The 57765-nt window shown below is 45.1% G+C and overlaps 1 long non-coding RNA gene across 1 annotated transcript, besides 3 other annotated features; it reads right to left on the minus strand.

Moving 5' to 3' along the window:
- Positions 17199-17699: an enhancer, noted in NCBI's record as "H3K4me1 hESC enhancer chr20:5668750-5669250 (GRCh37/hg19 assembly coordinates)". NCBI's record gives its function as "activates a minimal SCP1, AML or CMV promoter by ChIP-STARR-seq in primed H9 embryonic stem cells {active_cell/tissue: H9 hESC(primed)}" and the evidence as "EXISTENCE:reporter gene assay evidence [ECO:0000049][PMID:30033119]".
- Positions 31438-31732: a silencer, noted in NCBI's record as "tiled region #5332; HepG2 Repressive non-DNase unmatched - State 22:ReprW". NCBI's record gives its function as "represses a minimal TATA promoter and a strong SV40 promoter by Sharpr-MPRA in HepG2 cells {active_cell/tissue: HepG2}" and the evidence as "EXISTENCE:reporter gene assay evidence [ECO:0000049][PMID:27701403]".
- On the minus strand, positions 32727-37646 carry LOC105372514 (uncharacterized). The gene is made up of 3 exons (XR_937224.1): positions 37524-37646; positions 37275-37334; positions 32727-33195 (listed from the first exon to the last, which is right to left on the minus strand). It is a non-coding gene; the product is annotated as an uncharacterized LOC105372514 (long non-coding RNA).
- Positions 43678-43972: a silencer, noted in NCBI's record as "tiled region #14731; HepG2 Repressive DNase unmatched - State 5:Enh". NCBI's record gives its function as "represses a minimal TATA promoter and a strong SV40 promoter by Sharpr-MPRA in HepG2 cells {active_cell/tissue: HepG2}" and the evidence as "EXISTENCE:reporter gene assay evidence [ECO:0000049][PMID:27701403]".

A 57765-nucleotide genomic window follows, 5' to 3' on the forward strand; every position in this document is an offset into this window, starting at 1 on the left:
TCCTTCAGTGTCTGCAGCAAGACAGCAAATGAGACCCATGAGAATCTGGGGCTCAGGCAAAAGTTCCAGAAGAAGTTTAAATGCTGAGGTGGGGCCTGTGAAGGAGGGAGGGAGCGCTGGAGACCAGGGGCCTTGGCGATCTGTTTACAACACAAGGGTGACCAGAGCTGTCTGTCTGTAGAGGGCCCTGATGGGAGCAGAGGCATCCAGACAAACAGGGCTCATGCTCTTCTGGGAATCCCTGCCTCACCATGAAACAGAAGAGAGAGATTCCACCAACTGCTTGGATATGTCCCCTTTACATTTCTCCAGCCCAGATGGTGGTGGTGGTGGTGGTGTTGTTTTGAGAAAAAGTCTTGCTCTGTCACCCAGGCTGGAGTGCAGTGGTGCGATCTCAGCTCACTGCAACCTCCACCTCCTGGGTCCAAGAGATTCTCCCCCCTCAGCCTCCTGAGTAGCTGGAATTACAAGCGTATACCACCATGCCTGGCTAATTTTCGTATTTTAGAGACGGGGTTTCGCCATGTGGGCCAGGCTGGTCTCAAACTCCTGACCTCAGGTGATCTGCCTGCCTTGGCCTCTCAAAGTGCTGGGATTACAGGCGTGAGCCACCATGCCCTGCTCCAGATTGGTAAGAACCCAGTGCTTTCCTTGGTGTATAACAATTACCCCACACTCTTGAGTGTCTTAAAATAGTCAGCAGACGTTAAAAGTTGCATCAGAATCTTTTTTTTTTCTTTTGAGACGGAGTCTTGCTGTGTCACCCAGGCTGGAGTGCAGTGGCACAATCTCGGCTCACTGCAAGCTCTGCCTCCCGGGTTCACACCATTCTCCTGCCTCAACCTCCCGAGTAGCTAGGACTACAGGCACCTGCCACCACGCCCGTCTAATTTTTTGTATTTTTAGTAGAGATGGGGTTTCACCGTGTTAGCCAGGATGGTCTCGATCCCCTGACCTTGTGATCCACCCACCTCGGCCTCCCAAAGTGCTGGGATTACAAGGCGTGAGCCACCGCGCCCGGCCTGCATCAGAATCCTTTTTTTAAAAAAAGTTACCTTGGACCAGGCAGGGTGGCTCACTCCTGTAATCCCAGCACTTTGGGAGGCCAAGGCAGGTGGATTATCTGAGGTTAGGAGTTCGAGACCCGCCTGACCAACATGGTGAAACTCTGTCTCTACTAAAAATACAAAATTAGCCAGACATGGTGGTGCACACCTGTAATCCCAGCTACTGGGGAGGCTGAGGCAGAAGAATCGCTTGAACCCAGGAAGTGGAGGTTGCGGTGAGCCGAGATTGTGCCATTGCACTCCAGCCTGGGCAACAAGAGCAAAACTCCGTCTCAAATAAATAAATAAATAAAAAATAAATATAAAAAAGTGATCTTATATTAGTCTGTTCTCATGCTGCTATAAAGAACTTCCCTAGACTGGGTAATTTATAAGGGAAAGAGGTGTAACTGACCCACGGTTCCACATGACTGGGGAGGCCTCAGGAAACTTACAATCATGGCAGAAGGGGAAACAAGCCGTCTTACGTGGCAGCAGGTGAGGCCGGGGGTGTGGGGAGAGGGAGAGAGCACGTGTAAGCACAGGAAAAACTACTCTTTAAAACCGTCAGATCGCATGAGAACTCACTATCATGAAAACAGCACGGGGGAACTGCCCCCATAATCCAATCACCTCCTACCAGGTCTCTCCGTTAACGCCTGGGGATTACAAGTCAAGATGAGATTTGGGTGAGAACACAAAGCCTAATCATATCAGATCTGTTTTTATTTTATTTTATTTTATTTTATTTTATTTTATTTTATTTTATTTTATTTTATTTATTATTTTATTTTATTATTTTATTTTATTATTTTATTTTATTTTATTTTATATTTTATTTTATTTTATTTTGAGAGGGAGTCTAACTCTGTCACCCAGGCTGGAGCGCAGTGCCGCGACCTCCGCTCACTGCAAGCTCCGCCTCCCGGGTTCCCGCCATTCTCCTGCCTCAGCCTCCAGAGTAGTGGGGACTACAGGCGCCCACCACTACGCCCGGCTAATTTTTTATATTTTTAGTAGAGACGGGGTTTCACCTGTGTTAGCCAGGATGATCTCGATCTCCTGACCTCGTGATCCGCCCGCTTCGGCCTCCCAAAGTGCTGGGATTACAGGCGTGAGCCACCGCACCCGGCCATATCTGTTTTTAAATATACATAATATTGAATTATATCTGTTCTTATGTTTAAAGTACTAGTAGGAAATACCCAAAATATTAATAATCTTTGTAACTGAGGGATAGGTTTATACTTGATTTTTACTTTTACTTTTCATTTATCTGTAGTGCCTATATTGTCTACAATAAACATGTATTATATATTTACTTTTGTTGTAAGGAACAAAGGTTTTTCTAAAAGTGGGGAGTGAGACTTAACCCCTGAACTCCCCCCAAAAAGACCATTGAATTTGTTTTCATGAGAATTAAACATTTCTTGAGTCAAAGACACCAAAAGTGAACTTAACAGCAGATGAACTGAGAAAAAGTATTTACAATGTGCAGAGCAGAAAAAGAGTTTTATTTTTCTGAAAACATTTTTATTTATTTATTTATTTTGAGACAGGGTCTCACTTTGTCACCCAGGCTGCAATGCAGTGCTATTATCTCAGCTCACTGCAGCCTTGACCTCCTGGGTTCAAGTGATCCTCTAACCTCAGCCCCCCAAGTATCGGGGACTACAGGTGCACGCACCACCGCACCCAACTAATTATTTGTATTTTTTGTAGAGACAGATTTTCGCTATGTTGCCCAGGCTCAAACTTCTGGGCTACAGCAATCTGCCCACCTTGACCTCCCAAAGTGCTAGGATTACAGGCATGAGCCACCATGCTTGGCCAGGAAAAGAATTTTAATCATTATATACATATACGTGTGTGTGTGTGTGTGTATACATATATATAAAACAAGTCAATAAGAAAAATAAAAACAATCAATAGAAAATTGAACAAAAGATAACAGCAATTTACAGAAGTTGAAGAAAAAAGTCCAATAAATATATGAAAAGATTTTAATCTCATTAAAAACGAAGGAAATAGAGGTCACAACCATTAATAAAATATTTTTTGCCAAAAAAATTTTTTTTGCTTATCACTTTAGAAAATACCTTAAAAATCACTAGCAATCAGAGTTTGTGAGGATGGTTATTCTCGCTAATAATACCAACCATCTATGTGTATACCTACTGTTGGTGGAACTGAAAATTGGCAGAGCCCTTTCTGAAAAGAACTTAGTGGTATATGTCAATACTTTAGGTATGCATGCCCTATGACACAGTGGTTCCAATTTCAGGTATCTATTCCAGAGAAATATTTGCCCATGTGCATGAAGAGGTGTGTACAAGAAGAGGCATGAGTCATAAAGCACTGGAAACAACACAAATGTCTAGCATGGAAGAATGGTTATGTAAACTATGATTGGTCTGTTCTATTGAAAAACCACACAGCACCTAAAACAATTAGAAAGACCTATATGTGGTGACATGGCAAGATAGAGCAACATAGCTCAGGGGTAACCACTGAGGGCCTGTCTGGATTCAAATCATGTTTCTGAAACTTCCTGTCTGTCAGACCTTGGAGAAGCCGCCTAAAGCGCTCTAAGTTTCCACTTCCCCATTTGTAAAATCGGAAAGATAGTATTATGTGCCTCCTAGGGCTGTTAATGAGAATTAAATGGGGCAATACATGCACTGTGTTTTTTTTTTTTTTTTTTTTTTGAGACAGGGACTTGCTCTATCATCTAGAGTAGAGTGCAGTGGCATTATCATGGCTCATTGCAGCCTTGACCTCCCAGGTTCAAATGATCCTCCTACCTCAGCCTCCTGGGACTGTAGCTGGGAATACAGGAGTGCACCACTGTGCTTGGCTAATTTTTATTTTTTTGTAGAGATGGGATCTTGCTATGTTGCCCAGGGTAGTCTCGAACTCCTGGGCTCAAGTGATCCACCCGCCTCAGCATCCCAAAGTGCTGGGATTAGAGGTATTAGCCACTTTGCCTGGCCATACACAACATTTTGAACTGTGTGTGTCTCACAGTAATTTATCAATAAAAATACAAACTTTTGCATATTAGAGAAAAGCAAGTTGTAGAACACCAAACATGATATCAAAGCCTTAATACTAAAGGTAATATATGTGGGTATGCCTATATATGCATAGAAAATGGCCCAGTAGAAAACATGTCTCATTAATAGCGGTGTTTATTTCTGATAAAGGAAAGGACTGGGATAAGGCTGGGGTAGGAAAGCTGTCATATCAACTCTACACTTCAGTATTATTTACTTTTTTACAGAAATAAATGTAACTTGTTTGCTGCATGCAGGCACTTGCATGCGCACGCGCGCACACACACACACACACACACACACACATATGCATACACCAGTTACCTTGGGCAAGGCAATATAGGCTTTGACTCTAGTTTGAAGATTTCAAGAGTACCAAATGTTTTACTCAAGGAATTTGAGCAATTGTGCAATTTTCAACAGTGTTTTGTGTCTATTTTGGCTACACAGAGAACTTCCTCAACAACATGGAAACAGACGAGTTTAGATTGTAGTTAACAAGAATAATTTGCAGAAATAGAAAGAAGCAAATAATCTGTTCTGTTAATAACACTCATCTGTCACCCATGCAATGCCTTTCACAGTTGACTGAGAGCCAATTTTATCTTGCTGTCACATAGAGTGTCCTTTTTATCATTGCAGTTGCACACTTCCCACAATCTTTAGGCAAAGAGGCGGAACTGCCTCATCTACGTGTATAGAAGTTATCTTGTTGCCCGGGTTGGAGTGTGCAGTGTGCAGTCTTGCCTCACTGCAGCCTTGACCTCCTGGGTTTAAGCAATCCTCCTGCCTCAGCCTCCTGAGTTTCTAGGACTACATACATGCCACCATGCTGGGCTAATTAAAAAAAATTTTTTTTGTAGAGATAGGGTCTTGCTATGTTGCCCAGGCTGCTCTCAAACTCCTGGCTTCAAGTGATTCTCCCACCTCAGCGTTCTAATATGTAGGGATTATAGGTGTCAGCCACCATGCTCAGCCTCTCTTGTGTCTCTGAAGAAGGTGCTGGTGAAGAAAGGATCTGGGGCGTCCCAGGTGAGGGAGAACTTTCCAACGCATGCAATCCATCTTGGGCCTCAGGTGACACCCTTGTATCATTCTGAATTAGGAAACGCTTCATTTTTTTAAACCTCATTATGCAAGGAGAATATTTTTTAAAATATTTTAAGGCCAGGCGCAGTGGCTTATGCCTGTAATCCTAGCACTTTTGGAGGCCGAGGCAGGTGGATCACCTGAGGTTGGGAGTTTGAGACCAGCCTGGCCAACATGGTGAAACCCCATCTCTACTAACAACACAAAAAGTACACTGGGCATGGTGGTGCCTGCCTGTAATCTCAGCTACTTGGGAGGCTGAGGCAGGAGAATCGCTTGAACCTGGGAGGCAGAGGTTGGAGGAAGCTGAGATTGTGCCACTGCACTCCGGCCTGGGCGACAGAAGGAGACTCTGTTTCAAAAAAGAAAAAAAAATGCAATCAAAACAAAAATAATAATCATTATGATATGATACCCATGGATTAACCACTCAGATTTAATGGATTTGAACATTTTTACACAATAGATTCTGGTGTGATTTTTTAAAAAAAGTTTATTAAAAAAAATAAAACTGGCTGGGCACGGAGGCTCACGCCTATAATCCCAGCACTTTGGGAAGCTGAGGCGGGTGGATAGCCTGAGATCAAGAGTTTGAAACCAGTCTGGCCAACATGGTGAAACCCTGACTCTACTAAAAATACAAAAATTATCCAGGCGTGGTGGCACATGCCTGTAATCCCAGCTACTCGGGAGGCTGAGGCAGAAGAATTGCTGGAACCCAGGAGGTGGAGGTTGCGGTGAGCCGAGATCTCACCACTGCACTCCAGCCTGGGCAACAGAGCTAGACTCGGTGTCAAAGAAATAAATCAATTAGATTAAATTTAAAAAAAAACTATGCAACTACAGCTAACTCCTTCCACCCTGTCCCAATCCTTTCTTGTACTTCCTTTTGCAGAGGTAACCAGCTTCCTGAACTGAGAGAGATCATTAGTGAGCATAGTTTTATTTTCTTCTTTTTTTCTTTTTCTTTTTATTTAAATAATAGGGACGAGGTCTTGCTATGTTGAACAGTCTGGTCTTGAACTCCTGGCCTCAAGCAATCCTCCCATCTCAGCCTCCCAAAGTGCTGGGATTATAGACGTGAGCCACCATACCCAGCCAACTAATGAGCATAGTTTTAAATCTCCCCACATAAATACGTGCATCATTCAGGGCCTTGACAAGCATGTGCAAACGGGGTCATGGAAGACAATTTCATAAAAGTTCTCTTTGCAAATGTAGAGGCTGCAATAAGGGACCCCAGAAAGGGATGGTGAAGCATCTTGGGGGTAGCAACTGGAGGTCCCCTGCTACAGAACTCAGAAAGACTTGCCACTGTAGCAGAGGGTTACCGACAGTACTTGTGGTCTTCAGTGAACAAATGCAGCCTCTGCAAACCCCTGGCAAAGAGGGAGTAGGCAAGGAGAGGAAGAGAGTTAATTCCCCCTGCCTGTCTCTTCTCCTCCCCTCTGACTCCTACTGGTGCTTCCCATTGGATGAACCCAACCAAAGACAGAGAAAAGAGTTCTCTGATAAGGTCTGTAAAGCTTCCCAGGGCCAGAAGTAGGTAGAGAAGGCCAGGAAGAGGATGTGACAGCTGGAGAATATGTGTCCACAAACAACACAAAGCATTATTTGTGTGTTTTACAAATTCTCTTAAACGATATCACGCTTTTACATGGTTTTTGTTTGTTTTTCTCGAGACAGAATCTCACTCTTATTGCCCAGACTGGAGTGCAGTAGCGCGATCTCGGCTCACTGCAACCTCCACCTCCTGGGTTCAAGCGATTCTCCCGCCTCAGCTACCAAGTAGCTGGGATTACAGGCATGCGCCACCACACCCAGCTAATTTTTTTCTGTTTAGTAGAGATGGGGTTTCACCATGTTGGCCAGGATGGTCTCTAACTCCTGACCTCAAGTGATCCACCTGTCTTGGCCTCTCAAAGTGCTAGGATTATAGGCGTGAGCCACCGTGCCTGGCCTAATTCCTGCATTTATTTTAACTACTCTGTAGTATTCCATTGTTTTGCTATCCCGAGAAATGTTGCAATGAACAGGCTTAGGTACACACGGCCTGACCCATAAGCTCAAGAAACTTGCTTGGGTATTTATACAGAAGTAAATTTGGCTGCGTGTGGTGGCTCATGCATGCAATCCCAACACTTTCGAAGGTCAAGGTGGGCAGATCACTTGAGGTCAGGAGTTTGAGACCAGCCTGGCCAACATAGCGAAACCCCGTCTCTCCTGAAAATACAAAAAATTATTTGGGCATGGTGGTACACACCTGTAAGTCCAGCTACTCAGGAGGCTGAGACATGAGAATCACTTGAACCCAGGAGGCAGAGGTTGCAGTGAGCTGAGATCGCACCACTGCACCCCAGCCTAGGCAACAGAGCAAGACTCTGTCTCAAAAAGAACAACAAAAAAACCTGCTTAAAAAAAAATATATTTGTTGAATTGAAATTATGTACATATCAACTTTACTAAGTACTGCAAAATTGTTCTCTATTGTAATTATTCCAATTTTTCACTCCCACAGACTGAGTATAAAAGCCCGTTTCTGATTCTCCACCCTCACCACAGTTAGTGTTATCAGGATTGAAAAAGTTGCCAATCTAATGGCTCTGAAATTGTGTCTCATGGTTATTTTAATTTGCATTTCCCTGCTCTATACTTTTCTATACCTCATAATCTCCAATGGTGACACTGAAATCATGACAAACCTTCTATTATCACAAAGCAGGTATTAATGCTGCTAATGTTCACAGAATCAATGGCCATTACAAAATGTGCCTTCAGTTGATTGCTCACACCTCAGACTCCTTGAGTTTTCCATACATACAGCTCATGAATGCCAGATTACATGCTGAGCGATTTCATGAAGGAATGCTTGCCAATCAGCTCCATGAGAAAGCGATTCAAAATGATGTTGGTTTCCTATGTTTTCTTGTCACTTTTGAAGAATCCTGTTGAAATGCAAGTCACTTATGGAATGAGCTCCAAGATCTTTTTTTTTTCCCACATGAAAAATACAAGATATGAAACAGCAGGTGTTAGCAGGTTTGTGTTTGTTTAAAATTTAAAAACATGTAAAATGCTTATGAGAGTGTGCCTCTGGGGAGGAAACATAATTTCAGACTTACAGTGGGAAATAGATTTAGTTTTCATATAGAACTCTTGAAAATTTTTCGCTTTTGTTTTTTTTTTACCACCTCCAAATAGGCTAACAAACCAAAAAAATATGATCTGATTAAAACACAATTTGTGACTTTTTTAAAATCCCAAATTCTTTTGTTTTAACTTGCCATTAAATGGATGATTAAATACTGTTTTGGTCCACTGCGGCTGTTATAACAGAATATCATAGTCTGGGTGGCTTATAAACAACAGAAATCTATTTCTCACAGTTCTGGTAGCTGTGAATTTCAAGAACAAGGCAATAGCAGATTCAGCCTCTGGTGAGGGCCCACTTCCTGGTTCATAAAGCCTCTTGCTATAATCTTGCATAGCAGAAGGGGACAGGGGAACTCTCTGGGGTCGCTCTCTCTTTTTTTTTTTTTTTTTTTTTTTTGAGACGGAGTTTTTCTCTCGTTGCCCAGGCTAGAGTGCAATGGTGCAATCTTGGCTCACTGCAACCTCCACCTCCCAGGTTCAAGCGATTCTCCTGCCTCAGCCTCCTGAGTAGCTGGGATTACAGGCATGTGCCACCATGCCCGGCTAATTTTTGTATTTTTAGTAGAGACAGGGTTTCTCCATGTTGGTCAGGTTGGTCTCGAACTCCCGACCTCAGGTGATCCACCTGCCTCAGCCTCCCAAAGTGCCAGGATTACAGGCTTGAGCCACCACACCTGGCCTGGGGTCTCTTTTATGAGGACACTAATCCCATTCATGAGGGCTCCACCCTCATGACCTAATCACCTCCCAAAGGCCCCAGTTCCTAGCCCATTGCATTGGGGATTAGGTTTTAATGTATAAATTTTGGGGGGACATGAACATTCAGTCTATAGCAAATACAGAGCTATGTGAAAGGGAAATTTCTAAAATCAGAGATTTCCTTTTACTATAAACAATACACACTCTTCTTTCGGTTTAAAAGTCATCATAAATGGAGGCCAGTTTAACACCCTGGAAAAGAAGGACAAACAGTTGTCAAACTACTGCAAAATTGCTTAGAAAACTTTAGGCCAGTCTCATGTTTTTATTTCAAGGAAGTTGTGAAATTTACTTTTCCATCTATAAAACAGCAGTGTGACTGTGCTCTGTGGAAATCAATTTTTTATTTAGAAAAAATATTCCATTGTGCATTCCTCCCATATGAGCAACACATTTACCTAGGAAGATAGCAGATGATTTTGTAACCCTAGGTATCCACATGCATGATCACTTTGTCCTCTTCCACTCCTGTGATAACTCCCTCCACAGTGCCATTAGTGCTTTGCCCTGGTTCCTGGGAAGGGACACATGGATGAGTGAAAACATTTTCCTGGGAGCAAAGCAACTATCCAGATCAATCAAATTCTTTTCCCCATGGACTCAAATACACATTTCCTACCTAACAAGTTTTTTTTTTTTTTTTTTTTTTTTTTTTGAGACGGAGTCTCACTCTGTCACCCAGGCTGAATGGAGTGAAGTGGCATGATCATGGCTCACTGCAACCTCCACCTCCCAGGTTCAAGTGATTCTCCTGCCTTAGCCTCCCAAGTAGCTGGGATTACAGGCAGCCGCCACCAAACACAGCTAATTTTTGTATTTTTGGTAGAGATGGGGTTTCCACCATGCTGGCCAGGCTTGTCTCAAACTCCTGACCTTAGGTGATCCATCTGCTTCGGCCTCCCAAAGTGCTGGGATTACAGGCATGAGCCACCGTGCCCAGCCTTCTTTTTTTTTTTTTTTTTAAATTTGAGACAGATTGTCCCTCTGTCATCCAGGCTGGAGTGCAGGATCTCGATCTCAGTTCACTCCAACTTCTACCTCCCAGGTTCAAGAGATTCTCATGCCTCAGCATTCCCAGTAGCTGGGATTAAAAGTGTGTGAGACCACGCCCGGCTAATTTTTGTATTTTTAGTAGAGACAGGGTTTCACCATGTTGGCCAGGCTGGTCTCAAACTCTTGACCTCAAGCGATCTGCCCACCTCAGCCTCCCAAAGTACTGAGATTACAGGCGTGAGCCACCACACCCGGCTTCTATCAAGTATTTTAAAAAATATATTTTTTTCATTGATCAATAACTGAAAAAATGTTTCATTTTGAAGGTAAGTTGTATGTTGGCTGGTTGTTTTTTGGGAGCTGATGTTAAAGGCACTATTATAATAATAGATATACTAGATATGATTGTTATTTTATGTACAATTTCAATATATGTATAGACAAAATCATGTAATAATTTATACAGTATTTAAAATTTTGAAAGCAGTTTCATAAACTTTCCCCCCTCCTTCCTGCATAACAAGTTCTTTTGAACCTACCAGAACTATTTATTTATTTATTTTTCTTTTTTTTTTTTGAGACAGGGTCTCACTCTGTCACTCAGGCTGGAGTGCAGTGGTGTGATCACAGCTCACTCCCAGGCTCAAGGGATCCTTCCACCTCAGTCTCTTGAGTAGCTGGGACCACCGGTGCACACCACAACGCCTGGCTAATTTTTTGTATTTTTGGTAGAGACAGGGTTTTGCCATGTTGTCCAGACTGGTCTTGAATTCATGAGCTCAAGGAGATCCACCTGTCTTGGCCTCCCAAAGTGCTAAGATTACAGGCGTGAGCCACCGTGCCTGAATTGTTCAAGGACAATTCAGAAATCCAAATCCATATGGCTAATTCTATTCATTTACTCATTCTTTCTCCCAGATTTTTATTCAACAAGCATATATTGAGTGTACATTGTGAGCTAGAGATGGGTTAGGTGCTGAGATAGAAAGATGCATAGAAATCCCAGTAAGATGCCACAATATAGTAGAAGAGACAGGATGTATGGATAGCTAATTGCAATAAAGCACTACAAGGGCTGTGAGAGTCAGCTATATCCAACCTAGAGCATGTAGGTCAGTTAGCTATTACTGTGTAACTAACAGCCCATAAATTCTTTATAACATACGGTACCATTTTGCTCATGCATCTAGGAGTTGTCTGGGTGTCAGCTGATCTAGGCAGGCTCAGCTGGGATGACTTGACTTGCCTCCATATATCTCTCATCTTCCTCCTGGAACTAAAGGGCTGGCCTACACATGTTCTTTTCATTCTTATAGCAGAGGGGCAGGAAGGAACATACGTGGCTTCTTAAGGCCTAGGTACAAAACTGGCACATTGTCACCTCCCATTTTTCACTGGCTAAAGTAAGTCATGTGGCCAAACCCAAAGCCAAAGAGTCAATAAATATATTCCATCCATTTAGAGGGAAGGATCACACATTTATTCAGAAAATGGCATGAAAAATGGGGAGTGAGTGAAGTATTTCAATTAATAATATGACCTTTCAGAGATGGATACAGAATGAGAAATAATTGGCTGAGGTGCAAGCAAAAGATGCTGAGGAAAGTGGTGAGCATCTGTATTTTTCACTCTCATAAGTGGTTCACTATCCCCTCCCCTCCCCTCCCCCCTCACTCCGTCCCTCCCTCCCTCCCTCCCTCCCTTCCTTCCTTCCCTTTTTTTGAACGGGGTCTCTCTCTGTAGCCCAGGCTGGAGTACAGTGGTGCAATCATAGTTCACTGCAGCCTCCTGGGGCACAAGCAATCCTCCCACCTCAGTCTCCCAAGAAGCTGGGACTACAGGCATGTGCCACCATGCCTGGCTAATTTTTAAAAATTTTTTTGTGGTGTCTGAGCACAGTGGCTCATGCCTGTAGTCCCAACACTTTGGGAGGCCCAGGCAGGTGGATCACTTGAGCCCAGGAGTTCGAGACCAGCTTGGGCAACATGGTGAGATACAAAAAGATTTAAAAATTAGCTGGGCTTGGTGGCACACACCTGTAGTCCTAGCTACTTTGGAAGCTGAAGTGGGTAGATCACTTAAGCCTGGAAGGCAGACGTTGCCATGAGCTGAGATCACACCGTTGCACTACAACCTGAGTGACAGAATGAGACCCTGTCTCAAAAAATAAATATAAATGCATACATAAATAAATAAATTTTTTGTAGACGGAGGAGGTCTCACTCCTGGTTTCCCAGGCTGATCTCAAGCTCCTGGGCTCAAGCAATCCTTCTGTCTTGGCCTCCCAAAGTGCTGGGATTACAGGTGTGAGCCACCACGCCTGGCCATGGTTCACTATTATTTCATTAATTTTACTTTGTTCCCTTCGCATAGGTTGTAAATTCCTTGTGAGCAGAACTATAAATTACATGTGCTCTGTGTTCCTCTCCACACTTTGGCTTATACTGGTTTATTAATGGATTGACTATTAATAATGGACTCAGGGAATAGAAACTACAAAGAACATAGGATACCATTCCTGGTTGGATGCAGTGGCTCACGCCTGTAATCCCAGCACACTGGGAGGCCGAGGTGGGTGGATCACCTGAGGTCGGGAGTTCGAGACCAGCCTGGCCAACATGGTGAAACCCTCGTCTCTACTAAAAATACAAAAATTAGCCAGGTGTGGTGGCGAGTCCCTGTGGTCCCAGCTATTCAGGAGGCTGAGGCACGAGAATCACTTGAACCTGGGAGGTGGAGGTTGCAGTGAGCCAAGATCATCCCACTGCACTCGAGCCTGGGCAACAGAGCAAGACTCCATCTCAGAATAATAATAATAATAAAAGACACGATACCATTCCTTTCAGAAATGTCTGTTACCTTTTGTAATCATAGTGATCAAGACTACTAGTTGACTTCAATTAGCCTACTTGAGATAAAACTTCTGAAATGCCTGGATTTCTACTGTGTTGGAATTTTTTTTTTTTTTGAGACGGAGTCTCGCTCTGTCGCCCAGGCTGGAGTGCAGTGGCGCAATCTCGGCTCACTGCAAGCTCTGCCTCCCGGGTTCACGCCATTCTCCTGCCTCAGCCTCCCGAGTAGCTGGGACTACAGGCGCCCGCCACCACGCCCAGCTAATTTCTTTTAGTATTTTTAGTAGAGATGGGGTTTCACCGTGTTAACCAGGATGGTCTCAATCTCCTGACCTCTTGATCCGCCCACCTCAGCCTCCCGGAATTTTTATCCCTGATATCACTATTTCTCATTTAATGGTGTCTCTTGGATTGAGAAATGATGTGATTTACCTTCTTTATCTCTTTAGAAGAAATAGCTCAACGTCTACGTCTGCCTCATCAAAGTATTGGACTCCACATTAAACTAAAGAAATTATCCAAAGACAGTAGTTATAGGATGAAATTCAATTTTTCTGAAGAGTGATGATAAGTAGTCTCAGGTGTGTAAGCATCCTACCAAACTGCCTGGCTTTGCTGGCAATAAAAATACATTTCTTATTTTTTAATTTTTAAAATAAAGACAAGGTCTCCCTATGTTGCCCAGGCTGGTCTTGAACTCCTAGGCTCAAGTGATCCTCTCACCTCAGCCTTCCAATGTGCTGGGATTGCAGGCGTAAGCCACCATACCGGCCATATATTTTTTACTTCCAGAAGGAAGAGTAGAAATTGTCGGTTTCAGTTTTTAAGTCTCTGTATTGGTCACATCTATGAGGTTGTCTCAGAGCGACCATCTTTTGCATGTATGTATGTATGTATGTATGCACGTATGTATGTATGTATGTATGTATTGGCTAGTGTGGGTTGAGTTATGCTGTGCTTAAAGCCTCAGAATCGTTGCTTGAAACATTATGTTCATCCGGGGTTAGCTAGGGCTCTGTGCCTCGTCACCATCAGCCTCCCTCTAGGTCAAAGGCCAATGGAGCAACCACCATCTTGAGCATTGCGGGCCGTCACTGCAGAAGGGAAAGAGCTCTGGAGGGTCTTACACCAGCAATTAAACCTTCAACTCAGGCTGGGCGCAGTGGCTCACGCCTGTAATCCCAGCACTTTGGGAAGGCTGAGGTGGGCAGATTACTTGAGACCAGGAGTTTGAGACCAGTCTGGGCAACATGGAGAAACCTAATCTCTACTAAAAATACAAACCCAAAAAAAAATTAGCCAGGTAGGGTGCCCATGTTTGTAGTCCCAGCTACTTGGGAGACTGAGGCAGGAGAATTGCTTGAACCTGGGAGGTGGAGGTTGCAGTGAGCCAAGATTGCACCACTGCACTCCAGCTGGGTGACACAGCGAGACTCTGTCTCAAAAATAAATAAATAAATAAACCTTCAACTCAGAAGTGGCTCTTTGCCTTAAATTCATTGGCCAGCATTAGTCACATCATTCACTTAACAATGAGCCTGGAAGGCTCATGAGGGCTCAGGAAGTATAATCCTATCATTTACCTGGAAAGGGGAGAACTGAAAGAAAGAGAAGTACCAGAATATTTGGGTACTACACACATATTTACCTTCTTAGTTTCCTGATCCTTAAGGGAACTGGGAATTCTGAGTGGACAGTGAGGAAGTGCAGGAAAAAGTGGGAAAGGACAGGCTACTTGGAGCCTTCACCTGAGCCAAGCTTGCTGAAAATGGGTGAAATCTGTGGTGCCTCAACTCTGCCTGGTCTGAATGCTCTGCCGAGCCTGGCTCCTCTGACTTACTTGTTCTGTGATCTAAGCCTCAATTTCTTCAACTTTAAAATGAAGATGATAGTAGAACCTACCTCAGAGGAGGTGTGATGATTGCATAAGGTAATACATGTGAGTGACTTGGAACAGCACTGTAAAACTTTCTGCAATGACGGAAATCTTCTACGCTGTCTGATACAGTAGCCACTGGCTACTGAGTGCTTGGAGTGTAGCTAGTGCAACCAAGAAACTGAATTATTAATTCTGTCACCCAGGCTGGAGTGCAGTGACATGACCTTGGCTCACTGCAACCTCCGCCTCCCAGGTTCGAGGGATTCTCCTGCCTCAGCCTCCGGAGTAGCTGGGATTACAGATGCCCACCACCAGGCCCGGCTACTTTTTGTATTTTTAGTAGAGACAGGGTTTTCACCATGTTGTCCAGGCTGGTCTCGAAATTCCTGACCACAGGTGATCCGCCCACCTCGGCCTCCCAAAGTGCTGGGATTACAGGTGTTAGCCACCGTGCCCAGGCTAAATGATTAATTTTATCTAATTTTAATTAATTTAAATTTACATGTACATTGCCACATGTGGCTATAGCTATTGCATGAGACAGTGCAGACTTAAGACTTTGGCCTGGCACCGTGGCTCACACCTGTAATTCCAGCACTTCGGGAGGCAAAGACAGGAGGATCACTTGCGCCTGGGAGTTCAAGACCAGCCTAGGCAACCTAGTGAGATCCTGTCTCCATAAGAAATTGAATTAGTTGAGCACGGTGATGCACATCTGTAGTCCCGGCTACTCTGAAGGCCAAGGTGAGAGGATCACTTGAGCCCAGGAGGTCAAGGCTGCAGTGAGCCGTGATCGCACCACTGCACCCCGGCCTGGGTGGCAGAATGAGAACCTGTCTCTCAACAAAACGAAACAAACATTGCTTAACACATAGGGAGCATTCAACAAGGGTTAGCTAAGTGTCAAATTGCTACAGCCAGAGTGGCAGAAGAAGACTCAACCCAGAAGTCGAAGAAAATGAGAAAACGTCTAGATTTGAAGGAATGACCTCCCACAGAGCATTGCCCCCCTTCACTTTACCTTCAGGTAACGGCTTCGAAGAGAAGATCTGCAACCATCTAAAGGAAACGTTGGGGATGTTTTGTTCCTCTTAGTCACCTTTGCTTGGGTAGGAAGTCACTCCTCACATAGAAAGACTTGGCCATGGGCAGCAGCGCAGGTGGGAGGCATATGGGTGCGCACTCACCTCACCTTCCAGTTCAGCACAGGCTCCCTTTACACCCTAGCTGCCCCGTGTCCTCATGCTGAGCCCACGGCAGATCTTTGTCCTGTCCAGGACTTCATCCTCCTTGCCTCTAGATCTCCAGTGTCAAGTTAGCATCTGCATCAGTTTCCCAGGGCTGCCATAACAAAGTGTCACAATCTGAGTGGCTTCTCTGACAGTTCTGGAGACCAGAAGTCAAGGTGTAGGCAGGACCGTGTGCTCTGAATGTTCTAGGGGGAGAATCTATTCCATGCCTTTTTCTTAGCTTCTGGGCATTCCTGGGTTCTTGCGTGTATTGCTCCAATCTCTATTCCTGTCATCACAACAGGGCACTCTCTTTGAGTGTCTGTGTTTCCTTTTGTGTCTGTGTCTTGTGTTACTTCTCTCTCTCTCTCTTTTTTTTTTTTTTTTTTTTTTGAGACAGGGTCTTACTCTGTCACCCAGGCTGGAGTAGTACAGTGGCGTGAACTTGGCTCACTGCAACCTCTGCCTCCTGGGCTCAAGCGATCCTCCCACCTCAGCCTCCTGAGTAGCTGGGACTACGGGTGCATGCCACCACACCTGGCTAATTTTTGTATTCTTGGTAGAGATGGGGTTTCACCATGTTGCCCAGGCTGGTCTTGAACTCCTGAGCTCAAGTGATCCACCCACCTTGGCCTCCCAAAGTGCTGGAATTACAGGCATGAGCCACTGCACCTGGCCTCTTCCCCTCTTACAAAGACACCAGTCATATTGGATTAGGGCCCATTTAATCCAGTATGACCTCATCTTAACCTGATTGCATCTGCAGGGACCCTATTTCCAAATAAGATCACATTCACAGGTCCCAGGGGTTGGGACCTTAACATATCTGCTTGAGGGACGCAGTTTAGCCCACAACAGTTACCATTCCGTCGTGGGCTTATTTTCTGCTGGGTGGCAGCTACTTTATCTGTCACAGTTTTGAGGAGGACACTTGTCATTCTGTGTGCCTGGTATCCTTCTCCTGAGAATAACTGAGCTGCTGCTAACATGAAGATGGTTTAGGGCAAAAATTTTAAAAAGGCACTCCCTTTGGGTAGACAAATTGCAAAATTCGTGCCCACTCCATGTGATGAATTACAGACAGTTTGCACCTTCCCCTTCCTGCTCATGCAAGGAAGTGTTGCGCCCTTCCTCTTTCCCTTTGTGTCTGCTTGGAATTGGGTCTGATTGGAATTGGGTTTCGTCACTTGCAACCAAAGAATCCTGACTGACATAGATGGTACTTGGCGCCATGAATTAATGTGTTGCCTCTCATAACTAATTTCCTGGAGGTAATCCATTCACTTGAATGAAGATTGGAGCACTGTGACCAGCAGTGCAACTTTATGGCTTTGGCTGTTAGGGATCTCCATGCCCCCTAGGTCCAGTTTAGGCTGCTCCCTGTTAGACCTGTAGCAGGTGCTCTTCTTGCCCACCATGTCCCCTCACTCTGACCTCTCCATCGGGCGGGGCCCTACTCATGGCCCCTTGGAAGTAGGGGCCCTTATTTCCTCACAAGAGGAAGCCAGCTGCTCAAGGGCTTCCTCTTGCTGCCAGAGCCCACTTTACCCCCAACGTGGCAGGCCAGAGTGTCCAGGACTTGGCCCCACACCGGAAGCAGCCCTTGCTGCCTGACTGATGGGGGGTGGTATGTTCAACACTCCAGCCGCCTTTCCCGGCAGAGGCAGCGTGCAGAGGTGTGTTCCACACTGGCTCCCAGAGGTGCCCTGAGGACAAATGCAGCTCAGCTCCCTTTCTCCCCAGTCCCTTAATTAGCTACTCTCTGTCTCAGTCTCCGCCCTCCCCACCGCTCTGCCCCCGCTCCCTTTTCCCGTCCTCCCCACGGGTGTTTCCTGGAGTCACCTCCCACATAAGCTACTTGCACAAGAGTCCTTGTCTCAGAGTCAGCTTCTAGGGGTTTCCACCTTAACATAAGACCTATGCCCAGGGTCATCACATGAAGACCTGAGTCAGCCACTTACTGGCCAGATGGCCACGGGTTACCCACTCTGGGCCACGGGTTACCCACTCTGGGTCACAGGTTACCCACTCTGGCCCTCAGTTTCTGTCTGGAAAGAGGTAGCCAGTCACACTAAAGGGGGACTTCTTTTTGGGTAGGCTATTAGAGAGGCTGATTCGATCATTGATTTTTTTTTTTTAAACAAAGCTTATGTTTTTCCTCCGAGTATAAAAGTAAAACATGACGGTTATGTAATTTTGAAAAACAGAAAAATAAATTTAGGCCTGGCACGGTGGCTTACTCCTGTAATCTCAGCACTTTGGGAGGCCGAGGTGGGCAGATCACTTGAGGCCAGGAGTTCAAGACCAGCCTGGCCAACATAGAGAAACCTTGTCTCTATTAAAAATACAAAAAATTAGCCTAGCGTCGTGGGGCGCACCTGTAATCCCAGCTACTCGAGGGGCTGAGGCATGAGAATCACTTGAACCTGGGAGGCAGAGGTTGCCGTGAGCTGAGATTGCACCACTGCACTCCAACCTGGGAGACAGAGAAAATCTGTCTCAACAAAAAAAAAAGAAAAATCAATTTAAAAAGTTAAAATTACCCAAATTCCACCACTCAAGGATATTTTCTTTGAAAGTAGAGGGCACAGGGTGGCCTTGAACCCTAACGTACCCTGCTTTGGGTCTGGCTATGCTGCAGGACTACGGCCCTAAGATTTCTGCAAATGTCCAGTTGCTGTGTGTAGACGCAGCTTGAAATAAACTGCTTGTACAGCATGAGGAGGAAATGTGACTGTCGGACCCTTATGTAACAGAGTAGGAAACCCTGAGTGTAAACAGGGTTTCCCTTGTCAAGGAACGGAAATTGGTTTCCAACCGGTGCTTTCAAGGGCAGACCAGGAGCTAGGAAAAGAAATAGGAAGTCATAGAATGGAACAGAGGAAATTAGGAAATGAAAATCTATAGCCTCAGCATGAAGTTTATGAGGTAATTGGACTGTTTTTCTCAAACTGTGCTGGATAAATCTGGGAAGAAAGATTGATTTCTGATCCTAAGAAGACCTGCAGTATAGACCAGCAGGTCAGGCTCAAGTGAGGCCTGATTATATATTTAATAATAACAGAAAAACTTTTGCAAAGGCTGTATCCATTCGGCGAGCTAGAGACCAGGTAGAAATACCATATGAAGGCAACCCCAGGAAGTAATAGGAATAATAGGGAAAATGGGCCAGGTACAGTGACTCACCTGTACCTGTAATTCCAGTACTTTGGGAGGTTGAGGTGGCCTCGCTTGAGCCCAGAAGTTCAAGACCAGCCTGGGCAATGTGGTGAAACCCTATCTCTACAAAAAAAAAAAAAAAGTATCCAGGCATGTGGTACGGGCCTATAGTCCCAGCTACTTGGGAGGCTGAGTTGGGAGGATCACTTGAGCCCAGGATGTAGAGACTGCACTGAGCCGTGATCGTGCCACTGCACTCCAACTTCAGCCTGGGTGACAGAGCAAGACCCTGTCTCAAAAAAACCCAAAAACTTAAAATAGGGAGATTATACTGTATTATCTGGGTGGTCCCAATTTAATCGCATGATCCCCTAAAACAGAATTTTCTCCAGCTGGAGTCAGACAGATGTGGCAGAAAGAAAAGTCAGGGAGGTTTTTAAGTGTGAGAAAGACTTGACCTGTGAAGGGGCCACATGGAAAGCATGAGAAATAATGCAGGAAGCTTCTTGGAGCAAAGACTGGCCCTCAGCTCACAACCAGCAAGGAAGGTGGGACGCCAGCCCTACGACCACAAGGAACTAAATTTGACCAACACCTGAAGGGGATCCATCCCCAGAGCTTGCAGTAGGGAACCCAGCCCTGTCACCACCTTGAGTGAGGCTTTCTGGGGCCCTGAGCAGATGACTCAGTTGAGCCAGAGTTTTTGAGAGTGGGGCTCTGACCTACAGAACTGTGAGACAATAAATGAAATTGCTTTAAGCCACTCCATTTGTAGTAATGCTATAGCAGCAATAGGAAACCTACACCCTGACATGTCAACTAACTACTGCAAGCCAATGTGAATACGACCTTCATGGAGTGTGTCCCAGGCCATGGGCAGAAGAGGGAATAGCCAGCTCTGCTAGGGAAAGTGAAGAAGGCTTCTCAGAGAAGGCATGCTTTGGGTCCTCTAGAGGTGGAGCCTGAGATGAGATTCCAGTGCAAGCAATGGTTTTGGGTGATGTTCCCAGGAATCAACAGTAAGGGAGTGACAGAGTGAGACAGAAAAAAGGAAAGAAGTCAGTAAAAGTGTGTGCGGTGGCTCATGCCCGTAATCCCAGCACTTTGGGAGGCTGAGGTGGGCAGATCATGAGGTCAGGAGTTTGAGACCAGCCTGGCCAACACGGCAAAACCTCATCTCTACTAAAAATACAAAAATTAGCCGGGCATGGTGGCGGGCGCCTGTAATCCCAGCTACTCCGGAGGCTGAGTCGGGAGAATGGCCTGAACCCGGAAAGGCAGAGGTTGCAGTGAGCCAAGATTGTGCCATTGCACTCCAGACTGGGCGACAAGAGCAAGACCCCCATCTCAAAAAAAAAAAAAAAAAAAGTGAATCAGGCTGGGCATGGTGGCTCACACCTGTCATCCCAGAACCAGAACTTTGGGAGGCCAAGGGGGACTGATAACTTGAGCTCAGGAATTAGAGACCAGCCTGGGCAACATGACAAAACCCCGTCTGTACAAAAAACACAAAAATTAGCTGGGAGCGGTGGTGCATGCCTGTAGTCCCAGCTACTTGGGAGGCTGAAGTAGGAGGATTGCTTGAGCCTGGGAAGTCAAGACTGTGGTGAGCCGGGATCACGCCACTGCACTCCAGCCTGGGTGACAGGGCCAGACCTTGTTTACAAAAAAAAAAAAAAAAAAACACCAAACTTATTAAGCAAGTTACCATTGTAGGCAGCTGGAGCTTTATCCTTCTCGGGGATGCTGGGAAACTGTAGATTTTGTCTGGGAGGGATGGAGGGACGGGGATTTATGCATCTGCTTCCATCAATATTGGTTGGGAGCCTCTTTTGGGGCCATTAATTCCCTAGTACTCAGCCCTTCGATGTATGTATGCAGAGCAGGCACCAACAGTTTCAGAAAACACTCAGGCAAAAGGTTGCAGGTGCTAGCACTTGGCAGTCTGATTGGTGTGCACTGAACCAGTGAGGCCAAGGGGCCAAGGGAAGGGGGAGCACCGGCAGCATTTGAAGGGAGTGAGGGTTTACCAGGCAGAGACCAGAGCAGGTGTTGCAGGCAGACGGAAATGGTTATGCACACAGAGGCCCAAAAACAAGCAAAAGAGTTCTGTGAAGTGGCTAGAGGATTTGAATCTGGAGTTGGACAAACAGGTTTGAATCCTGACTCTGACTCCTCACTGCTTATTCTCCTTAGGCAAGTCACTCCACTGCTCTGAGCATCAGCTATATGATGGGAATTATGGTAGGACCTGCCTCATTGTGCTGTCACAAGGATTAAATTATTTTATTTTATTTTATTTTATTTTATTTTATTTTATTTTATTTTATTTTATTTTTTGAGATAGAGTCTCGCTCTGTGGCCCAGGCTGGAGCGCAGTGGTGTGATCTCCACTCACTGCAACCTCTGCCTCCTGGGTTCAAGCGATTTTCCTGCCTTAGCCTCCCAAGTAACTGTGATTACAGGCGCGCGCCACCACCCTGCCTGGCTAAGTTTTGTATTTTTAGTAGAGATGGAGTTTCACCATGTTGGCCAGGCTACACTCGAACTCTTGACCTCAGGTGATCCACCCACCTTGGCCTCCCAAAGTGCTGGGATTACATGCATGAGCCACCATGCCCAGCCACAGGATTAAATTAGGTTATGCTTTAAAAGAGTATGGCACCTGGTCAGCCCTCAATAATGATAAGCAATACTTCTGTTGTTGTCCCACCAGTGGGTGAATGTTGGCTAGTTGGCTATGCCCACACAAAGAGTGCATGGAGACAAGGGGTCCAGTGGAGTAGTAGGCCAGAAAGGTGGGTAGCAGCTTCGAGGTACCCTGTGAGGTATTTTCAATTGTAGGCTCACCCAGACTGAACCAAGCACAGCTCACACTTGTAATCTCAGTGCTTTGGGAGGCCGAGGGAAGAACACTTGAGAGGCCAGGGGTTCAAGACCAGCCTGGGCAACAAGGAAAGACCCCATTTCTACAAAATAATAATAATTTAAAAAAAAATAGGCACAGTAGTGAGTGTCTGTAGTCCTAGCTACTCAAGAGGCTGAGGCAGGAGGATTGCTTGAGCCCAGGAGTTCGAGGCTGTAGGGAGCTATGATTGTACCACTGTACTCCAGCCTGGGTGACAGAGCAAGACTCCATTAAAAAAAAAGTGAGAGGCCGGGCACGGTGACTCCTGCCTGTAATCCAGCTTGACCAACATGGAGAAACCCTGTCTCTAGTAAAAATACAAAATTAGCCAGGCATAGTGACACATGCCTGTAATCCCAGCTACTCAGGAGGCTGAGGCAGGAGAATCGCTTGAACCTGGGAGACGGAGGTTGCAGTGAGCCAAGATCGCACCATTGCACTCCAGCCTTTTTTTGCACACAAAAAAGGTGGGCGGGAGGGGGAGGCTTATTTTTAGGGAAAGTGAAATAACAATTCAGGACTTTTGAGCCTGAATCTGTGGATCCCAACGAGTCTGAATAAAATTTAGGAGGTCCACAAACTTGGCTAGGAAAAGAATCATTCCTATTTTCACTAACTTCCAACTGAAATTGACCTTCCCCTTCCATGATGAATGTGGGCAACAAACCACAATGATATTAGCAGGAATTGTGATTTTGTCACAAGTAAAAAAAAAAACAAACAAAAAAGCCCCCAGGTATTTCCAGATTGCAGACATCTTAAAGTATCCTTTATACCCTTTACTACTTCAAAATAATGTTTTTTAGACCTGTTTTTAGATTTAGATTTTTGTTTGTTTGTTTGTTTGTTTGTTTTGAGACAGAGTCTCACTCTATTACCCAGGCTGGAGTACAGTGGTGTAATCTCGGCTCACTGCAAACTCCGCCTCCTGGGCTCAAGTGATTTTACCACCTCAGCCACCCAAGTAGCTGGGACTACAGATCTGTGCCACCACTCCTGGCTGATTTTTGTATTTTTTATTTATTTATTTTTATTTTTTTGTAGAAACGGGGTTTCACCATGTTCACCATCCTGGTCTCGAACTCCTGACCTCAGGTGATCCACCCGTCTCAGCCTCCCAAAGTGCTGGGATTACAGGCATGAGCCACTGCGCCCAGCCCGCACCAGGCTTTTTAAAACCTCCCACAGACAGACATATTCTATGTTTTTACCCCTTCTTGCTGTGATCTTGTTGTGACCAATGTAATTACAAGGGTGGAAGGGCCATAGAGGCCATATCCCAGTTAAAGAGGATGTCTCTTTCCCATTAGGATTGGAAAGGGCCAGGCCCTGCTTAGGTTGTGCATCTGTTCTTGGATGAATCACGACGGATGCTGATGGATGACTGGGTCATGTTCCCAGCTTTGGGGGCGAGGATATGGCCCCGTCAGCCTCATCAAATCATGTGGAGTCTGTTAGTTTCTATTGCTGCTGTAACAATTTACCACAAATTTAGGGGCTTGAAGTCGCACACATTGATTACCTCCCAGTTCTAGAGGTCACAAGTCTAAAATGGGAATCACTGGGCTAAAATCAAGGTCATGGCTTGACTGCCTTCCTTTCTGGAGGCTCTAAGAGAGAATCTGTGTCCTTGCCTTTTCCACTTTCTAGGGACCACCTACATCTCCTGGCTTGTGCCCTATTCCTCCATCCTCAACACCAGCAACCTCCTTCTCATGCTCTTATTTTTCTGGTTCTCATTTTTCTGTCTCCCTCTTCTACTTATAAGGACTTTTGTGTTTATATTGGGTGCACTGGATAATCCAGGATAATCTCCCCATTCCAAGTCAGCTGATTAGAATAGCAATCTTAATTCCTTCTGCAACCTTAATTCCCCTTTTCCATGTAATCTAACACATTTACAAGTTCCAGGGGCTGTGACATGAATATGTTTGAGAGGCTATTTTTCCGCATACTATATAGAATCAACGCAATCACATTGAAGTGGAGAAAAAAGTGGTTCCCCAGAGGAAGGGATGTTGCACAGGCCAATAAGCATCTGTCTTCTACCACAAAGATTTAAGGGGGCCTGTGCAACGCTCTTGCTGCACTTCATTTATACTTTTATTAAGCATTTGTAGCAAGCGTTTGTGACGTCTGGTGTCACATCTCTGCAACTCACCTGATTTCAGTGCACCTTTGATAGTTCTGTGCACTTTGCCAGTATTATTTCTCAAGCATATATGGAAACACCTCTCTGCCTTCTCTAAGACAGTAGAAGCCAAATTCAGGTGCAACCTGAAAGTATCAGGGAATTAACAACCTGGGAGCTACCCTCACCCCACATGGAATGGGAGCAGTGCTTAGATGCTGCAGCCTCCATCTGCTGGCGGAGTTCTCCTCCTCCTCCTCCTCCTCCTCCTCCTCCTCCTTCTTCTTTTTTCTCCTTCGTCTCCCTCTCCTTCTTCTTCATGGAGTCTCCCTCTGTCACCCAGGCTGCAGTGCAGTGGCGTGATCTCTGCTCACTGCAACCTCCATCTCCCAAGTCCTATCAATTCTCCTGCCTCAGCCTCCCAAATAGCTGGGACTACAGGGGTATGCCACCGTACCAGTTAATTTTTGTATTTTTAGTAGAGATGGGATTTCACCATGTTGGCCAGGCTGGTCTTGAACTCCTGACCTCAAGTGATCCGCCTGCCTCAGCCTCCCAGAGTGCTGGGATTACAGGTGTGAGCCACCGCGCCTGGCCTAAGTGGAGCACTTCTTGATGTGCTTTCTTTATGGTTCCTTCGAAGGTCCCAGCAGGATTCACACACCTCATTCAGACAATTCGTGTTGGCTTTTCCCCCTTTTTGGTTTCATTCTCCCTATTCCCTACTCCTGCTTCCTGGCATCACCTCCCAAATAAACTACCTGGATCCACGCCCTTCTCTCAGATTTTGCTCTTGGGGGAAACCCTATTAGATAGCACGTATTCCTGATGTTTGGCAGAGAGTTACTGATGTGGCTGTCTGCGTGGTGGAGCCCTGCCAGTACAAACCAGTGCAGTTTGTTTAGAGGCATCTGCCCTGATGGGCTAGTGTCCATTCCATTGGCTGATGCTCACGCCACACAAGTCATCTGGCACTACTGAGGTCCATCAGCACAATAACATGAATCACTGTTCCTGACGCACACTTCTTGGCTGTTTATGAGGTTCTTGTTCAAGACATATGGATAAGGAGTATGAATACCATAAGATGCAATCCTTAAGGTCACGTGCTAAAAGGTCTGTGTACCTAAAATGGGGAGGAAAGGTTGTCTGAGGTCATCTTAAAAAAAAAAAAGTTCAGGCTGAGAGCAGGGTTGTTTATTTGAGTTCTGGCAATCACTCTGGGAATTTATTTACATGCCAAGGGAAACATGAGGACAGTGGACTCTAGAAACCTTGTGCCCCAAGCTGCAAAAGACAGCAGGCTTGGGCCCAGAGAGACACCAAGACCTTGCCAAAGACTCAACGAATACCTGATGGCCGAGCACAGTGGCTCACGCCTGTAATCCCAGCTCTTTGGGAGGCCGAGGCGAGTAGATCATCTGAGGTTGGAAGTTTGAGACCAGCCTAACCAACATGGTGAAACCCTGTCTTTAATAAAAATACAAAAATTAGCTGGGTGTGTTGGTGCACGCCTGTAATTCCAGCTACTCAGGAGGCTGAGGCCTGAGAATCACCTGAACCCAGGAGGCAGAGGTTGCAGTGAGCTGAGATTGCACCACTGCACTCCAGCCTGGGTGACAGAATGAGACTTGGCCTCAAAAAATAAACAACAAAAAACCCCACAAATGCCTGATGACTTTTGATGGGTGTCAAGTGTTCTTTGTCAGCTGATGGGGACATCATTTAATCTATGTACTAGATGGAGATCAGGTAGAAGGCATGAAGTCTCATGACTTTTATCACATCTCTAGGTCATACAGCACTCCCCTGCCCCACTGCCTGACCCCCTGCAGCATGGGGCCATTCTCTTCACCTGCCTTCTCAGAATCTCAGTTGGTCGCCTTGGAGCACAGAGGCTGTCCATCCTCGGGGGGAGCACCACCAGCAGATGGCATAGATTTTCCACCACCCACCAAAACTGCAGCGTGACTTTGCAACGGGACAGGAAAAAAGAATGAATAATCCCAAGGCCCTGCTTTTTTTTCTCAAAAGTACTTTCAAAGGAGATTTTTGGCCGGGCATGGTGGCTCATGCCTTTTTAATCTCAGCACTTTGGGAGGCCAAGGCAGGTGGATCACCTGAGGTCAGGAGTTCAAGAACAGCCTAGCCAACATGGTGAAACCCTGTCTCTACTAAAAATACAAAAAATTAGCTGGGCATGGTGTCACATGCCTGTACTCCCAGCTACTAGGGAGGCTGAGGCAAGAGAATTGCTTGAACCCAGGAGACGCAGGTTGCAGTGAGCCGAGATCATGCCATTGCACTCCAGCCTGGGCGACAAGAGCAAAACTCCATCTCAAAAAAAAAAAAAAAAAGGTGGGCGGGGGGGTTTGTTTTTTGTTTTTTTCATTTTAAATTTACCTTTTATATTTTTGTACATATTGTTAGGGGTCAGCCACACTTAATGATCTTGGAAGAGCAAAGCAGTCTTCAGAGCGTTCTCTGTCCTACTTCCGATTTTACTTGTGGCATGACCTTGTTCCTTAAAATCTCAAAGGAAAAAACCTTATAAAAAGAAAAGCAGCCTGGGCGTGGTGGCTCACGCCTGTAATCCCAGCACTTTGGGAGGCCAAGGTGGGCGGATCACGAGGTCCGGAGATCGAGACCATCCTGGCTAACACAGAGAAACCCCGTCTCTACTAAAAATACAAAAATTAGCTGGATGTAGTGGCATGTGCCTGTAATCCCAGCTACTTGGGAGGCTGAGGCAGGAGAATTGCTTGAACAAGGGAGGCAGAGGTTGCAGTGAGCTGAGATTGTGCCACTGCACTCCAGCCTGGTGACAGAGCGGGACTCCATCTCAAAAAAAAAAAAAAAAAAAAAAGAAAAGAAAAGCAAAAGGACAACTCTTATTCTGAGCATCTATTAAGTTTTTTTGTGTATGTATTAAGCTGTACTATGAGTAGTTGGTTTGTACGAAATGGTTAAATAGGCCAAATACAAAAGATTTCTCTCTCTCTCTCTCTCTTTTTTTAGAGACACGGTCTCGCTGGACTGGTGCAGTGGTGCAATCAGTGTTCATTGTAACCTTGACCTTCCTGGCTCAAGCAGTTTTCCCTCCTTAGCCTCCCGAGTACCTGGGACCACAGGTGTACACCATTATGCACAACTAATTTTTAAAATTTTTGTAGAGACAGGGGGTCTCACTGTTTTGTTCAGGCTGATCTTGAACACCTAAGCTCAAGTGATTCTCCTGTCTTGGCCTCCCAAAGTGCTGGGATTACAGGTGTGAGCTGCTGTGTCTGGCTGGGTTTCTTTCTTTTTTTTTTTTTTTTCCTCTTTTTTTGTCTATAAAGTTGCTGTTTGTTTATAAATGTTTTCACTTGTTTGATGTATGTGTGAAACAATGTTCAACAATTAACCAGAATTTTATTTTGCTGATTTACTCTTTAACAACAAAAGATGTAATAATAAATAATAATTACAGCACACTTACTATGTACCAGGCATCATTCTAGGCCCTTTATAGATACTGTTTCATCTGTCCTCATAACAATTTCATGATGTAGATAGATGAAAAACAGAGGCAAGAAAGGTCAAGTACCCTGCCGAAAGTCACCCAGTCAAGAGGCATCTCTATAACCAGTTGAGAAATCATGACCTTATATAGAAGCATCTCAAAACTAGCCCAATGCTATCAGAGACCCCTGGGTTCTAAGAGCCAAAATGACAGCCTCTTCTCTTTTCATTGTGATTTTCTAAAATCACAGATGTTTAATCTTTCTGTAGCTCTGTTTTTGAAACAGTTTTTGACTCTGGGTTTAAGGAGAAAGGTGGCTTATGCTTGTAATCCCAGCATTTGGAAGGTTGAGGTGGGTGGATCACTTGAGCCCAGGAGTTTGAGATCAGCCTGGGCAACATGGTGAGACCCCGTCTCTACCAAAAATACAAAAAAATTAACCAGGCATGGTGGCATGCACCTATAGTTCCAGCTACTCGGGAGGCTGAGGTAGGAGGCTCACCTGAGCCTTGGAAGGTTAAGGCTGCAGTGAACCACGATCATGCCATTATACTCCAGCCTGGGCGATAGAGTGAGAACTTGTCTAAAAAAAAAAGGGAGAGAGTGCTGTTTTCTCTACTCTTTTCTTTCTTTCTCTCTTTCTTTTTCTCTTTCTTTCTTTCTTTCATCTTTCTTTTTTTTTGTTTTGTTTTCTTTGAGATGGAGTCTTGCTCTGTCATCCAGGCTGGAGTGCAGTGGCACAATTTCAGCCCACTGCAACCACTGCCTCCCAGGTTCAAGTGATTCTCCTGCCTCAGACTCCCAAGTAGTTGGGATTACAGGTGCCTGCCACCACGCCTGGCTAATTTTTTGTATTTTTAATGGAGACAGAGTTCCACCATGTTGGCCAGACTGGTCTCAAACACCTGACCTTAAGTGATCCACCTCCCCCAACCTCCCAAAATGCTGGGATTATGGGCGTGACCCACCAGGCCTGGCCTTCTCTACCCTTTTCAATGCCAGGTAAATTCCTTGCACTATAGGATTTGCTCACTTGTTCTCATTCTATTGTTTTCTTCTCCTCTTTTTGACTTAACTGGCCTGTCTTCATTTCTTTGTTATGCCTGTATCTCTTATTCTTCGAGTATTTTATTTATTTATGAAATTATTATTTTTGAGACACAGTCTCATTTCTGTCACCCAGGCTGCAGTGCAGTGGCACAATCACGGCTCACTGCAGCCTCAACCTCCCAGGCTCAAGCAATCCTCCCATCTCAGTCTCCTGAGTAGCTGGGTATACAGGTGCTCACAACCATGCCTGGCTAATTTTGTATTTTTTGTAGAGACCAGGTCTCACTATGCTGCTCAGGCTGGTCTCGAACTCCTGGACTCAAATGATCCTCCTGCCTCGGCCTCTCAAAGTGCTGGGATTACAGGCGTGAGCCACTGTGCTCCGCCTGTAAGAGTATTTTAGGCTGGGCACGGTGGCTCACATCTGTAATCTCAGTACTTCGGGAGGCCAAGGCAGGCGGATCACGATGTCAGGTGTTCGAGACCAGCCTGGCCAACATGGTGAAACCCTGTATCTACTAAAAATACAAAAATTAGCCAGGTGTGGTGGTGTGTGCCTGTAATCCCAGCTACTCAGGAGGCTGAGGCAGGAGAATTGCTTGAACCCGGTAGGCGGAGGTTGCAGTGAGCCAAGATCATGCCACTGCACTCCAGCCTGGGTGACAAAGCAAGACTCCATCTTGAGAAAAAAAAAAAGAGTATTTTAGAGAGTATTTTACCTGTACTGAATGTGATTTTACTGTGAAGGCAGGAATGCCATGAAGTGGACACAAATGCAATGCCGTTTGGTTGTTAGAGTGCAGCTATTTTGTGCAGGTTGGGAGCTGCACAAAGGTGTATCATTATGATTCTTCAGCATCTCTGTAGGAGCACAAGAACACTTGTCAAATTGCATGATAATGACTAAGCATGTGAGGGACGAAGTCACCAAAAACAGGGCTGGCTATGTGAGAGTCCTAAAGAAGGCTCAGGTAGGCTGTTGCCAGTTTACAGCTTTACCTTTATTTATATTCCTTTTTTTTTTTTTTGGCAGAATCTCACTCTGTTGCCCAGGCTGGAGTGCAGTGGCACAATCTCGGCTCACTGCAATCTCTGCCTCCCAGGTTCAAGCGATTCTCGTGCCTCAGCCTCCCAGCACCTGGGACTACAAGTGTGCATCACCACGCCCGGCTAATTTTTTGTATTTTAGTAGAGATGGGGTTTCACCATGTTGGCCAGGCTGGTCTCGATGCACCCGGCTACCTTTATTTGTATTCAACAAGTGATCACTAGCAGGCTCTGTGCTGAACATGCAGTTATACCTGGAATCATTCAACAGTGAAAACCTATGAACTTTATTTACTCATGTATTAATGTATACAGTCACCCTGTCATGCCGTTCAATAAGCACAAATATCTTCCGTGCATTCAGAATTTTCTGGAATTTGGAAAAACAAAGATAAATAAGGCTGAGGACTTGCCCTGAGGAATTTACAGCCTAAAAAGGAAGACATAAATGAACAGGTAGCTGATGCAACAGTTCAGAAACATCAAGAGCCTGAATCTTCTACAAGACCCAAGGAGGATAAAAATCAAACTTTTCGATTATAATATTTAAGATAACTTTAAGTTCTCCCCCCCCTCCCCCTCCCCCTCCCTCTCCCTCCGGTCTCCCTCTCCCTCTCTTTCCACGGTCTCCCTCTGATGCCCAGCCGAGGCTGGACTGTACTGCTGCCATCTCGGCTCACTGCAACCTCCCTGCCTGATTCTCCCGCCTCAGCCTGCCGAGTGCCTGCGATTGCAGGCGCGCGCCGCTACGCCTGACTGGTTTTCGTATTTTTTTGGTGGGGACGGGGTTTCGCTGTGTTGGCCGGGCTGGTCTCCAGCTCCTAACCGCGAGTGATCCGCCAGCCTCGGCCTCCCGAGGTGCCGGGATTGCAGACGGAGTCTCGTTCACTCAGTGCTCAATGGTGCCCAGGCTGGAGTGCAGTGGCGTGATCTCGGCTCGCTACAACCTGCACCTCCCAGCCGCCTGCCTTGGCCTCCCAAAGTGCCGAGATTGCAGCCTCTGCCCGGCCGCCACCCCGTCTGGGAAGTGAGGAGCGTCTCTGCCTGGCCGCCCATCATCTGGGATGTGAGGAGCCCCTCTGCCTGGCTGCCCAGTCTGGGAAGTGAGGAGCGCCTCTTCCCGGCCGCCATCCCATCTAGGAAGTGAGGAGCGTCTCTGCCCAGCCGCCCATTGTCTGAGATGTGGGGAGCGCCTCTGCCCCGCCGCCCCATCTGGGATGTGAGGAGCACCTCTGCCCGGCCGCGACCCCGTCTGGGAGGTGAGGACCGTCTCTGCCTGGCCGCCCCGTCTGAGAAGTGAGGAGCCCCTCCGCCCGGCAGCCGCCCCGTCCGGGAGGGAGGTGGGGGGTCAGCCCCAGGCCCGGCCAGCCGCCCCGTACGGGAGGTGAGGGGCGCCTCTGCCCGGCCGCCCCTACTGGGAAGTGAGGAGCCCCTCTGCCCGGCCGCCACCCCGTCTGGGAGGTGTACCCAACAGCTCATTGAGAACGGGCCATGATGACAATGGCGGTTTTGTGGAATAGAAAAGGGGGAAAGGTGGGGAAAAGATTGAGAAATCGGATGGTTGCTGTGTCTGTGTAGAAAGAAGTAGACATGGGAGACTTTTCATTTTGTTCTGTACTAAGAAAAATTCTTCTGCCTTGGGATCCTGTTGATCTGTGACCTTACCCCCAACCCCGTGCTCTCTGAAACATGTGCTGTGTCCACTCAGGGTTAAATGGATTAAGGGTGGTGCAAGATGTGCTTTGTTAAACAGATGCTTGAAGGCAGCATGCTCGTTAAGAGTCATAACCACTCCCTAATCTCAAATACCCAGGGACACAAACACTGCGGAAGGCCGCAGGGTCCTCTGCCTAGGAAAACCAGAGACCTTTGTTCACTTGTTTATCTGCTGACCTTCCCTCCACTATTGTCCTGTGACCCTGCCAAATCCCCCTCTGCGAGAAACACCCAAGAATGATCAATTAAAAAAAAAAAAATCAAACTTTTCATTCCCTCTTTACAGTGTTGATGATCTCTATCTGAAAGTCTTGAGTGAATGCCTTTCTGGTTAATCAGTCACCATTGGCTGAGGGCAGGGGCTCACACCTGTAATCCCATCACTTTGGGAGACCGAGGTAGGAGTTTGAGACCAGCCTGGGCAACATTGCAAGACCCTGTCTCTATTTTATTTTATTTATTTATTTTTTTTGAGATGGAGTTTTGCTCTGGTTGCCCAGGCTGGAGTGGAATGGTGTGATTTTGGCTCACCACAACCTCCGCCTCCCAGGTTTAAGTGATTCTCCTGCCTCAGCCTCCTGAGTAGCTGGGATTACAGGCATGTGCCATCATGCCTGGCTAATTTTGTATTTTTAGTAGAGATGGGGTTTCTCCATGTTGGTCAGGCTGGTCTCGAACTCCCGACCTCAGGTGATCCACCTGCCTCATCGTCCCAAAGTGCTAGGATTATAGCCGTGATTAAAATTATTTTTTTAAAAAAGGCTGGGTGCAGTGGCACACACCTGTAATCCCAGTACTTTGGGAGGCCCAGGTGGGAGGATCACTTGAGGTCAGGAGTTTGAGATCAGCCGGGGTAACACAACGAGACTCCTGTCTCTACCAAAAAAAAAAAAAAAAAAAAAAAACAGAATCCTAACAACAATTAAAAAAAAAAGTAACCATCCTTTCTTTCTTAAATGAAGTAATAGCCCAGTTGCCTTTCCCCCTTGTATCTAGTGCTATTTAGAAAGAAATGGGAAACAAAGAGGGAGAGAAAGAGGGAGAAAGCCTAATATAATTGCACACTGACCTGCAAGGTAATTGAGATGCTTTCTCCACACTCCAAGATTTTTCCAAGGATAAAAAAACTTTCATTGTTATATTCGTGGTAAGTTTATATTTACATCAGTGTAATCACTAGCTTAAAGTGTCTGGTGGATTTTCCTGCTGGCAGCTTTGGTGAGTGAGGAACTTTATGCTCCAACAATGGAAAGCCCAAGTCTAGCTTTCCTTGCAGAGCTAAAAGAATGGGTTCCGGGAATGTCACAGCACTGACGTTTTCATTAGTCTGGAAACTTCATCACTGGAGTTGGTGGAAGTAAGATTTAAGTCTCAGATGTGACTTCTACAGTGAAAATACCAAAGAGCCTTCCTATGAATAATTAAATGGCTGTACTGAGCCAGAGCAACAGCAAAAGATAAAAAGCACCCGTTTGTCATCAGCCGGACTTAAAGGGGCTGAGTCCGGTTTTTATTCAACCTGCTTCAAGTGCAGCTGTGTCAGCCTTCACTCTTTTATTGGCAGGAAGGGAAGCTTTTGGTATCAGATGTTCTTCCACAGGAGAACTGCTTGTTTGCTTAGTGAAACTGCAATAATAAAATTAATTAAAAGCTTTTTATCATTTAGCTATAGCACAGAGGAAGTATAAATGGACATTCAAAATGGCAAGATGAGTTCAAGGCCACGTAGCAAATATACCTATAGTCAGTGTAAGGATTAAAACAATTAAGATGCTTTTGTCTTTTAATTTTTTTTTTTAAGAGAGGGTCCTGCTTTGTTGCTCAGGCTGGAGTATAGTGGTGCAATCATGACTCATTTCAGATTCAAACTCCTGTTATCGAGGGATCCTCCCACCTCAGCCTCCCAAGTAGCTGGGATTACAGGTGCACACCACCATGCCCTGCTAATTTTTGTATTTTTTTAATGCAATGGGGTCTCACTATGTTCCCCAGGCTGGTCCCAAACCCCTCGGCTCAAGTGCTCTTCCCACCTCAACCTCCCAAAGTGCTGGGATTACAGATGTGAGACTGTGCCTGACCTAAAATTCTTAAAGTGCTTAGTGCTGGCTCACAGGAAATATTACTATGCGGTAGCAATTCTTATTCCTGACCAGTTTTCTGTATTAGTTTCCTATTGCTGCTGTGACAAATTACCACAAGCTTAGTGACTTAAAACAACACAAATTTGGCCAGGTGCAGTGGCTCATGCCTGTAATCCCAGCACTTTGGGAGGCTGAGGCAGGCAGATCACAAGGTCAGGAGATCAAGACCATCCTGGCCAACATGGTGAAACCTTGTCTCTACTAAAAATACAAAAATTAGCTGGGCATAGTGATGCCTGCCTGTAGTTCCACCTTCTTGGGAGGCTGAGGCAGGAGGATTGCTTGAACCAGGAGGCGGAGGTTGCAGTGAGCCGAGATCGTGCCACTGTACTCCAGCCTGGGCAACAGAGTGAGACTCCATCTCACACACACACACACACACACACACACACACACACAAACAACAAAAAACTACAAATTTATCTTATAGCTCTGGAGTCAGATATTTCAAATGGGTCAGCAGGGCTGCATTCCTACTGGAGGCTCTAGTGGAAAATCTGTTTCCTTGCCTTTTGCAGCTTCTAGAGGCCACCTGTGTTCCTTGGTTCATAGCCCCACATCACTCTGACCTCTGTTTCCATCATCACGTCTCCTTTTCTGACTCTGATCCTCCTGCTTGGCTCCTATAAGGACCCATGTGATGACATTGTACCCACCTGGATAATTCAGAATAATCTTCCCATCTCAAATCTTTAATTTGATCACATCGGCAGTCACTTTTGTCCTGGTAAGGTAATGCCCACAGATTCTGAGGATTAGGGTGTGGTCTTGTTTGGGAAACAGGACATTACTCAGTTTACCACATCTTCTTTCAATTTCACTGCTCTAGGCTGGGCACAGTGGCTCACGCCTGTAATCCCAACACTTTGGGAGGCTGAGGCGGGCAGATTGCTTGAGTCCAGGGGTTCAAGACTAGCCTGGGCAACATGGTGTGATCTCATCTCACAGAAAAATATAAAAATTAGCTGGACATAGTGGAGTGCACCTGTGTCCCAGCTACTCTGGAGGCTGGAGTGGGAGAATTGCTTGAGCCCAGAAGGTCGAGGCTGCAGTGAACTGAGATTGTGCCACTACACTCCAGCCTGGGTGACACAGACCCTGTCTCAAAAAAAAAAAAAAAAAAAAAGAAAAGAAAATTTCTGCTCTATTTTGGCTGAAATGATAGCAGCTTCCATTGACTAGTGCTAGCCCTATGAGGGGGTTTAGAAATGACAGAAAATGCACTGGGTGTAGCAGATGCAGACCGCACTGTTATCCTTGCCCTTATTATTTCTGGGCTCCCTGGCCAGATTTTCAACTGCCCACAGTTATAACTATTTGCCTGAGGGCCTTCTGTGGCTGCCAGAGCTTAACTTGCCCCTGGGAGGCAGATGAGAAGTGTCAAGGAATTAGTCCTCCTCTCTGCCCCAAGCAGCTGTTAATCGATGGCTGATAACGACCCAACTCCCCTGCCCTTTGCTGAGAAAACTCCTAGGTGTGTGTTATACACAGTCTTCTAGAGTTCCCCAGTGGAGGCTGGGAGCAGTGGCTCATGCCTGTAACCCCAGCACTTTGGAAGGCTGAGGCGGGAGGATCGCTTAAGCCCAGGAGTTCGAGACCAGCCTGGGCAACATGGTGAGGCTCCCATCTCTATTAAACAAACAAGCAAACGAACAAAAACACAAAATTATAGAGTGCTCCCGTGGTCCGCGGTGTTGACTTGCTTGGTAATATGCCCTCTCCTCTGTGGTCTGCCTTCCCTTTCTGATCCCATTTTCTCTACTCCCCTAGTAATGTTTTCTGGATCATCTGGTAAATAAACTACTTACATGTGAATCCTTGCCTCAGAGTCTGCTTCTAGGGGAATTCAAATTAGCATATCGAAGCAATCAAGTAAGTTGTCAGTGTCCCATGGCTACTAAGTGATAGAGGAAGGTTTTGAACCCAGGTCTGCCGCAGAGCTCATGTTCTGTAACCGCTCCCAGTCACTTGTCTTTTTTTAAAAAAAATTTCCCTTTTCTTTTTCACCTGCTGTCAAACCCAGTCACTTCTTTTAGCTGGCTTTGCGGCTCATTGTACCTAAGGGAGACTGTGGACCCAGTGTGTAATAAAGCTAAAAGGTGCCTATTTTCAAGTTCCTGATTTGAAGGAAGAGTGTAGACCCTGATCTGGTGGGGATGGGGGTGCTGTAACTCTCAGGCTGCGGCCGAGTGTGGGAGCGCCCTGGGCATCCTTGGGCAGCACACACAGACTCATGGGTCAGATGGGAGTGGCTGGATTTCCACTATTTTTCTGCGTTCAAATTCTGCGGCAGGACATAGTAACAGAAAACTGGCTTAAAAAGTATGCGCATGCATGTCCTTTATCAATACGTAATGTGCTTACGGTAGTACACATCAGGACACAGACCCAGGACCCAGGCAACTTTCCTGGAATGTGGCTCTACTAGAAGTAGCTTTCCTAGAATATGGCTTTTAGCCCACAAACTGCCTGCACTACCGAAGAAGAAGGAAAAGAAATAGGTGGTCTGTCTCTGCTCCCATTTTGTTTGTTTGTTACTCTTTTTTACACTCTAGGGTTGATATTGTCATAATTTTATTTTATTTTATTATTTTTTTTTTGAGACGGAGTTTTGCTCTTGTTGCCCAGGCTAGAGTGCAATGGCATGATCTTGGCTCACTGCAACCTCCACCTCCCAGGTTCAAGCGATTCTCCTGCCTCAGCCTCCCAAGTTGTTGGGATTACAAGTGCCCTCCACCACGCCCGGCTAATTTTTTGTATTTTTAGTTGAGATGGTGTTTCTCCATGTTGGCCAGGCTGGTCTCGAACTCCTGACCTCAGGTGATCCACCAGCCTCCACCTCCCAAAGTGCTGGGATAACAGGCGTGAGCCACCGCACCTGACCGATATTGTCATAATTTTAAATCTGATTTCTGATTTCACTAGGACAAAAACTCACAGGAGAGGCAAGGCTGATTTGGCTAGTCTTTCTACCCGTAAGAGTTCTGTGAAGCTTTTTTTTTTTTTTTTTTTGAGACAGAGTCTAACTCTTTCCACCAAGGCTGGAGTGCAGTGGTGTGAACATGGTTCACTGCAGCCTCAACCTTCCAGGCTTAAGTACTCCTCCCACCTCAGCCTCCCTGGGACCATAGGTATGTGGAACCACACATGGCTAAGTTGGTTTTTTTTGGTTTGTTTGTTTTGTTTGTTTTTCTATATTTTTTGGAGAGACAGGGGTTCACCATGTTGGCCAGTCTGGTCTTGAACTCCTGGGCTCAAGCGATCTTCCTGCCTTGGCCTCCCAAAGTGCTGGGATTACAGGTGTGAGCCACCACCTTGGTTTGTTTTTTAAGAGACAGTCTCACTCTGTCACCCAGGCTGGAGTGCAGTGACCTAATCATAGCTCACTGCAGCCTTGAATTCCTGGACCCAGTTATTTTTGTTTTCTTTTTGTAGAGATGGGTTTCTCTTTATGTTGCCACCAGACTGGTCTTGAACTCCTGGTGTCAAGCAATCCTCCTGCCTCAGCCTCCAAAAGTGCTGCGATTACAGGCATGAGCCACCATACCCAGTAAAATTCTTTACCTTGTGAGGTTTATGTGTTTATTTTGTGTTCAGACACTTTAGTCTTTGGAGAAAAAAACCCTGAAAAACAAAGAGTTGCATTAGCATTAGAATATGAGAAAAAGAAGGGTCACATTTAGAATATTGCAAGGCTATCAATTCACAGAAGGTATACCTGGCACATCCCTCTGAGTATTGGATGCCACTTGGTTTGAATCCTTTACTTACGGGATAAAACCGTAGGTGTTCTACCTAATCTCTATCAGTTACCTTATCAGTGACACAGGTGATGTTACAGTTGTTGGCTGCATCCCTACTGGAAAGCTGGAAGAATGGTCCATGCTGGTACATTATTCGTGGGTTAATCTAACTCTACAGCTGCACCATCCCAGGAAGCCTAAAAAATGTGAAGGTTTAGGAAATTGAAACGTTATTGACTTTTTACTCCTTGGCATCTTGTCATCTCTCAGTCCTGGCTCTTTTATTGTTGGTTTATAATCCATGGGCTCTGAATCTACCACAATAACTTTATGTTATCTATTACATATGGTATTATATAATAGCAAATATTATATTATATTACCAATATCGTGTGGTTGGCTGCATAGCATTTATTGCAAAATCATGATTTGGGCACATTTTACTCAAAATATGTTTGAATCAATTAATTTTTTTAAATCTATTTTTAAAGACAGGGTCTCTCTCTGCCACCCAGGTTGGAGTATAGTGGCATGATCATAGCTCACTGCATCCTTGAACTCTTGGGCTCAAGTGATTATCCCATCTCAGCCTCCCAAGTAGTTAGGACTACAAGCGTGCACCACCACACCTGGCTAATTTATTATTATTATGCTTTGTAAAGATGGAGTCTCACTGTGTTGCCCAGGCTGGTCTCCAGCTCCTGGGCTCAAGTGATTCTCCTGCCTCAGCCTCCCAAAGTGCTGGGATTATAGGCATGAGCCGCTGTGCCCACCTGAATCAATTTACTGATTTTGTTTTGTTTTGTTTTTGAGACCGAGTCTCACTCTGTTTCCAGACTGGGGTGCAGTGGCGTGATCTCGGCTCACTGCAACCTCCATCTCCTGGATTCAAGCTATTCTCGTGCCTCAGCCTCCTGAGTAGCTGGGACTACAGGCGTGAGTCACCGTGCCCAGGTAATTTTTGTATTTTTAGTAGAGATAGGGTTTCACCATGTTGGCCAGGCTGGTCTCGAACTCCTGACCTCAGGTGATCTGCCCTCCTCAGCCTCCCGAAGTGCTGGGATTACAGGCGTGAGCCACCGCACCCAGACTTTGAACTATTGTTCTAAAAAAAAATAGATTTTACCTTGACCAAAGAGTTTGGGACTAAATATTTTCCCCACTAGAAACATGTTGAAGTACTTATGTGGGAAAAGGGAACAGCACAGGAAATGTTGCTGAGCAAATCTCTTTACCCCCTCTTTTCAGACTGCAGTTTCACGGGGATTCCTACGCCTAAGTGCTAACACGTGTGCCTAGAAAAACAGAGGTGGCATGGATGTTAGAAGGCCGTGTGCAAGTGGATGGCATCCAATCCATAGAGTGCTTAGAGAACAGTGGAGAAAAGATGAAGGGACAAAGAGATTGTGAAGCCAGATATCCTAAGGCTGTTGAGAGAAGCTCAAGGGGGATTGGGAGTTGGAGACTTCATCCCTCATGTGGCTGAGCTGCAAGAGTAGCTCACTCCTTTCTTGATGACAGTTACTCCAAGTCAGATAATATTTTGCCTGGCCTCCGCTCAGTAAATTGAAAATGTGCAGCCATTTGAAACTACACCATGGCAGTGGCTCATACCTGTAATCCTAGCACTTTGGGAGGCTGAGGTGTGCAGATTGCTTGAGCCCAGGACTTTGAGACCAGACTGGGTTACATAGTGAAAACCCATCTCTACAAAAATAAAAAATAAAAAAAATTATCTGGATATGGTGGCCAATACCTATACTTCCAGCTACTTGGGAGGCTGAGGTGGGAGGATCATCCGAGCCCAGGAGATTGAGGCTGCAGTGAACTGAGATTGCTCCACTGTACTCCAGCTTGGGCTACAAAGTGAGACTCTGTCTCCAAAAACAAAACAAAACAAAAAACAAAAACAAAACAAAACAAAACAAAAGAACTACACCATGGGCCAGGCATGGTGGCTTGCACCTGTAATCTTAGCACTTTGAGAGGCCAAGGTGGGAGGATTGCTTTACGCCAAGAGTTCGAGACCTGCCTGGGCAGTATAGTGAGACCCCCCATCTCTAATAATAATAATAATAATAATAATAATAATAATAATAATAATAAAAATAATAAAAAGTTAAACTACTCTAGGTGCAGATTTTGGGGGCACAAGGATTTGCTGTGCACAAGCTGGGACATAGCTGCCTGTCCTGAAAACGGAGGGGTCTTGTCCACTTTCCCACCATACGCTGTGGTCATCCTTTTGACAGTCCACTCCATTGATGGAACAGATAAATCAGAAGGCCTGCTGGAAGGAAACCAATTGTTCAACTCTGCTTTTGCAAAAGAATTCAAGTCATTTAAGGTTAGCCTTAAAATAGAACACCCCAGTAATGTGATCAACATGGAACAAAAGCTTCAGGAGAGACAGGAGGTCAGAGAGAAAATGATACCTCTGGTCGGCAACCCTGCAGAGACTTCCAGGAATAAGCAGGTAGCAGGCTCAGAAATGCCACTGATATCTGATGTGCCAGCAGTTTCCAAAGACCCTGGATGTTCCTTGATTCTTTACTACTTTTTTGTGTCACCAAACACTGACTCTTACATAAGACAATTTCTGAACAGAAATTGAATATAATCTCATTAATTAGATAGGGGAGATGAATTGCAATGTAAACTTAGTGAAGAATTGGTACCTAGACAAAAGAAGGGAGTGTGAGCTCACCAAGGGTATCCACAGTCAAATTACTTTGTCTGTTGGGGTGGGCTGCTTAATTGGTGTTTTATTCTTTTGTTTATTATTGATGGTTGTGAACAGGGTCTCACTCTTTATCTTTTCTTCTTCCAAGACTTGTGTTAAATATATACTAGACCTTCTCACACTGTCTTCCAGGTCTTCTCTCATTCTGATCTGAATTTATTTTTATTAGTCTTACGTGTCTTTTATCCCCTAATTTACTCATAATGGATATTAAAAGTTGAAACAAGTTAAAGACATGTCCCATACTTCTAGAAATATGCTTAATGTAATCAAACATTGAATTTTCTCCTTGATTTTTAGGTATTCTACCCTTACAGCTACAAAAACACTTCTACTCTTAGAAAAGAAGAAGAATGCCGGGCGTGGTGGCTTACACCTGTAATCCCAGCAATTTGGGAGGCCAAGGCAGGAGGATGGTTTGAGCCCAGGAGTTCAAGACCAGGCTGGGCAACATACCTACTAAGACCTCATCTCTAAAAAATTGCATGGCATGAACCCAGGAGGCGGAGCTTGCAGTGAGCCGAGATCGTGCCATGGCACTCCAGCCTGGGCGACAGAGCAAGACTCCATCTCAAAAAAAAAATAAAAAATTACATGGCCGCGCACAGTGGCTCACACCTGTAATCCCAGCACTTTGGGAGTCCGAGGTGGGTGGATCACGAGGTCAGGAGATCGAGACCATCCTGGCCAACATGGTGAAACCCTGTCTCTACTAAAAATACAAAAATTAGCTGGGCATGGTGGCACGCACCTGTAATCCCAGCTACTTGGTAGGCTGAGGCAGGAGAATCACTTGAACCTGAGAGGCAGAGGTTGCAGTAAGCTAAGATCACGCCACTACACTCCAGCCTGGGCGACAGAGTGAGACTCCATCTCAAAAAATACATACATACATATATACATACATACATGCATGCATAAAATAACTTTGTTGTTGTAAATCTGAAATCCTCTAACCTCTAATCTTCATCATGACATTGAAACAATTGTCTCCCTTTATATTTTAATTCTGTTAAGATTCCATGTGACATTATTATTTTGTTTTTGTTTGTTTGAGATGGAGTTTCACTCTCTTGCCCAGGCTGGAGTGCAACAGTGCGTTCTGGGCTCATTGCAACCTCTGCCTCCCGGGTTCCAGCAATTCTTGTGCCTCAGACTCCCAGATAGCTGGAATTATAGGTACGTGCCACCATGCCCAGCTAATTTTTGTATTTTTAGTAAAGACGGAGTTTCACCATGTTGGCCAATCTGGTCTTGAACTCCTGACCTCAAGTGATCCTTCTGCCTTGGCATCCGAAAGTTCTGGGATTACAGGCATGAGCCACTGCACCCCGCCTATTTTTGTTTTGTATACTGAATGCTTATTTAAAATTACTCACATATATAGCAATTATTTGCTCTTTATTCCTTCTTGCACCTCTGATTTTCATTTTGGATCATTTTCATTCTCCCGAAATAATGCCTGTTAGATTTTCCTTTAATGCATGTTTGCTGGTGGTTGAAGTCTTCTTGTTCAGTTTGTCTAAAATGTTTTTATGTTGCCTTTTACCCCCAACTTGTACTTGTAATTGCCTTTGTTCTGGAAGGATACTTTTGTCGTCAGTAGGATTCTACATTGGCAGTTATTTTCTTTCAGCCAACTGAAGATATAATTCCATTCTCTTCTAGCTCCTGTAAATAAGTCTTTTGAAAGGAATCTCTTTTTCCTGTGAATACTTTAAAATTGTTCTCTTTGGTTTCTGAAGTGTCTTCATAACATATCTAGGCGTTAATTTAAAAAAATTTATACTCTTTGGGATTTGTTAGGCTTCATGAATCTGTGGGTTGATGTCCTTCATTAGTTCCAAGAATTCTTAGGTATATATTTTTTCAAATGTTGCTTCTGCCTCATTCTTTGTCTTTTCTTCTTCTAAGACTCGGGTTAAATATATACTAGACCTTCTTCCATTATCCTCTAGATCTCCTCTCAAGTCTTGTGTGCTTTATGTCTTTTTGTCTTTCCGCGCTATATCCTGGATAGTTTCTTCTGACCTATCTTCTACTTTATGAATTATCCTTTCAGTTGTATCAAATATGTTTATTCCATCTGCTATGGACTGAATTGTGCACCCCTATATTCATATGTTGAAGCCCTAACCCACAATATGACTGTGTTTGGAGACAGGTCCTATATAAGGAGGTAATTAAGATTAACTTCAGTTATAAGGGTGGGTACCTGTTCTGATAGGATTCATGCACTTAAAGCAGAGACACCAGAAAGCTCACTTTCTCTCTCTCTGCCATGCAGAGAGAAGGTGGCTATTTGCAGCCTCATTAGAAACCCTAGCAGAACCTTGATCTTGGACTTTCCAGCCTCTAGAATGGAGTCTCCCTCAGAATTATTGTCTGATAAAATAATTTATGTTTTTAAACCACACAATCAGCTGGGTGCAGTGGCTCATGCCTGTAATCCCAGCACTTTGGGAGGCCAAGGTGAATGGATCACTTGAGTCCAGTAATTTGACACCAGCCTGGACAATATAGCAAAACCTCATCTCTACAAGAAATGACAACAACAACAACAAAATTAGCCGGGAGTGGTGGCACACACCTGTAATACCAGCCACTTGGGAGGCTGAGGCACAAGAATCATTTGAACCTAGGAGGCAGAGGTTGCAGTGAGACACGATCAGGCCACTGCACTCCAGTCTGGGTGACAGAGTGAGACTCAAAAGAAAAAGTAAAATGTTTTTTAAAAATGAAAGAATAGGCATTTAAACTTTTACCCGGGAAATTTCTTTTTCTTTCTTTTTTTCTTTTTCTTTTTCTTTTTTTTTTTTTTTTTTTTTTTTTTTTTTTTTTTTTGAGGCAGGGTCTTGCTCTGCCCCGAGGTTGGAGTGCAGTGATGTGATTATGGCTCCCTGCAGCCTCAACTTCCCAGCCTCAAGTCATCTTCCCACCTCAGCTCCTGAGTAGCTGGAACTACAGGCACATACCACATGCCCAGCTAACTTTTTTATTTTTTGTATAGATGGGTCTTACTATATTGCCCAGGCTGGTCTCGAGTTCTTTGGCCGCAAGAGATCCTCCCACCTCAGCCTCCCAAGGTACTGAGATTACAGGTGTGAGCCACTGTGCCTGGCCAGAACTCTCACTATACAGTCCTATCCATTTACAGCCCTTTGCCTACATGTCCTTAGATCTGTGTTTCCCAGATTTTCCCATAAATTCCCTGCAACCTTCCTTTTGACCTTGAGTGCTCTACACAGTCATCCCATTTCTAGTTCATCTATAGGAATAGTGGAGTTGACAGCAAATAATGTTTTTCAACTGCTTGAATATTAGAGTCCTTCTCCCTTGTACAGCAATATATGTCTATGATGAAGCTTAGTAAAATAGCTGTAGAACGAATTCGGAGATAAAATTACAGGAACTCTATAACAGCACATGTGGCTTTTCTCTGTCTCTGAATCTACCTCTTCTGGAAATGAACAGGAGTAACTTAGGTGAGCTCACAAACATAGCTACTACCATGCAGTATGTACCCTTACACCACCCCTGCCCCCACTCCCACTGTAGTTTCCTGGGCTTTAGTCTGTTCTAAGTTCTTTGATGCTTGTGAAGCTACTTCTGCTGACTTTGTTGACACTGACATTGTTACCATGGTTACCAGGGAAGTCAGACAATATACTGAAGGGGAGTTGCTTCCTGCCCTAACCAGGACAAAGACACTATAACCTTTGAGGTTGCTGGTGTATCCGTGTCCTCAGTGAAGAATTCATGTATGAGCTGAGGTTGCCAAAGAAGCAGGGAAGCTTTCTTCCCCCTCCTTTGCCTCACACTCTGTTACACTGAGTTAGAAGACATTTACCTGTGAAAACCACAATGACACACTGTTCTACCTAAGAGGCTGGCAAGATCAAAATGACTGATAAACTGTATCAGAAAGGGCGTGGAAAAACAGATATTGTTGGTGGAATGTAAATGGACATAATCTCTTTAGGAGAACAATTTGGGCATCCATACCGTTTGATGGAGCAACTTTATCCCTAATTTATAGCGCAACGTGTGCAAAACAAGCACATGGATAGAATAGTCAATGTGGCAGCATCTGTAAGTCGAAGATTAGAAACAATGGGACAGCACACTCAGTGTGGCCTTTCCATGTGCCATTGGCTCCACTCCCAGTTCACCTGCAGCCAGGGAGGAAGGTTCTGTATGTGCTGACAAGGCTCCCCACCTCAAGCCACCTGCAGCACCCTCAAGGGAAATCTTCAACCAGTGATAATGAAAGATGACGCATGTCTTAGTCTACTCAGGCTGCCATAACAAAATACTAAACACTATGTGGCTTAAACAACACAATTTTATTTGCTCACAGTTCTTGATTCTAGAAGTCCAAGATCAAGATTCTGGCTGATCTGGTTTCTGATGAAGGCTTTCTTCCTGGCTTGCAGGAAAGGCCATGTGAGGAGGTCTTAGTGAGAAGGCCTTAGTGCATGCACATGGGAAGAGAGAGCAAGCTGTCCAGTGTCTTTTCTCATAAGGGCACTAATCCTATCAGATCAGGGCCCCACCCTTATGATCTCAGATAACCTTATGCTTGACCCTTGAACAACACAGGGGCTAGGGACATCAACCCCTCACACAGTTGAAAACTCACATATAACTTTTGATTCCTCAAAAACTTAACTACCTCAAGGAATTAGGACATGGAAAAATAAAACTAACTACTAATAGACCATTGTTTGTTGACCAGAAGCCTTATAGATGGCCTTACAGATAACATAAACAGTTGGTGTGTGTTATATGTATTATATACTGTATTCTTACAATAAAGTAAGCTAGATAAAGAAAACCATAAAGAAGAGAAAGTATATTTACTATTCATTAAGTGGAAGCAGATCATCATAAAGGTCTTCATTCTTGTCTGAGTGTTGAGTAGGCTGAGGAGGTGGAGGAGGAAGAGGAGGGATTGGTCTTGCTGTCTCAGGGGTTGCGGAGGTGAAGGAGGTAGAAGGGGAAGCAGGAGAGGCACACATGGTGTTAATTTTTATTGGAAACATTCCACATATAACGGGACCCAAGTAATTCAAACCAGTGTTGTTCAAGGGCCAACTGTAATTACAAAAGGTCTAATCTCTAAATATTAATACATCCTCACTGGGGTTTAGGTTCCTAATATATACATTTAGTTGGGGGATACATAGACATTCAGTTTATAACTGCATGTAAATACCACAGCTTTCCAGTCTTTTGGTGTGATGTTTCTGAGGCTTCTTCTACCCATTCTCTCAGAGGGGCCCCATTGAGCTAGGGCTGTCCTAAGTGGGGACTTATTTATTAATCTACCCTTTTGTGAGTCTCCTCCCTTCCCTCTCACTGGGCTTCCTGGGATCTCCTTCCAAATAAATGACCTGTACCCAAGTCCTTGTCTAAGGGTCTTTTTTTTTTGGGAGAATGGGACAAATGTTTCAAATCACCAGTCATTTGAATCTAAAGTTATTCCTACAAGAGCTGCTATGGTCTGAATGTTTGTGTTGCTCCCTGCTCTCCCAGTTTCCGTGTTGAAATTGAATCACCAATATGATGCTATTAGGAAGTAGAGCATTTGGGAGGTGAGTAGATCATGAGAGTAGAACCCTCATGAATAGGATTAGATCTTTTATTTTTATTTTTATTTTCAGACAGGGTCTCACACTGCCACCCAGCAGGCTGGAGCACACTGGCGTGATCTCAGCTCACTGCAACTTCCGCCTCCTGGGCTCAAGCAATCCTCCTGCTTCAGCCTCTTGAGTAGCTGGGTCTACAGGTACACACACCACACCCAGCTAATTTTTGTATTTTTTGTCGAGACAGGGTTTTGCCATGTTGCCCAGGCTGGTCTCAAGCTCCTGAGCTCAAGCAAATCTGCCTGCCTCAGTCTCCCAAAGTGCTGAGATTACAGGCGTGAGCCACCGCGCCTAGCCTGGATCTCTTATAAAAGAGATCTCAGAGAGTTAGCACATCTGTTCCACCATGTGAGGACACAGCTATAAGGTGCCATCTATGAATCAGGGCCTCACCAGACACTGAATCTGCCAGCACCTTGATCTTGGACTTCACAGCCTCTGGAGCTTTGAAAAATAAATATCTGTAGTTTATAAGCTACCCAGATTATTATATGTTGTTATAGCAGCCTAAGCAGACTAAGAAGGTATTCAGTCCTGCAGGTTGTCCCATATTCCTAGTACTGTGGTTGAAATTGTTATATATTGGTTCCTGTCAAACGCCAGCTCATACAGCAGCGTGGGAGAGACTGGAATTGAAGAGACTCTGGAAATTGGTCTGCCCTGAACAGGGAATGAGGCAGGAAACAGGAAGACAGACCCAGTGGCAAGTACCAAGAGCCCAGTCTAGAGGAAAGAAGACCATATCCACCGGGCACATCGGGGCAAAAGCAGGGCTCCCGTCTCCCACCAAACCTAGAAGGTCCTCATAGATGAGTGGAACATCCATCTACTCTTGAAGAAACGAGGCAGAATTTGAAACTTTGAAACACATTCTAACAAATTGTGATTGAAAAGTTAGATTTAGAGAATTACAACCATATCTGTTCTGACTTTTTTTTTTTTTTTTTTTTTTTTTGAGACGGAGTCTCGCTCTGTCACCCAGGCTGGAGTGCAGTGGCGCGATCTCGACTCACTGCAAGCTCCGCCTCCCAGGTTCACGCCATTCTCCTGGCTCAGCCTCCTGAGTAGCTGGGATTACAGGTGCCCGCCACCACGCCCAGCTAATTTTTTGTATTTTTAGTAGAGACGGGGTTTCACCATGTTAGCCAGGGTGGTCTTGATCTCCTGACCTCGTGATCCACCCACCTTGGCCCCGCAAAGTGCTGAGATTACAGGCGTGAACCACCGCACCTGGCCTAACATTTTAGTTTTCTTATTCTTTTTTTTTATTTTTATTTTTTGAGACAGAGTCTTGTTCTGTTGTCCAGGCTGGAGTTCAGTGGCAAGATCTCTGGTCACTACAAACTCTGCCTCCCGGGTTCTTGTGCCTCAGCCTCCTAAGTAGCTGGGACTACAGGCATGCACCACTATGTCTGGATAATTTTTTGTATTTTTAGTAGGAATGGGGTTTCACAATATTGCCCAGACTGGTCTCGAACCTCTGAGCTCAGGCAATCTGACCACCTCGGCCTCCCAAAATGCTAGGAGTGCGGGCGTGAGCCACCGTGCCCCGCCAGTGTATCATTTTGTGCCTATCTTTTTCCACTCACCATGCTAGTGAGGTTCATCTGTGTTGTGTGTATACTGACCATATATTAAGTAGCCTACTTACAGAGAATACAAAGTTGGTAATAAAGGCAAACATTGAAAATTGTGTTTTTCATCTTCTCACATATGAAAGAAAAAAGATATAAGTAATCCAAATAGGATATATCTCACTCTATCTCCCAGGCTGGAGTGCAGGGCAAGATCTCAGCTCACTGCAGCCTCAACCTCCTGGACTCAAGCTAACCTCCCACCTCAGCACCCCTCTCCCCAGAGAAGCTGCGACTATACGCACACACCACCATGCCCAGCTAATTTTTGTAGAGACAGGGTTTTGCCATGTTGCCCAGGCTGTTCTGGAACTCCTGGGCTCAAGTGATCCCCCACCTTGGCCTCCCAAAGTGCTGGGATTACAGGCATGAGCCATCACACCTGGCACTCCAGCCTGGGCAGCAAGAGCGAAAATCTGTCTCAAAAAAAAAAAAATTGACATAAAGATACTGAATTTAGATCTCCTTTTTGTTTTTCTTTGAATGCTCTGAACATCTTACCAAAAGGACAGAGAAAGCATCTGATGATGTCTGGAATCTATATGAGCACACATTTGAAAGTGACTGTAATAACATTACATCAAATATATACTGCAAAGAGAGGCTAAGAGAGCAGGAGCCAGGCACATAGCCACATTTGGCAAAGCTGCAGCAGATTTTGTGCCAGTGGGCAGGTGCCCAGAATTCAGAGCTGGGCAGAAGGTCAGGAAAGGATGGGTCATTCAAGTCCAACATGTCACAACTCAGCAGGCAATGGATCCTGGGGCTTACTGCCTAGGTAGCATGAAGCACTTGGGAAGAGTGCTTGTTTAATCCTGGGGCTCAGACTGGTGAGATATGGTAGTGGGTGGCATGGGAGGGAAGGGACATGGACTATATGGTCCACCTCAGAATGGACTAACACCATAGACTACCCATCGTCCAAAAGACTGTGGTGCACTCAGCTTGCTCCAAGTTGCTCTTGGTATCTAAGATGAGCAAATACAATGGATGAGACAAGGCAGCAGGTATTTACAGATTACAGGTCTTCACAGATTGCAGGTCTTTCTTGAAGTAAAGCAGATGGCAGTCTTGTGAGTTGCAGTGTTTTTCCCAGCAGGAAACTGATGTCACATGCAAATAGGGTAATTAGGAGAATTTCATAGACTGTTTACAAAGGTGAGGGTCAGGCAAGGGAAACCAAAATGAATGGTTCAGTGAAAGGAGGCTACCAAGAGGGGGAAGCCCTTTATATCCCTAGGTCTGAAGGGACAAGGGGCAGTAGTAGTTATAGTTAAAGAGACCAGGAACCTTACGCTAGAAGCAACCTTCTGCTAGAAGCTCAGGCCATCAGCAGGAGGATGAAGCCAACCTACACAGCAATCTACAGGGAGGAATCCAGGAACATCAATTCTCCAGCCTTATTTACCTCCCGTCGGTACCCTCCTTGGCTGAATCCAAAGGGAAGGCAGAGGGAAGTAGCCCACTGAAGTCATTCACAAAGGTCAGCCTTCCAGGATGCAGAACAGAATGGAGAAAGGTCGAGATTGGATCTGAAGGGGCAATTGCAAGATACCCAATACACCATATCGTCTGCACATCCAATTCAGGACAACAGTCTGAGGCTGGTGTGGGAGGAGGACACTGGGGACCCCTGAAGGAAGTGGCCAGTGAAGATGAGTCATGGGCATCCGGTTCTGGCTGTCATCCCACTGTAGAACTAGCAGTATCTGCTGGAAACCAGAAGCAACCAATAGATAAAGCAGCAAGGCTAGGGCAAGGTATGACTCAGTGGACAACACAGTCAATTTCACGTCAGATTCATTCATTCATTTAGTCGTTCATTCTGGGCTTCTCAAACTCAGCACTATTGACATTTTGAGCCAGGTAATTCTTTGTTTTGTCTGGCACTTGGTTTGATATCAGCTGGGGTGACAGAATGACTTAGTCACTTGCCACTCATCATCCAGCAGGGTAGCCTGGGCTTGTTCACGTGATGGCAGAAGAGCTTCCAGCAACAAGAGGCTAAGCCTCAATGCACAAGTGTTTTTCAAGCCTCTGTTTGCATCTCATTTGCTAATGTCCTGTTGGACAAAGCAAGTTACTTAGCCAAGCCTAGATTCAAAACACCAAAAAAATTTGACTCTATTTCTGGATGGAAGAAGCTGCAATATATTGTGGGCTTCCTCCCAAACTAACTCATTGTGTGGTGAGGGTGGTGGTAAAGCAATGGTGGAGATGTTCAAGAGAAGTGCCACAGACAAGCCACCTAATGTTGACAATATAAATGAACTGAATCTACCCTATAATTATCTTAGACTTCCCACTTGGCGTTAGCAATAAGTGCATAACCACCAAAGACGGTGGTATATAAAGTTATAAATAGAGATATCATGGAATGGTAGAATGCATTTAAGTGACCAGTTAAGCCCATCCAGCTTACCAGTTTGCAGTTCTTGAGAAGATTATCCGCCCTTTACATATTTCTGGTATGAGCATTATCCCAGGTTTTATCTCAGAAGCTTGGCAGCTTCTGAAAACCGACTGTTTCACTGGAAAATGTTGTGCAAACTAGATCCAGCAGGGTCTGCATGCCAACAGTGAACATATCCTTTCCAAGAAGGGGCTCTCCAAAACAATACGTCCTAATGTTCTGTAGGTCAAAATTAAGTACAAAAGGCTATAAATCATTGCTTCTAACTAGCAATTAGCAGATAGGTGAGCCTAGGACAAGGACAAAATGCACCATCAATTTGGCCTGTTAGAATTTTTGTTTTGGAGTGATATTTTTAAGAAAGAGAAATATAAACTTAAAAAAAAACCTTTTTAGGCCAGGCGTGGTGGCTTACACCTGTAATCCCAGCACTTTGGGAGGTCGAGGAAGGCGGATCGTGAGGTTAAGAGATGGAGACCATCCTGGCCAACATGGTGAAACCCCATCTCTACTAAAAATACAAAAATTAGCTGGGCTGGTGGCACACACCTGTAGTCCCAGCTACTTGGGAGGCTTAGGCAGGAGAATCGCTTGAACCCGGGAGGCGGAGGTTGCAGGGAGCCAAGATCATGCCATTGCACTCTAGCCTGGTGACAGAGCGAGACTCTGTCTAAAAACAAACAAACAAACAAAAACAACTTTTTTTGAGAAAGGGTCTTGCTCTGTCGCCCAGTCTGTAGTACAGTGGCACAATCACTGCTCACTGTAGCCTCAACCTCCTGGGCTCAGGTGATCCTCACACCTCAGCCTCCCAAGTAGCTGGGACTAGAGGTGCTGGCTAACTAAAACAATTTTTTTTCTTTTTTTTGTAGAGACAGAGTTGGGGGTTCAGCGGCAGGGGAGCTCACTATGTTGTCCAGGCTACTTTCAAACTTATAAGGTTGGCTGAACAGGGTGGCTCACGCCTGTAATCCCAGTTTTTTGGGAGGCCAAGGCAGGCAGATCACCTGAGGTCAGGAGTTCAAGACCAGCCTGGCCAAAATGGTGAAACCCCATCTCTACTAAAAATACAAAAAATTAGGTGTGGTAGTGCACGCATGTAATCCCAACTCCTAACTAGGGAGGCTGAGGCAGGAGAATCACTTGAACCCAGGAGGAGGAAGTTACAGTGAGCTGAGAATGCGCCACTGCACTCCAGCCTGGGCAACAGAGCGAGACTGTCAAAAACAAAAACAAAAACGAAAAAACAAAAAACAACCCAAAAAACAAAAAGACAAAAACAACTCATGGGGTCAAGTGATCCTTTCTTCTTGGCTTTCCCAAGGTGCTGCAATCACATTCCCAAGATGTGAGCCAGTGCGCCAGCTAATTCTCGATAGTGACATGGTGTTAATTGCTAAGAGCATGGACTCTGAAGCCAGAGTTCATGGTTCAAATCCCAATTTTCCCACTCACTGTGACCTTGGACAAGTCACCTAATCTACCTGTGCCTGAGTTTCCTTGTCTTTAAAATCAGGATGTAATAATAGTATCTACTCCTAATGATTGTTGCAAGGACTAAATGAGTTAATATTTCTAAAGTTCTGACCAGGCGGAGTGGCTCATGCCTGTAATCCCAACACTTTGGGAGGCCAAAGCAGGAGGATTGATTGAGCTCAGGAGTTCAAGACCAGCCTGGGTAACATGGAGAAACCCCGTCTTTACCAAAAATACAAAAAAATTATCTGGGCATAGTGGGGCTGCGCACCTATAGTCCCAGCTACTTGGGAGGCTGAAGTGGGAGGATGGCTTGAGGCTGGGAGGCAGAGGCTACAGTGAGCTGAGTTGGCACTACTGCACTCCAGCCTGGGTGGCAGAGTGAGACTCTGTCTCAAAAACTAACTAACTACATAAATATTTCTAAAGTTCTGATCTCTACTTAAGATAGAATCAATTAGACAAAATTTGAAGCATTCTTTTTTTTTTTTTTGAGATGGAGTCTCGATCTGTCACCCAGACTGGAGTGCAGTGGTGCGATCTCGGCTCATTGCAACCTCTGTCTCCTGGGTTCAAGCAATTCTCCTACCTCAGCCTCCCGAGTAGCTGGGATTACAGGCACCTGCCACCACACCCGGCTAATTTTTCCATTTTTAGTAGAGACAGGGTTTTACCACCTTGGCCAGGCCGGTCTTGAACTCCTGACCTCAGGCGGTCGGCCTGCCTTGGCCTCCCAGAGTGCTGGGCTTACAGGTGTGAGCCACTGCAGCCGGCCTTGAAGCATCCAGTGGTATCAGTGCGTCAGGAGGGTGATTATGTACGCCACTAGACTTCAAAGGCCATCACCTTTTCTTGATTAACAGCAGCACCTCAGGGAGAGGCAGTTGCAAAACCGTATTCAGCCTGTTTGTAGCAAACCCCTGCATCCTGTGGAAGGCTGGTGGGGAGGAGGTGGGCAGTATAATACCGCAACTTAGAAAATGTCAGAGAATTTCAACTATCCGTGCTTTCTCAATCTGCTATTTCCACAGGTTGGTTTTTTAAGTGAAGTCAAGTGTTAATAAAATGTGAAAATCACAGTGTGTAGCCATCAGCACACTTGTAAGCTAGTCTTGGCTTTCTTGAACTACCTATCAGAAAAAGCAGTAACATTCAAAAGAATAAGTAGCTGCCATTTCAAAGAATAAGTACTTGTCAGGAGAGCAAAAGGCTTTTTGGAAAAAAATAAAGATAATAGTTTTAAATTTTAAAAAAGAGGCCGGGCAAGGTGGTTCACGACTGTAATCCCAGCACTTTGGGAGGGCCGAGGCAGGTGGATCACGAGGTCAGGAGTTCAAGACCAGCCTGGCCAAGATGGTGAAACCCCGTCTCTACTTAAAATACAAAAATTAGCTGGGCGAGGTGGTGGGCACTTGTAATCCCAGCTACTCGGGAGGCTGAGGCAGAGAATTGCTTGAACCCAGGAGGCAGAGATTGCAGTGAGCTGAGATCACGCCACTGCACTCCAGCCTGGGTGACAGAGTGAGACTCTGTCTCAAAAAAAAAAAAAAAAGAAAAAGAAAAATTTTAAAAAACTAAATTAAATTTTAAAAAGAAAGAATAAGGTACTTGATATACACAAATATTCAAGGGGCGTTATTCACCTATTTAAGGTGAATTCAGGCAGGTACATTGGCTCATGCCAGTAATCTAACACTTTGGAAGGCCAAGGCAGGAGGATTGCTTGAGCCTCGGAGTTTGAGACCAGCCTGGGCAACATAGTGAGACCTTGTCTCTACTAAAACTCAAAATAATCAGCCAGATGTAAGGGTGTGCCCCTGTAGTCCCAGCTACTCAGGAGGCTGAGGCAGGAGAATCCCTTGAGCTTGGGAGGTCAAGGCTGCAGTGAGCCATGATCACACCACTGCACTCCAGCCTGGGCAAGAGAGCAAGGCACTGTCTCAAAAAAAAAAAAAAAAAAAAAGCTAATTCTCTATTTTGCATTATTTAAAAGAATTTCAAAGAACACAGGGTAACATTAAATGCCTAGGCAGAAAAATAAGCAAATTTCTTTTTTCTTTTTTTTTTTGAGACAGAGTCTCGCTCTGTCACCTAGGCTGGAGTGCCGTGGCGCAATCTCGGCTCACTACAATCTCCACCTCCCAAGTTCAAACAGTTCTCCTGCCTCAGCCTCCTAAGTAGCTGGGATTACAGGCATGCACCACCAAGCCCAGCTAATTTTTGTATTTGTAGTAAAGACGGGGTTTCACCATGTTGGTCAGGCTGGTCGCAAACTCCTGACCTTGTGATCTGCCTGCCTCGGCCTCCCAAAGTGCTGGGATTACAGGTGTGGGCCACCGCACCTGGCCAGAAATGAGCAAATTTCTTAGTGTCAGTATCAGGCCACTTAATTAAATCACACAACACTTTGTTTAGATTGATTGAATCAATTGTCTACCGTACCCAAAATTCTCATCTTATCCATCATCTCTTCTTATTGTCCCTCCGGTCCACAGAGCCAATACAAATATTTGTTGAATGAAAGAGTGGTTTCCTTCTTGTAACATATTTCACAATGCACTCTATCAGGAAATAATTACTTCCTGAAGTCTGAGTCAACAGATAATTTTGAAGACTGGGCAGAGAGTTGTAGGATTTAAACTGGCAAAATAGATCAGAAAATTATCTCAGAAAATAACTCCATTCCAACAAATGTATAATCATTAATATTCTAAGGATGGAGAAACCTCAGAAAAGTAAAAGACTATTTTTCTACCAATTGGGCATCATTTGCAACTTCATTCTCAAGCTTTGGCATCTGATTCTGTCCCATCCTACTGTCACCTCCTGTCTTCACCAAAAGGGTTTCCTTCTTGATTTATTGCCTCACTGACCACATTTTAAAAAATTAAGAAAAATACTAAGCTTATTATTTTAAATGGGATTTGTTTCCAGGTTCTATTTGGTTTCACTAAACCTCTAGTGCACTGAACTCTGGCCACATCAATTGCTGGGAAAAGATGAAGTGGGCTGGGCGCAGTGGCTCATGCTTGTAATCCCAGTACTTTGGGAAGCTGAGGCAGGTGGATCACCTGAGGTCAAGAGTTCGAGACTAGTCTGGCCAACATGGTGAAACCCCGTTTCTACTAAAAATATGAAAATTAGCTGAGCATGGTGGTGGACACCTGTAATCTCAGCTACTCCAGAGGCTGAGGCTGGAGAATCGCTTGAACCCGGGAGGTGGAAGTTGCAGTGAGCCGAGATCGTACCACTTTACTCTAGCCTGGGTGAAAAAGCGAGATTCTTTCTCAAAAAAAAAAAAAAAAAAAAAAAAAAGATGAGATGAATTGTCTTGGAGGAAGAAAGAAAGAAGGAAAGGCCAGCTTTGAATTTCTGAATTAGATTAATGGGGTTGAGACTTTTTTTTTTTTTTAATTTTAACAAACAAGCTTGGGCTGGGTGGGATGGCTCATGCCTGTAATCCCAGCACTTTGGGAGGCCAAGGCAGGAGACTGCTTAAGTCCAGGAGTTCAAGACCAGCCTAGGCAACATGGTGAAAGCCTGTCTCTACAAAAAACACAAAAATTAGCTGGGCATGATCGTGTGTACCTGTAGTCCCAGCTACTCGGAGGCTGAAGTGAGAGGATCACTTGAGCCCAGGAGGTCAAGGCTGGAGTGAGCCAAGATCATGCCACTGCATACCACTGTCTGGGTGACAGAGTGAGACTTTGTCTCAATTAAAAAAAAATTAATAAAATAAAGATTAGAAACAAGTTGGAAGCTGGGCATGGTGGTATGCACCTATAGTCCCAGCTACTTGGGAGGCTGAATGGGGAGGATCGTTTAAGACTAGGAGTTCTTAGCCAGCCTGGGCAATTTGAGATCCTGTCTCTAAAAAACATAAAGATTTTTTCCTTTTTTTTAGACAGAGTTTTGCTCTTGTTGCCCAGGCTGGAGTGCAATGGCAGGATCTTGGCTTGCTACAACCTCCACCTCCCAGGTTCAAGCTATTCTCCTGCCTCAGCCTGCCGAGTAGCTGGGATTACAGGCGCCTGCCACCACACCCGGCTAATTTTTGTATTTTTAGTAGAGACAGAGTTTCACCATGTTGGCCAGGCTGGTCTTGAACTCCTGACCTCAGGTGAGGTCCACTCACCTTGGCCTTCCAAAGTGCTGGGATTACAGGCATGAGCCACCGTGCCCAGCTGATTTTTTTAAAGGAAAGAAAAGAAACAAGGTGGGGGAAAAATGTGGTAAGTTGCAGACATCTTGCTATGGTTATTGTGTTTGCAGATAAGAATACCCACTATCAGCCGGGTACAATGGCTCACGCCTGTAATCTCAGCACTTTGGGAGGCCAAGGTGGGCAGATCACGAGGTCAAGAGATCGAGACCATCCTGGCTAACATGGTGAAACCCCGTCTCTACTAAAAATACAAAAATTAGCTAGGCATGGTGGTGTGTGCCTGTAGTCCCAGCTACTTGGGAGGCTGAGGCAGGAGCATCGCTTGAACCCGGGAGGCAGAGGTTGCAGTGAGCCGAGATCATGCCACTGCACTCCACACTCCAGCCTGGCGACAGAGCAAGATTCCATCTCCAAAAATAAAAATAAAAAAAAAGAATGCCCACTATCTTTCAACATTTGTACGTACCTGAGTATTCTCATTACTATCCCTGCAGCACAAATGACTCCAAGCTTAATAGTATAAAACAGCAACCATTTTATCATGACTATGTATCTTATGGGTCAGGTCAGGAATTCAGAAAGAGCAAATCCAGGACAACTCGTCTGGACTCCACAATGCCTGGGGCCTCATTGGAAAGACTCAATCAGCAAGGAGTGACTTTGCAGGTTCTGGCTAAAATAATCTGAATGTTTGCTCACTCGCATGTTTGGCAGGGCATGGCTGAGAACTCAGCTGAGCTGTTGGCTGGGACACCAACACATGGCCTCCAGAGTGCTGCTTGGGCTTCCTCACAGCAAGGCGGCCATGTTCTAACAGTGAGTATCCCATGAGAACCTGGGGGAAGCTATACTCTTATCATCTAGCCTTGGAAGTCACGTGATATCATTTCCACCACAATCACAAACCCACCCAGATTCAAGGGGAGGGAACATAGGTCACACCTCAATGAGAGGAGTGTCAGTTGAATTATAAGAAAAGGGGAAAGGCAGATATTATTGTGGCCATCTCTGGAAAATACAAGGCGCCACACTGGGCATAAAAGACTTTTTAATGTTTCTCAGGTAGTAGAGAGGATAAAAATGACCCTAGCCTTTGAATCTGTTTGCATAGTTTGAAGAAAATTAATTACTATTCCTTTCTCTTCAGACGGGTAAAGGGGAAAGATAATCCTTTGTTTGTTAACATAGAGCCAAGATAGAGAAAGTGAGAAGTATTGGTAAACATACATACTTTGATAATAATGGATCCTCCTTGAAACTCAATAATATATTCAATCTAAGCAAAGCAGCCTAGGGAAGAAGCTTAAGAAAAGCGAATTTGGCAAAGCCAAGTGTCAATGAAGCAGGAAGTCTCTCTGCAGAATCAGCCCCAAACGAATAAGAGAATTACTGGGTTTAATGTAGTACTAATGCCTAACATCCTTTTTTCTCCCCCAGAACCAAATTTTCTGTTTGGAAGTCTTAGTACAACCACACTTTGTAACTAGCCCAAGCAGATATCTCTGCCCCAGTTTCTCCTCCTCTCTCTTCTCCTGCTTTCTCCAGCACCCAACTCTATCCAGACCCAAGGTCGATCTCAACTCCAAAAGGGTGAGTACCTCTGATGAATGGCTAAAACAGAGTGCTTTTCCACCCCACTGCATTTCCTAGAAATTTCTGCTATAAGAGGTTCCTACCATCACCTGAAAATGTATAGTATGATATAGCCCTTCCTTCTCAATTAGTTTTGGGTGTTCATAAATTACAGTACCAAAGGAATGCTCCTAATTACAATGTGATAGGTAGAATTATGGTCTTCCAAAGATATCCACATCCTAATCCCTGGGACCTGTGAATATGTTACTTTACAGGGCAAAAGAGACTTTGCAGAGGTGTTAAGTGAGTGAGAGATGGGGAGATTCTCCTAGATTTGCTGAGTGGGATCAACGTAATCACAAAGGTCCTTATAAGAGGGAGATAGGAGGGCCAGAGTCTCAGAAGAAGATGTAATAAATAAAGCAGAACTTGGGGGGTTCAGGTGCAGAGTGAGAGAGGGAGAGAGGAACAGAGACAGAGGGAAAGAAGAGAAAAGAAAGAGAGAGACTTGAAAATACACCACTGTCTTTGATGCTAAAGGAAAGAGCACAAGCCAAGGAGTGCAGACAGCCTCCTTTTTTTAATTAATTAATTCATTAATTACTTTTTTTTTTTTTTTTGAGGAGTTTCGCTCTTGTTGCCCAGGTTGGAGTGC

Source organism: Homo sapiens, chromosome 20 (genome assembly GCF_000001405.40).
Source record: "Homo sapiens chromosome 20, GRCh38.p14 Primary Assembly".
Taxonomy (NCBI): Eukaryota; Metazoa; Chordata; class Mammalia; order Primates; family Hominidae; genus Homo; species Homo sapiens.